This window comes from Hemicordylus capensis, chromosome 3 (genome assembly GCF_027244095.1).
Source record: "Hemicordylus capensis ecotype Gifberg chromosome 3, rHemCap1.1.pri, whole genome shotgun sequence".
Lineage (NCBI taxonomy): Eukaryota > Metazoa > Chordata > Lepidosauria > Squamata > Cordylidae > Hemicordylus > Hemicordylus capensis.
The window spans coordinates 202,368,854-202,438,869 of record NC_069659.1 but is presented as its reverse complement, the minus strand read 5'-3'; the positions used below and the strand labels follow the sequence as shown (position 1 = coordinate 202,438,869).

The 70,016-nt window shown below is 50.8% G+C and overlaps 2 protein-coding genes and 2 long non-coding RNA genes across 4 annotated transcripts; all 4 read left to right on the top strand.

Moving 5' to 3' along the window:
- The first annotated feature begins 15,902 nt into the window (after positions 1–15,902).
- LOC128352335 (uncharacterized) lies at positions 15,903–16,904 on the top strand. Its single transcript, XR_008320332.1, has 3 exons — positions 15,903–15,971; positions 16,298–16,370; positions 16,734–16,904. It is a non-coding gene; the product is annotated as an uncharacterized LOC128352335 (long non-coding RNA).
- Positions 16,905–19,291: 2,387 nt separating this feature from the next.
- On the top strand, positions 19,292–20,190 carry LOC128352334 (uncharacterized). The gene is made up of 3 exons (XR_008320331.1): positions 19,292–19,457; positions 19,831–19,953; positions 20,073–20,190. It is a non-coding gene; the product is annotated as an uncharacterized LOC128352334 (long non-coding RNA).
- Positions 20,191–20,801: 611 nt separating this feature from the next.
- Positions 20,802–24,763, top strand: LOC128352333 (uncharacterized). Its single transcript, XM_053312836.1, has 7 exons — positions 20,802–21,004; positions 21,197–21,346; positions 21,739–21,858; positions 21,960–22,068; positions 22,390–22,452; positions 22,700–22,891; positions 23,186–24,763. Exons 1-6 carry the CDS (start codon positions 20,918–20,920, stop codon positions 22,882–22,884), a joined length of 714 nt encoding a protein of 237 aa, XP_053168811.1. The 5' UTR covers positions 20,802–20,917; the 3' UTR covers positions 22,885–22,891; positions 23,186–24,763.
- Positions 24,764–48,972: 24,209 nt separating this feature from the next.
- Positions 48,973–58,814, top strand: LOC128348692 (uncharacterized). The gene is made up of 2 exons (XM_053304222.1): positions 48,973–49,404; positions 58,125–58,814. Exons 1-2 carry the CDS (start codon positions 49,264–49,266, stop codon positions 58,623–58,625), a joined length of 642 nt encoding a protein of 213 aa, XP_053160197.1. The 5' UTR covers positions 48,973–49,263; the 3' UTR covers positions 58,626–58,814.
- Positions 58,815–70,016: the final 11,202 nt, after the last annotated feature.

Below are 70,016 nucleotides of genomic sequence, written 5' to 3'. Positions count from 1 at the left end.
CATCCAAAGGCTTTATTTATTTGACAGAGCTGTGCTCTTTAGTGGACGCATTAAACGTCATTACTCAGATTTCCCTTCCTTCCTTGCCGTTCCTGTTAAGGCAAACCTATGCAAATAACTCTCTTTGTAACGGGTATGTTCATATAACCAAGATGTCCCTTACCTTCATCAGGGGCAAATATTTGGCACTTTATTCTGTTCATTTCATAATCTGCGTTTCAATGAACTCTAATTTAAGAGAGAGTGCTTTATAGGATATTAATTAATATTTAATACTGTGGTTAATAGTAATCACAGTAGCAGATGACGCTGTCCTTCAATCTCTTTGCAGGATGATCAGGCAAATACGTGGCAATACCATCTCTCTTTTACTTTAACAGTTGAAAACACTTTATAAACCCGCAAAATAGGTACTGGTCAATGTCATGAACAGGCCTGGAAGGCTTTTGACAAGTGTGAAGATACTGTCCTTGTTCTCTACGCTTCACAACCTGGCTATATGACTTTTATGCATTTCACTGGGAAGCAGGAAAAATGTTTCTTAATGCTGTAGGGCCTTGTGCCTTACACCTATGAAAACATGTCTTGATGTTTAACTTATACATAATAAACCAAAAGATTTTGTTTGTCCTTCTCAGTTCTTCATTCTGAAACACTTTGCTATTTTTTTTTCTCCACTGCAAACCTGTATTAATGGTCTGCAACATGCAGACTGGATCAGCCAGACACATCTTCAGACGGTAGAGCTCCATCATCTATACCTTAGATTTTATGTGACATTGGGTAGATGCCCAGAGAGCAGGGAAGAAATTGTGTAAATATGTTTATAGTTTATTTTTTTACAATTGTCATGAGGAAGAGCGGGATATAAAAGGTAATAAATAAATACATACATACATACATAAAGTGGTGTTTTGGGGTCCCCAACCCCATCCAAAAGAATTGTCCCTTTTCTAAGCAGGAGTCACCTTGGTTTGCATTTGGATGGGCAATTGCAAGTGAATGCTGGAAGATATTCTTCTTAAGGGATGGCCCCATAGCTCCGTGGAAGAGCATCTGCATGCTTGCGTGAAGAAGGTTCCAGGTTCAAGCCCTGGTGGCATCTCCAGAAAAAGACTGCTGCCTGAAATTCTTGGAGAGTTGCGGCCAGTCAGTGTAGAATGTAGACAAATCTTAGCTAGATGGACCAATGGCCTGACTCGGTGAATGGCAGTTTCCAAGAAGGTTTGCCCCAGTCAATCATCTTCTGAATTCTGGAAAATAAAAGGTGAAGGAAATGATGATGAAGGGAAGGATCCTGGCTGATATTCAGAGCAAGGAAGTATTGGTGCAGTGAAAGAGCAGTCCAGTGCAACTTGCCTAAAAAATGCCCACTGCAGTGGGGAAGCAGTACTTTTTGACACTCCCTTTCCCCAGGATGCCCTCAGTTAAGGTTACCAACAGGGTGACGTAACCTCAGGGCAACTTTAATTGTAAACCGCCCGGAGACTCAAGTTTTGGGCAGTATAAAAAATGTTAAACAAACAAACAAACAAACATAAACCTTGTACACTGATCTGGGCTTCTCAGAGGAAGGGCAGAATATACATGTAAAAATAAATAAAATAAACCGCCCCTTATTAGCAGGGACTGCATTTATTTTAGCCCCAAATAGTCTGTCCCTCATGGGATGCCATTTGTCCCTTATTTTTCAGCTTACAGCCATCAATGACAGACTCACTTCGCATTCTCCAGGTATCAGGATCATGGAAACCATGCAAGTGATGGCTGCTCGATTGTGCTCATGGCTGAAGCTCTTTTCACTGGCTAACAATGCTTCTCTTTCTAGAAAGCAAAATGACATCACACCCAATTTGGCTGATCATGGTTATATCCATAAGTGGAGGAGAAGCAATCCAAGTTGGAACTCAAACCATGGTTTAAATTGAAAGCGGTTTTTTAAAAACCCAGCCACAGGCAACTGCACAGTGCCACCTGAGCATATGTCCCCGAGGGCTGTGCAGCCCTCTGCTTCCCCACTGCACCGGTGCAGGTAGTTTGGAAATCCTATTAGGCTGTTCTCTTGCCCCGCTGGGACATCCTTGCGCTACATCAGCCAGTGTGCTTAAGATGCAACAGAAATGCTTTTCCACAGCTGAAGGTGCAGAGTGGCCTTCCTGGATGAAAAACGCACAAGCAGCCCTGAGGGTTATTTGAGTTGTGCCTGTGCACCCTTCCTATTTGGGGCTGTGTTTTCCAACAGAAATGAGCAGAGGCTCACATGAGAGCATGCAGTCAACAACACTGTCTCTGTCGGCGCTTCGCTGGCCCCCATGCCTAACTTATCCCAGCTGGTTGGTTGTTTCAGTGTACAGTGTGTATGCAGGTACAAATCTGTACACAGGTACAGTCATTCACAAGCTATGCTGAACACAGGTACAGAAGTGCATTTCCTATCTGTAACCTGCATTTGAAGGGCCCGTATCCAGGTTCACTTTTAACATGAACACAGGTACAGTCATTCACACAAACACCAGTATGCGTGTACAGACATCCGCACATTTGCACAGCATAAATTTCTGAATCGGGCTCTAGGCTTCTTCCCAGGATGTCCCTTAGCAGAGTCAATCATCAATCCAGGTTCTTCCTTAGCAGCTAACTGTATCCCCTGAGCAGACACATGCAAGCTAGCTTTGCCCATTGATAAATCTGAAAACTTCCTTGGAGAGAGGCAGTGATTGCTGGAGGGTATTGTCGTGCCCCTGATCACCTTTTCCCATCCATTCTTTACTGCTGCTTATCTGATCTCTCCTTTGCTAGCCAATGGCTCCTCCCCTTCCAATCCCCTGATAGAAAAAGCAATTGAAAGAGAACTAGGACAAGCAGCAACAAAGAAAGGCCTGATTCACACCGGCATCCAAAGCTAGGTTTAATGTGGGTTACCAACATTAGGTTGATTGCGGGAACCCATGCCAAGATGAATTATGGCCCGAGCTGAAGCTGAGATGCTTGCCTTGGAGTGGAGTCACACAATCACACTCATGACAATAACCCGAATTAAACCTAGATTCAGACAACTGTGTGGACTCGACCAAAGCATGGAGAAAGGCGACCATGGACTCTCTAATCTTCCACCAGCTTGCTCTGGCCACCTCGAAGAGAGCTCCAAAATCCCCAGAAGGCAGAGCCCTGACTTATGTGTGGCTAGATTCCCCAGAGGTTGAGTACAACATCTGGATCCTGAACAGGATCCTGTTCACAGTTCTTCACCCATCTTGGCCGAGCACCCAGACAGGCCAGAGGGGGAGGTCCCGTGGGGTGCCAGGAGGCAAAGAGCAGAGGATCAGCCAAGGGTGGGTATCAGATGCGGACAATGAGGCCAGAGGCATGGCTGAGGAACAGCAAGCTGATGAAGGGCCAGAGGCAGAAGATGCAGCGAGAGAGCTGGGCTGGTGGCTGGATACCAAAGGCGAATACTCAATCATACTACCTAGGAAGCTGCCTTACATGGACTCAGACCATTGGTCCTTCCCTCTCAGCACCGACTACCTGACAGAAGCTCCCCAGGGTCCCACAATGGCTCCTCCCTCCCTCCCTCCCTCCCTCCCTCCCTGGGGATTCCAGGGGCTGAAGCTCAGTCCTGCCTCATGCTAAGCAGAAGCTCTACCGTTGAACTACAGCCCTCTCCCCGCAACTCGGCCTGCTAAAAACCTTTTGTATTTTTAGTAGCACCAACACCCTAAACAACTGAGCTAACCAGCCAGCTTCTGCTCAGAGGTTTTAAACAGGATGGGTGTGTGTTCTTCTCCCTGGGTGGTGGTGGGGTCACCCTGAATGAGCCGACATTTGCTGATGATGGTGCTCAGCCCAGCACTGCAGCCGAGAGAATGCCCGGGACCCCCGCCCACCCACCCCTCCCTGGCCGGAGACCAATCTGCCAGCTGGCGGAAGGATTAAGAGGTGGGTAGCACCTAGGACTGGCTGCTAGAAGTCCCAGCAGGAGACCCCCTTCCTTCCACACCCTACTACTGCCATGCAGATGAATACTCACTTCGGCCAACTTTCATATTCTGAGCACACGTGATCCGTTTGCATGCCTGGCCCTTCAGTTCCAGTCTCCTGCAGAGGGCTGGAGACCTCCCAGCCCCCTTCCTTCCCACGCCAACATCCCATGTGCCAGTGGCTTTTCTTTCACGCAAAGCTGTACATTAGGGATCTGCTAAACCTCCACACCTCCTTGAGGAATTTCAGCTCGACTTTCCAAACCTCTGCTAGCTTCCCACAGTGGGCTGGCAAGCTGGATGCAGTTTCGGTAGAGCCCATGTCAGTTGCTAGATCTGCTGGGAAACGGCTTTCAGTGTGGACTGGGGGAGTGATTCAGCACCTGGTTTATGCAGAGCCCTCCATGTATAACTATTATGTGGCTTTGCCTTTTGGGACAGACTCCCAGGGGTGCTCAGCCTTGGGTCCCCAGGTGTTGTTGGACTACAGTGCCCATCATCCCCAGCCATGTTAGCCTTTGGCCATCATAGGAACATAGGCAGCTGCCTTCTACTGAGTCAAACCATTGGTCCATCTAGTGCAGTATTGTCTACACAGACTGGCAGCGGCTTCTTCAAGGTTGCAGGCAGGAGTCTCCCTCACTCCTGCCTGGAGATGCCAAGGAGGGAACTTGGAACCTTCTGCATGCAAGGACGCAGATGCTCTTCTCAGAGCGGCCCCATCCCCTAAGGGGAATATCTTACAGTATTCACATGTAGTCTCCCACTCAAATGCAAACCAGGGTGGGCACTGCTTGGCAAAGGGAACAATGCATGCTTTCTGCCACAAAACCAGCTCTCCTCCCATAAACTCCCATCGTGGCTGGGGATGATGGGAATTGTAGTCCAACAACATCTGGGGACTCAAGGCTGAGAATCCCTGCAACAGCTTATTCTGCAGAATTATTTGCAATTAAAATAAAAAATAAAAATAAAAAGAAACAATAATAAAAATAAACAATAATAAAAATAAAGAATCAAGTGACTCTCTCATCATCTTGTCTTCACTTTCTCTGAGTGGAACCCTGTTTTTACAACTTCAGTCTCAGGAATGAGGGGACATCTGCAAGTTCCATTCCAGTGTGGGGATCCCTTTGCTCCAGCCAGAAACCGCAGGCGCCACCCCCTTCCCTCTCCCCCCACTACCCCACCCCACATTCTGCGACCACCTAGAACTCTGAGGAAATTTCACACATCACCATGACTCTGATTTTTACTATTGTTTTGCATGGCTCAGCTGTTCCAAGGAGACTTTTGGCCCCAGTCTCCAACAAACACAATGACGGAAAATGTGAGGTTTAAGGCATTCTCTTTGCAAAAACAGAAGGCTGCTGTTCAGTGCTGGAAGCTTTCTCTCTCTCTCTTTTTGCCAACTCAAGGGAGCTTACTAGTTTGCCCTCTCCCCACCTTGATGAAGACATCAAGATAAACTATATTTATGGGTAAAAATATATCAAAAATGCACAAATTATGGGCTTGATCCAGCCAAAGTTAAACATAAACAACGACAAATATTTATATCCTACTTATCAACAAAAGCTTCCAAAGCGATTTACTTAGAGAAATAATAAATCAATCAAAGGGCTCCCACTCCCCAAAGGGCTCACAATCTAAAAAAACAACATGAGATAGACACCAGCAACAGTCACTGGAGGTCCTGTGCTGGGGGTGGATAGGGCCAGTTACTCTCCCCCTGCTCAATCAAAGAGAATCGCCATGTTTAAAAGGTGCCTCTTTGCCAAGTTAGCAGGGACAAACGTTAAACTCTTGTAAGCTCCAATATTTCAATGCACAGACTCAGCTCTCCCATTGAAAGCAACGGGCTTTCATTGTGCTTAACTCTAGCTGGATCCTTCCCCATGTATATCATCCAAAATGCATATAATCCAGAATGGATACTAGCATAAAGTATTTTTCGTGCCTCCATTGCGTCCCCTCTCCAAATCTACATATGCTGCAGCAACTGGTGGTCTTGAGGTAGCAAAATGGGTAGTAACAAAATTGATAATACTGTGACCCGCTCAAGAACCACCAGGCTCGCAGCCCGATTTTCTGCAATCGTGGGAATAGCCTCCGTTTCTATTGCTGTTGCTTTGCATCTTTGATGGTTATATTATACTTGTTTTAAAATCTTTTAATCAGATCTGTATTTTTATCTTTTTGCTGATATTCTTGCCTCCCCATCTCTGGCAACTTTTAAAAAGGCACTGAAGACATATTTGTTCACCCAGGCTTTTAATTAGCTGTATAGTTTTAATACTTTTAATGCTGGGTTTTAAATTATTTGAATGTTAATGATTTTAATGTTTATATTATTTTAATTGTAAACCACCCAGAGATGCAAGTTTTGGGTGGTATAGGGATATGTTAAATAATTAAAATAATAAACAAACAAATGATATTTTAATTGTGTGATTTTTGTAGTCTTGTGTTAACTTTTGTGTGACCCACCTTCCGATGGTTTTAATGAAAAGAGGTATAGAAATGTAACAATAAAGAAAGAAACAGAACGGATTGCTCTGCGAGGTACCATTGCTATGGGGACGGATGGGTCTATTGTGTGCTGTATCGGTGAGTTCCAGAGGCTCCTTGTTGTGTGACAAGCCATAGAAGAATGGGTTGGCAGAATGACAACAGAGTAGCACCATCCGTGTGTGTGCCCGTGTCTGAGTGTGATTGCCCTGAAATGTGCCTGACACAATTGTTGCTTCTTTCCTCCCAGGGGCCTGAAGGCGTCATGGCGCCAAGCCAGTAGACCTGTGAAACATCTAGCAGGACGTGAGACTTGACTGGCCATCTGCTGCGCCTGGCTTACTGGCCACAATGGCCTTCGGAGGGCAGCCCTGCTATGATCCAGAAAGGAGGAGATTCCTGGCCCGGACCCCCTTTTACAAACACCCCCCCCCCCGCTCTGCCAGGGTTTCTGCTCCTCAGAAACTCTATGATCCAAATGTATTAGCAGCCTCTCCTTCAGGCACCGTAACACCTGTGTGGTGGAGACGTCTCCCTTTGCTTCTCTGGAGATCTGGGGGTCCAAATGTTGGGAAGATTCCTCCTGCCCCTTGGAGGAAAGGCACGGCCCTGTTGTCACCCAGCCATGTGTGCTCAGGAACAGACTTCAGTCTGGATCCCAATCTGAAGGGTTGCCAACCTTTTTTACTGGCCTGGCTCCTTTAAAAATGCCTTGACATTCAAGAATTAAGCAACTGAAGCTTTTGCTGTCATGGAAATGCAGACATGGGAAAAGCTTTGGCAATTTAATTTCTGTAACCAGGTATCTTCTAAAGGAACAGGAGCAGGATTGGTTAGAGAGTTGGCAACCCTGGGTGCTTGTGCCCCATGCCCACCACTAGGCCCTGAGAATTCTGCACTGGGGGTGGGGTGGGAGATGGAGGGAGGATAGGAAGGGCCAGTGCTGCCAAGTGGCACTTATGTGGAGGATGGGAATTGCCCCCTCTTGATGTAGCCTGGCTCCTCTGCTCGGAGCAAAAGCTTGACCAGTTTGAGCAGGTGAAGCCATTCCTAGCCAAAAGAGATGGGAAACTGCTTCACTAGCTTAAGCTCTGCATGTCAGGCGTCTGCTGAAGTCACAGGAGCAGGACCAGGTAGAGAGTTGGCAACCCTGCCTGTGGGTGCCTCATGCCCACCACTGGGCCTGGGAGTTCCGCCATCCTTGTTTAGATCCAAATATGGCAGTTGCTGGGGGGGGGGGGCGTCCCCGGCCAGGAGTGTTTACCGGTCGCCATGGGGCTGGAGGTTCCGCTGCTGCCTTCAAACTGTCTGGACTCGACCGTTGGCAGGAGGACTTTCTGGCCTCTCCTGCTGCTCACGGCAAATTTCCATCCCATTTTGACCGCAAGGGAGCGCAGAAGATGGCCTCGGGCAAGGAGTCCAGAGTGAGTGTCCACCGCCCGGCCCCAAATAGGTTCATGTGGTGGCAGGTGACCCCCAGGTGTCGGATTTGGGTCAAGGTGGAGACATTTAGGAAGCGACACTGTCCTGGCCCCTTTGGGCTGACCATGGTGGGCAGGAAGGGATTGGCCCAGCCCATCTTCACAGGGTCTTCATGGAGCACCGGCCCCTCATCGATGGGTCAGCCCCCCCTCCTCCTCCAGGACCTCTTCCAGCAAGGAAGCACAGAGTGGAGCCACCTGCAGAGAGCTGGAGAAGGAGCTCCTGACCTCTCTGAGCTGCTGCCCAATATAGGGGTTTCTCATTGTCTGGAAACACACCAGCAGGGATTCAAACCAACAGCCTCCTGCTCTCTAGGCAGGTTGCTTCCTTGCTGGGCCATTAGGTGGCTTTAAAAAAACATTGGTCATTCTTGGGAGCTGCCGGGTATGCCTGCATTGGATGCTCCAAAGGGGTCAGGCTCGGGAACACTTTAAGTCTCCAGCAACACCCCTGCAGAGAGGCCTTCTCCCTCCCTCCCTCTTTGGATCGATGGTGATGATGACCTCCTTGTTTTGGAAGGCCTCTTCCTCGGTAGCTTAGAATGAGAAAATACGAGTTTCATTGTTTGTAAGCCTCTTTGATATTGTTAAACTAAAACTAGGATATAAAAGAAATGAAACGTTGTGGAGGGGGATGGAGGGGAGGTAGAAACGGCAAGATGTGCCAAGTGGCACTTATGTGGAGGATGGGAATTGCCCCCTCTTGATGTAGCCTGGCTCCTCTGCTCGGAGCAAAAGCTTGACCAGTTTGAGCAGGTGAAGCCATTCCTAGCCGAAAGGGATGGGAAACGGATTCACTAGCTTAAGCACTGAATGTCAGGCGTCTGCTGATGTCACAGGAGCAGGACCAGGTAGAGAGTTGGCAACCCTGCAGATGTTGGTGCCTCGTGCCCACCACTGGGCCTGGGAGTTCCGCCATCCTTGTTTAGATCCAAATATGGCAGTTGCTGGGGGGGGGGTCCTCGGCCTGGAGTGTTTACCGGTCGCCATGGGGCTGGAGGTTCCGCTGCTGCCTTCAAACTGTCTGGACTCGACCGTTGGCAGGAGGACTTTCTGGCCTCTCCTGCTGCTCACGGCAAATTTCCGTCCCATTTTGACCGCAAGGGAGCGCAGAAGATGGCCTCGGGCAAGGAGTCCAGAGTTAGTGTCCACCGCCCGGCCCCAAATAGGTTCATGTGGTGGCAGGTGACCCCCAGGGGTCAGATCTGGGTCAAGGTGGAGACATTTAGGAAGTCCCTCTTGGCCCCTTTGGGCTGACCCATGTGGGCATGAATGAACTGGCCCAGGGCACCTTCACTGGGTCTTCATGGAGCACAAGCCCCCCATGGATGGCTCAGAGCTCCCTCAGCCCCCTCCCTCCTCCAGGACCTCTATCTTCCCGCGAGGAAGCACAGAATGGAGCCACCTGTACAGAGCAGGGGAAGGACTCCTGGCCTCTCCGAGCTCCCGACAGGCAGCTTCCCCCTTCAGAAGTCACAGGAGCAGGATGAGTTAGAGAGGGGGCACCTTCCCAAGTGGTGAGACTCTCCTATTGAGCAGGGGGGGAGCAACTGGCCCTCTCCAGCCCCAGCACAGCATCCCTCCCGTGGTGTTGCTGCCATCGGCTTGAGGTTTCTTTTTGGACTGAGAGCCCTTTGGGGACAGGACATCATCTCATTCAGGTGTTCTCGGTTCCTTTCTCTGTGCCTGTCATCCGCTTGGAGTCTTTTGGTTGGAGAGTGGTCTGGAAATATGCGTAGCCGCAGAAGTCCTTGCTTAGATTCAAAAAGTGGCCGTTGCTGAGCTGTATCCCAGGGCTGGGTATCTTGACCTGGTTGCCATGGCGCTGGGGTTCCGACGATCCTGATGGGGATGGAGGTTCCGCTGCTGCCCTGGGAGCCTCTGGACCGGACTGGTGACAGGAGGGCGTTGCGGTCTCTCCTGCTGCTCACGCCAAAGGTTGTCCATTTGGGGCCACCAGGGAGTGCTGAACGTGGCCTCCTCTGGCAAGGGGATCAGCGGGAGGGCTCACCACCCTGCCTCAAACAGGGTCAATGGGTGGGGGGGGGGCGACCACCAAAGTTCTCAAAGCGGTTTGGGTCATGGTGAGAAATCTCGGAAGTGAGTCCCTCCTGGTCCCTTTGGGCTGACCCCGGTGTGTCTGAACAGACTGGCCCAGCCCATCCTCACTCCTGCTCTCCTCTCTCCTGGACAGGACAAGGGAGAAGGAGGCCCCTTACTCTGCGGCGTGGGCAGCCTTGATGGGGCTACTCCTGTGGCTCCACTCAGGTACGTTCTCCTGCTCCTCCTGGGTTATCCGGGCCCAGTCTCGATGGATGGCACCATGGATTTGAAGACCACTTGGGACCCTTTCAAGAAACATGGCCCCGGCCAGGGTTTCATAAGCTGCCCCCCCCCAAAGAGGTCCCTGTTCACAAGAAGCACCAGACAGAAAGGAATGACAGCAAGGGCAGGCCAAGGGGTCTCCAAAGCCCATCAGTCTGAACTACCTGGGCTTTGGGGGAGGCTCCAGGGGTTCAGGCACAGGAGGCGAGGCAGGGCTCTCATGCACATGGAGCTCTCTAGGGTTTCCAATGGGGAAGGGTCCCCTAGCCTGCTCTGCCAGGACTGGGGGGCTGAGAGGCCCCATGGGCTGGTGTGCCTGGCCCACCATTTCTCAGTGCCTGGATTCCAGGTGAGCCCTGCAGCCACCCAGAGCGGGAGACTGGAGCCAGGGTGTGGCTGGCTGCTTCTTCAGGGCTGGATCCCCTGGTGCCTTCTTGAGTGGCAGCAGGGGAAAGGGAGCAGTTGGGGTGGGGAGCAGTGGAAGCCCCTCTGGGGGGCAGAGGAGGAGGTCGTGGCAGCCCCTCGGAACAGGTGGTGCTGAGTCAGACCATTGCTCTACTCGCTTCATGGTGGTCTACTCTGACCAGCAGCCACTCTCCAAGCCCCAACCAGGGGAGCTGAGACGTTTTAGAGGTTTTCACACTAGGCGACATACAGGAGCGCAGCAAGGTTGGAGAGGCCCAGAGACCAGATTTTAAAATGGGGCCCCCCTCAAAGTCCAGGGCCTCCGCACACCCCAGGCCCCCAAGGATTTAAGTCTGATATTTCAAAATAAGTATGCTGCCTGGAAATACATTTCACTGAATACACACACACAAACACTTCACAATATATAGTGATATACATTGAGAACTATATATTTGTGCTACATTTAATGCCCAGAACACACTAGAAACACTAATTATTAAAATGGGCCCCTCGCTGCAGATTAGCAAAGGAGACTTTCAACCATGCAGGGTGAGCCTATGTCTGTTTTCTCAGAATTTTGAACAAATTCGGTAATGTTTGATTGCAGGAGGTTTTTCACAGGAGGCTTTTAAAGCCCTTTAACACACATCTCCTCTGGAATGGAGGTGCTGCATTCCCAGGTTGGCCAGATTGACCCAGAAGTCCCTGCGAGTTCTTGGGGAGCAGTTCACACACAAGAAAAATAAAATAAAATAAAATAAAATAAAATAAAATAAAATAAAATAAAAGCACCACACATGCTTCACAGTTCTCACTCAGACTTTCTGGGTTGTAAAACAACTTGAGCATCAGTGCATTTATGAATGAACTAGTATTTTTTAGCCCGTTAAAATAATGGGCACTAGAACCTTTTTTCTTATTTTTGGTTTCCTTTTTTCCTTCTCCCTCTCTCTCGCCCTCCTTTCCTTCCTTCCTCTCTCTCTCTCTCTCTCTCTCATTCCTTCCTTTTCTCTCCCTCTTTCTCTCTTTCTTTTCCTTCCTTTCTTCTATCTCCCTCTCCCTCCTTGCTGTTTTCTTTCTCTTTTCGAGAGTGCCGCCGGGGCCGCAGGCGGCTGGGTGGCCGGGCCTACAGTGCCGCCGTCGCTGTGGGCGGCTAGGTGGAGAGTTCCGCCGCCGCAAAGAGTTCTCCCCGGTTCCCACTTGTTCTCTGTTATCCCGGTTCCCGCTTGCTCTCCCTCGCCACTGCCGCCTCTGCCCTCCCCGGTTCCCGCTTGTTCTCTGTCATCCCGGTTCCCACTTGCTCTCCCTCGCCGCTGCCGCCTCTGCCCTCCCCGGTTCCCGCTTGTTCTCTGTTATCCCGGTTCCCGCTTGCTCTCCCTCGCCGCTGCCGCCTCTGCCCACCCCGGCTCCCACTTGTTCTCCTTCCCCGCTTCTTCTTCTTTTGACCTGGGAGACAACATGGCCACCCGTGTCCCTGCGGCCGTATCTTTCTCGGGCGCTCTGAGCATGCACTCTGCGCATGCCCAGAATGCCCAAGAAAGACATGGGCGCAGAGACATGGGCGCACACTTTAGCTCTTTGAATGAATGAATGAATAAATAAATATAATATTGTTTGTTCCAGAAGTTTTTAAAATTTTCTGCCATGAAACAAGCCACTTATAGGGCTTTTTTTTAAAGCCAGCAAAATTTCCAAGCTGTTTTAAATTAAATATTCAGAGACTTCTCAGTCTCTCCCCCCCCCCCATATCAAAGCCCTATGGCAAGCAGATCCCTATATATGGGCGGGGGGGGGGGCGGTGACCACAAAAAGGAGTTCAGGTTCTACCTGGCAAATGCTGGGCTGGGCGGAGGGTCTGCTGCAGAGAGCTCTGGGGGCCACCCTGCCTGCCTGCCTGCCTGCCTCCTTGCTTGCTTGGGGCCTCCCTCCATGTCTACTCCAGTTCAGGCTTCACTGGGGCCTACACGGAGGCCTCCCTGCAAGCCCCGCCCACCCGCCGGTCAGCTGAGAGGCGCCCGGGAGAAAAGCAGCTCTTGGCAGGCAGCTGGTCTGGTGCCTCGATTGCCGGCCAGGAGGACAAGCAGGAGAGAGGCGGGCAAGCAGGGCAAGTGGCCGAGGGGACCTGGGGCTGGGCAGGGGGCAATGGGGAGTCATGCGAGGAGTCTCTGGGGCCCCCAGGCAACCGCCTCCCCTTGCCTAATAGTAGTTACGCCCCTGGCGATATATCAATTAGATTAAACTAAACAAAGTCCATGAATGTTGCAGGGAGGGGGAGGGTTCTTGCCTCCACGCCCTGCCACGAGGCATCCGGCTGTCCATTGTTGGAAACTGGGTACTCGGGGTTCCTTCGACACACTCACTCCCTTGTGTCTTTTGTCTTTTTTCTCCTCTCAGTGACTTCCAGCCACAGGAGATTAACGAAAAGCGCTCCGTGACCGAAACCAGCAAATGGTCACTGGTAAGGGATGGAAATCCAGTCCGTACATGGCAGGGCTGGGAGGGGGTGGGAGAGACCCCATTTGAAGCGAGTCTAGAGGGAGTGCGGGAGACCCAGTCTGAGCAGGTGGGAGGAACGTTTTGAGAACTTGTCTTGCAAAGCCATAGGCTTCGAAATTTGCAGTGGTAGTAGCCGTGAATTGGGTGGGTGGGATGAGTGACCATCGGGGCTCAACTACAAGTCACTCGTGCCAAGGTGGAAGCCCCTCCCTATGGAGGAAGTAGCATGGGAAATTGGGGGATGGGAAGTGCTGAGAGGGAAGAGGGGTGTCTCTACCTGCCTTCCACCCCTCGCTTCTTCATTCCGCTCTCCTGCCCCAAATCACTCCCTCCCCGCAGGGTTCCAGACTTTGATTTTCTTCTGGACTACCAAGCACAAAACATGTCCAGAAAGGGAGCAGTCTGGAGGGGAACTAGAGTGGGGAAGTCTTCCTTGGGGCAGATTGGGCACTCCTTCCCCTCTGCCCCTGCTCGGCTCCACATCACCCCCTTTCCGGCTTGGCTTAGCATGTAGTTGAGCATCAGAAGGGCCCTCAAAAGACGAGGCTGCATCAGACGGCCAGTAGCTCTTCCCAGCAAAGAGACAAACCTAGCTAGGCTTCTCTGATCTAAAAGCACCTCCCCTGAATGTGAAACCATAGTGTCCCTTACAGCAAGAGGCCTGACTCTCATCCGGGATCCTGTGACTCCAAATGGTCTAATACCTAGGATCTCACCCAACTCCCCAGGAATGGGGGGTGGGGGGGAGAGGCTGATCTCTGGGCTTCAGTAGCTTTTGGGGTTTGGTTCCTCTCTGAGCATTTATTTTTTGAATGAATGGAAACGGATACCATTCCTATGTGTTTCCATTCGCTCTGACACAATGGCACCCATGAAATAAATGGCCATGAAAGTGTGTCCAGTTTGTAGGTCCCATTCGCTGACATTGGTTTTAGGACTGGCTTCTTGTGGTGTACCTGGGCTCCCACTCAAGGCCGGTCGATCTCTATCGGAGACCGAAGGGGCAGCCATCTCTTCCCCAAAGGCATTGCCCTCCATTCTGCCACCCATGACATTCTGGCAGGGCAGGGCCTTGTTTTTTAAGGAAGGTCCCACGCGCTGGAGCTTCCATTCAGACCCGGTACTTCAGGAAGGATGCACTCTCTTTGTGGTGGGGAAAGAGAAACCAAAACCAATGAGTGTAAAAATAGACTAAAATAAACACACACACACACACACACATATAAATCAGCTGAATGAAAAGAAAATATGAAGACAAAAATTTTAAAAAATCAAGTTTCAATGAGATAGCTATAGATATATATTGCAAGACTCTAAATAGTAGCTTAGATGCATCATCAAGAAAAGCAATATGAGAACAGGAAGTGTCTCTTTTAGTCAGCAACGCAACTGCAGGGGCCCAGTTCTGTGGGGGAGCGTCCCCAGCACCGTTTTGAGGTGCAAAGGAGCCACTTCCTGCTTTAAGCGCATCTGTTAAGGTCCCTTTGAAGGAGGTGTGACGTTTGGCTCCCAGACGCCCTGGAAAGATCAAGTGGGCGTCAGAGCACCCATTCCTCTCTCCTCTCTCCTTCACAGAAGTCATTCTCGGACGGCTCCAGGATCCAGCATGTCAAGAGTGGGAACGGGATCCTGGATGAAGCGGTTGCCAGCAGTTCCCAGAGGAGGTAGAGTTTCTTCTTGAAATGTTGTGTAGGGAAGATTTTCTGTCCCACAGCCGGCCTGGATCTGGGATGGATCCAGTGCAGCTGACTGGCAAGAGGTGCAGGACCTACAGAAATGATGTCTTCATACATTTTGTAGAAGAATTCAGTCCTAGAAGATGTGGTGGTGATGTCCACTAGCTTGAAGGTCACAGGGGACAGCTTCCTGGAGGCATTCGGCTGTCCCCTATTGGAGGCAGAGTGCTGGGCTAGATGCATCTTTGGTCTGACCCAGCAAGGCTTTTCCGAGGTACTCATGCCATTTTATTTCTTCCTGCAGTGTCTTCACGGTTGAGGACGATGGGTGGTTCCTGCAGACCATTGCCACCGCATGGTCTTGTGAGGTAAGGACACCATTCCTGTCACTTTTGTGGATGGGATGGTTGAGGAGTGAGGGGAGATTGCATCTCCCAAACTATAAATACCAGGGGGTCCCATTCGCATTTGTTTCCATTCCCCATGAAAGGAATGCAGAAAAAAATGGCAAGAAATGACAACAAGAAATTAGCATTTAATTCTAGAGCTCCTATGCACTGACCTTTCTGTTAAGGACTGCTTTCTTTGGGTAAAGAAAGAGATCTCAGAGACCTACCTGACATGCTGTCTTCGGACCAGAGCTCCAGAGTGCAGCCAACTGATTCCAATGTCCATTTTGAAGGCTGGCGGCTATTTTGAAGGGTGGTGGCCAATTTGTTGACCACAGCAAAACTCATATCACAGTGGAGGTTCATTGTTGGGCAAACCATGAAAGAAAATGGCCACAAGCATGTGGTGGCTGTGCCCTGGCACTCCCAATAACAGTTAATGTTAGAGCACATTGTTTATTTTTTTTAATAAGACTTTTTAATTTAAAAATCAAAATAATCTAAAGAAATAAACATGAATTCAAAGAAAATGAAGGGAGAAAACCTAAACCCCAAGGCCCTAGGGAGATCAGAGTGAGCACAACTTCACGCATTGCTCTCCTTTTTCTCTCATTTGCAGGGTGCCGACTTCGAAGAGGCCGAGATCCCAGAGGTCAACCCAAGGGATCAGGAGCTGGACGTGGAGAGTTTCATCAGTTCCCAGAGGTACTAGCTGGAGGGGCAGATCCAGAGCTCATGGAAGCAGAAGACTTTCCTTAAGAGCCCATCCTGGGGCTGGGGGAGGTGGTTAGTTTAGCAAGAAGCCGGGGGTGGGCAGAAGCTCTGAGCATCTTGGAGAGTTGTTTGTCTCCTCCTCTTTCCACAAGGGGACAGGGGTCTCCATGCCCAGCCTGTGGGCTTCCTGCAGGCATCTGGCTGTCCACTCCTGGAAACAGGGTGCTGGGCTGCATGTCTCATTCTTCTCATCAAGCAGAGCTCTTTCTAAGCACTGCTCTTCTGATCTCACGTGTCTTCTTTCTTTCTTTTCTTAGCGTCCAGAGGCCAAGCACCGTACAGAGGAGGCTGCACAACGCTGCTGCTGACGAAGAGCCATCCCTTGGAGAGGTCAGAAAGCATCAACATCCAGTCCCTCCCTTGGAAGGACTGAGGGTTGGGCTTGTGGGTCCCCCGTGTTGCCCAGGAGTAGAGAGAATGTGGAATGGCTCCAGTTTGAGAAGCTGCAGGGTGGGTGGCCACCTTCTGACAAGAGTTTGCTTAAACCTCCGAAATGGCCATGCTGTGGTGCAGAATTGGCCTCCCCTGTAGCTCTTCTGGGACATCAAAGGTCCACTTCCGGCCCACTTCCTGTATCCAGCTCACCTGGCGATGACCGCTGGGAGGTGCCCGGCTGGCCTTTTCCCTGCTGAAGCCTGGAAAGCTCAACGCGAGGGCCAGAGCAGCCATTTCTCCCTCCTCTCTCCTTCACAGAGTTCTTCCTTCCCGGGGGCCGAGACTCCGCAAGCCAGCGTGGAGGACGAGGGGTCGGAAGGGGACGGTGACACCAGTTCCCCCAGGTACCTTTCTCAGCTGAAGGGCAGCTCCTGGGATCATAGAGGCAGATCACCTTCCCTGGGAGCCTGGGGTGGGGCGTCGCTATAATTGAGCGAAAGGGTCCAAAGAACACGGGCCCCCAGCTCCCAAGGGCCCTCCAGCTCCATCCCTCCCTATTTCCTTCATTATCTCCCTCACTCCGGGGGGCCGCCAGAGAGAGGGATGAACACGGGCCCCCTCTCCCCCAGCTACGCCCCTGAGCGTCTCAGTTTAGCCAAAAGAAGCCTGCAGGGTGAGATGAGCGTTTCTGAAAGGCCTGAGCACCTTGGAGGGGTATTTCCCTAACCCCCCTCACTGCACGAGGACAGGAGCTCAACACAAGGAGTAGACTGGCATTGGGTGCAGCACAGAGCCCAGAAAATGCATTTTCTCCCTCTCGCCCCACACACCACACATTGAAAGCTATGGAATTCACAACCCCAGGATGGGCTAATGGCCACTAGGTCCAGCAAATGATTAGACACGTTCATGGAGGAGAAGCCAATTGAAGACTATTACCCATGATAGCCAAGGAACTTCAGAATCTGCAGGGGGGGGGGGGGGTGTTTGTGTGTGAATAAACACATTTTGATGCCACATATAACCAGGTCTCAAGTGGTTCACAACCAACTAAATAGGCATCTGGCTGTCCACTGTTGGGCTACACGTGTCTTTCACCTGACCCACAGGGCTCTTGGCATGCATGGATGTTCTTATGCCCCGTCTCTCCTTTCTTCTCTCAGAGTCCCAAAGCCAAAGAAGTGGCTAATCAAGAGGCTGCTGAACACTGAAGTGGTGGAAGACTCGTCCTCGGCAGAGGTCAGGAATGCTCATCCATTTTTTCAGGTGGATGGGCTCTGGGTTGTGTGTGTGTGTGTGTGTCCCCTGTTCCCCGATAGGAGACAGAACCTGGAACAGTTCCAGTTCTAGATGCCGCAGGGTGGGAGGGATTTGGATGAGTGGGGTGGGAAGAAAATGCAGGGCTCCCGTTGAGGCACTGGGAAGGGGTTGGAAATGCGGTGGAAGGCTCTTCTGGGTGGAGATGCCAAATGCCTTTGTTCTAAGAGGCACATCTGGTTTTAGAGCATGGCTGCACAACCTTGGGCCTCCTGCAGATGTTGGCCTACAACTCCCATAATCCCCGACTATGGGCCACTGTGGCTGGGGATGATGGGAGTTGTAGTCCAACCATGTCTGGAGGGCCGAAGTTGTGCAGCCCTGTTTTAGAGGGTCATCCATTCATTGGAACCCTCAGTGCCCCTTACAGCACGATGGATGACCCCAAACTACCTGTTCCTCTGGAAAGTGTGGTCAAGCCCTACTAAGCAAGAACAGGGTGCTGCCTGGACTCAACGCTAAGTCCCTTGGGCTTAGTTCCTCCTCTCAGAAGCCTCACAAGGTCAATGCAAGCCCTGGAACAATCCCATTTCTCTTCTCTCTCCTCCCCAGTGCTCCTCTACGGACGAGGACGACACCATGTATGAGGTGAGCAGCATCGAGGACGAGGTGTGGGACTCTCCACCGGCCCCCGGTTCGGCCAGGTAGGTACCCTCCTCTCAGCTGAAGGGCCTTAGGAGCCAGTAGGGAGCGGGGGGGGGGGGGCTTTTAGCGTAGCCAGCAGAAGGCTGCAGGGGAGAGGGGCAACTCCCCCATGTCTGAGCCCCACAGAGGGATGTTTCCTCCTCCTTGCCCTCTGAGGACTCTGGAGGGGGAGTTCAACCAAGGAAGCCGATTGGCAGCAGGTGCGAGACAGACACCAGCAAGTCTATTGCTGGCTGTTAGCAGAGGGAGCTCCGAGACCCCCATGCTGTTGGCATGACCGGGTGTTGGGGAGAAGGAGCAGGGGAGGGCTCCTGTCTCGATGCCCTCTCTGAACACTTCCCAGGGCTTCTCAGTGGGGCACGAAAGGCTGGACTTGGGAGATCTCTGGCCTGGTGAAGTTCCCCTGCCAGCCACCTCCCAAGGGAGGCGAGATCCTTGCTCAGCATCTCTTTGGGTGCTCGTGTTCTTCTCCAGCTGGCTGCCATCTCCAACAGGACAGACCTTTGAGCAGCTTTTCTCTCTCCTCTCCTCTCTCAGGAACATCGGCGGTGGCGAAGAAGGAAGAGGACAGCTGGCCCCAGACTGGTTCTCCTCGGTCCATCTGGGAGAGGTAAGGGGCGGAAACCAAGGGTGACTTCCCTCCACCCCTCCGCCCTTCCTTTCCTGCACTACGCAGCATGGCGGCTTGGATGGCAGCCACTGTTTACACGGGAGGCGGGGACTTGCCCTTCCCCCTTGGGGATGTCTTTCCCTTGCAGTGGACCTCATGCTCCCTGAGCCAGAGGCAGCACCCTCCAGGCCCAGATGTGCGTGCAGACACCCATGGCACTGGCCTGGCCCCGGGGATTCTCCTGACCCATAACTGTCCCTCGGACTGTGTGCTGAGGCCCGGCCCTCCCCTTCTCCTCAGGGGAGAGCAACAAAGAAGATCGGGGACGTCATCCGGTGCGTGGAGTATGCCAGTGAGGTGGAGGAGAGGTTCCCTGAACTCCTGGTGGGCCTGGTGAACAAGATCCTCACCGGCCTGCAGAACACCACCGAGGGAGTGGGGAACCGGGAGAGCCAAGACCTGCCTCCTGAGTAAGTCATGGCGCTGGGGAAAGCGAGGCCAGCAAGTCCTCCTTCCAGCACTCTGGGAGGACAGGCTAGGGCCATTTGTCCCATGTCCCACTCTGATGGGTGAGGAGCATTTCTGGCCTGTTGGGGTGACTCTGGCACGGTGGTCCCCTCCCTCAGCTACACAGAGGAGACCCCAGAATTTGCAGCCCTCTTGGATCTGCAGAGAGCCTTAAAATGTGTCTGCAGTGTTAAAAAACCAGCTGTGGGGAAAGTCACTTCACCCCTGTGGTCTCCCTCCCATGGTCCAAGACAGTCCCTCCACCCCTGACACTACGCCACCCCGCAAGGAGACACACACTTTGGGGACAGCCACCTCCTCTTCTCTTCTCTGCAGGGAGACCTCGCAGATTGTCCGGACCCTGCTGGAGAGGGTGGCACAGGTGACCCCAGAGAAGACCTGCTGGGAATCCCTGTGCTCTCCGCAGAGCTGCCTCCAGGGTGTGGCCCTCTTGGTGAGGTAAGTAGGAGTGAAGAGGAGATTTCTCAGGAGGCCTGGGGGCTGGGGTGGTTTGGGTCAGGTCTGCTCTTTCCGGGCCTTCCGCCCAGGACTCAGCAGGGTCCTTTGGTGTGTTGCAGGGCTCTCCTACAGACACCATCCTCCACAGTGGCCAGGCTGAAGGCATACCTGGCTTCCCTCTTCAGCCTGGACAAAGATCCAGAACAGCATTCCCTCGCAGAGGTGGCCTTCTTTGTGGAGGTGAGCAGCGAGTTCCTCGGCGTGGGCTTCCCTGAGAGGAGGGTCTGGCCCCAGGGGCTGATGGATGTTTTCCTCCTTTCCCTCTTTTAGCTGCTCCTGAAAGACAAAGACTTCGCCGCCTTGGAGAAGACTTGGACGCTCCTGGTAGCGTGGCTAGTCCACCCCAGCCAGAACATCCGCTACCTGAGCGAAAGGGGACTTCTCCAAATCTATGGAAAGCTGAAGGCGGTGAGTGACCCAGACCCACGACCCCGGGAGCATCTCTGGGCATGGAAACTCCTCTCTTTGGGGAGCCCTGCCTGAGGCTGGTGCTCCTAGGCATCCCCAGGTGTGATGGGGAGATTTCTCCAGTTGGGTGGATTGAGCCTGTGGAACCCTTGCCACAGGACGAAGGAGAAATCCTGAAGGGAAGGCACAGAAATGCATCTCTCCGTGGGAGCCCTGATTCCCCACGTGCTCCAATGCCGCCTTCTCCCCCCTCTTTGTGCCTCCGGCATGGCTTGAGTGATCTCCTCCCCAAGGCAGTGGATGGAGGCCAAGCGGCATCAGCCCCCCGAGAGGCCTGTGGTCTGTTTAGCAGGGGGTGGACTAGCATGGGTTTGAAAGAACTCCAAGGATCCACCTTTTTTCACCCTAGGCAAAGAAACCCCAGGATTTTAGTGCCGGGATCCTGGGAGGGCTCAGGACCTCCAGTCTGGAAGCCACTTTGGGGGTCCTGGCCTTCATGGAGCGGCTGAGGCACTGCCCATCGGAACATCAGGCCACCGTGAATGCTGCCCTGGCTGCCCTGTGCCGCCCTCTCTTCCACCACGTGAGTACTTGCACGCCAGCCCTCCGCCCCGGCTCTATGAGGGCCGGCCAACCTGTAGATTCCGACCGGCTTGGAGAAGGGAAACCGGACACCCCCTTGAGACCTCTTGCAAGAGACCCATGCAAGCTCTTCTTCATGGTGATGGAGGTGAGGAATTCCTCCCTGCCAACGACAACCCCTGTTTTTTTGTAGGAGGAGGCTAAGATCCGAAGGGCAGCCATGAAGACCCATCTGGATCTCCTGCAGCACCGCCACCACCATCATGAGGGTACAGAAGAGAACATCACGACCCTCATCGCGGTGCTGATGCATGTGGAGGATGAGGACCTGGAGGTAGCACAGGTGAGAGCCCACTTTTTCCTGCCTCCTCTACAAAGGTGTTTAGGCTTCCCCAAGTCCAGCCACCCAGTGGCAGACCTCAGAGCTAGCCTCACGGGGTGGTGAATCATCCAGCTGTCCCGCTGTGGCTTGGCCCATCCAGGCCTCTCTGAAACCTTTCAGGGAATGGACCTCTCCACCCCCTTCTACTTTCTCTTCCCAGAGTTCATCCAGGGCCCTTCTTTCCTGGGATGGGGAAAAGCTTCCCCTCTTGAATCTGGCTGTCCTCGGCTGTGCTTCAGCCAACGAGAGGCCACCAAAGTCCAAAATCTCCCCTACTCCTTGAAGCCCCCTAAGAGGTTTCTTGGAATGCCTTGGGAGGCTTTCCCACTCCCATTCCGGTCTTTCATTGGCAGGCTGCAAAGGACAATCTGAGCCTCCTGGCGGAAGCCCTCCTCTGGCACCTGGAGGGCAGGCTGCTGGCGCGGGACTCTTACAGCCTGCAGGAGCTGCTGCACAAGATCGCCAAGCGTCTGGTAAGGGCAGCCCCTCCCTGTCCGTCCCTCGGCTCAAATGGCTCAAGGACCTTTGGGCGATGCTTTGCTCACTTGGGATTTGTCTTTGCTCTTGATCCCAGATTCGGCAGCTCGGCACAGAGGACGCCGTGGAGATGGAGGCCACCAAGATCCTGGGCTTCTTCCGCAGCGAGCAGCCTTCAGTGAGGAGAACAGCTGCCCTGCTGATCGGTAAGGGAAACAAGACCTTTGGGTCTCCCTTCGTGGGTCGTCTTGGTGGGCAAAGGTTCACTCTCCTTGAGTGCACTTCCAGAAGGGTGGGGGGGCAGGAGCTGTTCCCTCCCCAGGAGGACTGGCCCAGTGAGCGTTAGCTAGGAGTCTTGACTTCATTTCCTCCCAAGGTGACATAAGAGTCCCTGGAGGAATGGCTCAATCTGTCAGTCCCAGAGGGAGCAGAGAGGGGAGGACTTCCTCTCCTGAATGATGGGAAGTGAGCTGTCCATGCGCAGGGTCCTGAACTGTGGTCCCATTTCCTTCCACCCTTGTTTTTAGGTCACCTGGTCCACAAAAAGGGCAGCATCCTCACTGAAGGGAACATAGAGACCTTCCATGCTGGTAAGTGCAGGTTTCTGGGTGGGAAGGGGCAGTTTCTGTGAGGGGAGAGGCCTAGGTTTAGGGACCACAGACCCTCAAATGGAAGGTCCCGGTTGCATCCTCAGGGATGCCCAGCAGTAGGGTTTCCCAGAGTGAAGGGGAGAAAGAGTCAGGACTTGCTCCCTCTTGGTGTGGAAATGGTGGGGCTTGGCGAAGGGTGGGGTGATCTCTTCATGCCATTGCTGAAGTTTCTCCTTCATCCTTCCAGCGCTGGAGAGCTTGCTTGGCGACCATGACCCCGAGGTCGGGAGAGTTGCCTGCAAGACGGAGAAGATCGTGAAGAAGGCTTTTTCCCTCCACTCCCGGCACGGGTTGCGGGCTGCCGTTCGGCGCTTGTGGGCAGGCTGTAAGAAGAAGAGACACCCGCCAGAGTACGGTGATCTCTCCACCTGACCGACTGGTGAGCAGACCAAGGCAGGGCTTAACTTGAAGGGGCCCCGATGGTTAGGGAGGGGGCTGGGGCTGCAGGCAGGGCGGGCAGGAATCTGGGCAGCCCTCCCTTGTGTTGGAATGCCATCTTCGGCCCTTGTGGCCAGTTGTACAAGTAGCCCAAGGGAAAGAGGAAAGATCTCTCTTCCCTCTGGGAAATGAGGACACGGATATTCTGCCAGGAGTCCCTGGTGCTGGGTGGTGTCATGGGGGAGAGTGTGAGAAGACCCCCAATCTCTGAACCAATGTCCTTCTCTCTTTCCAGGAACAACAGCCCCGTGCTCTCCCCTGGAAGATCAGCAGCTGAAGGGAGACTGAAGAAACACCATGCAGCGCAGTGGATCCGGACCAGCCAGAAGACCTCCTCCAACCCCGTGGATAGAAAGAGCTGTCCACAAGACGGCAGCAGGGAAGTGCAGTTCTGTCTGAGGAGTGAGGGGGAAGCAGGCTCCACTCCCCTGGCCCAAGGAAGCCCCGCCTCCGGGGTGCAGAAGCCCCTCCCCTTGCCTCTGCTGCAGGCGGTGGGAGGAGGCTACAGGACCACCCTGCCCCCAAGTGGCCCTTGGGAACCATTCTTGGGCTCTCCTTGGGTCCGGGGAGGCTGTGTGGCCCCAGCAGGAGGGCAAGGTCACCGCCTCCCTCCATTTCCACCAGCTGGCCGGGGAGCGCCCCCTCCTCCTTCCACCTTTCTCCCCTTCCCCAGCGGCCTGGCTTCCCCTGGCAGGGGAAGCACCATCCAGGCATCCGCCCCCTCCCCTGCCGAGGGTGTGCTCCTCCCCCCCTCCCCTCCCGCAGCCACGCCTCCCTCCCCCCTCCGCTCCCTCCTCCCCCCTCCCAAACCGGGGCAGCAGCAGAGGAGCCCGGGAGACTCGGGGGGGCCCCTGCAGCCCCAGTCGCGCCCCGGTGCTGCCCGGTGGCAGGCCAGAGAACCCTCCTCTCCCTCCCGCTCCCTGCTGTGTAGCACGTGATGAGGCGTCCAGCGGCAGGCCTCTCCTCCCAGGCCTCCCCAAGTCTGGGGCGCATCCCCTCCCCTCCCCTCCCTGTTACACCAAAGGGGCTCCTCCTTCTCCACCCCAGAGGTGAGGGGGCAAGGGAGGCATCAGCCACCAGGTCTGCCGAGGAGGCCGAGGGAGGGTGCTTGGGCCAGGCTGGACAATGGCTCGACCTCCCGCTTCCTCACTCACCCCTGCTCCCTTCCATCTGCTCTGGGCAAGCGAGGAGCCCCTCTTGCTCCAGCGGGCAGGGGGGAGTGAGCAGAAGATCCTCTTCGGAGCGGGGCGGGAGGTGTGGCCATGACACCGTCCCTTGCTGCACAGTGGGGAGCTGAGGTCAAGCAGAATTCTCTGGCTTGCCCCCCCCCCGTCAACCCCCCCCCCCCGCCCGATCCCCGCTTGCTGGGCTGCCGGAGCGGAAAGGGAGGAGGAGCAGGGCAACCCCACTGACGCTGCTCTGTGCTTCTTGCAGGCATGTGCTGCTGCTGGGCGGCTGGAGGAGTCAGTCGATCCGCCCCAGAAGAGGAGACCAAGTGAACGTGCCTGCAAGGAGCGGGGGGGTGGGGTGGGAGGCTGGCTTGGACTCCCCCCAATTTTGTTTGCCCTCCCATTCCCTTTGTGACCCTGGGCTTCCTTCCCTCCCTCCCCCTCCCTCCCAGGGGCAGAATGGGCTTTGCTGGTCGCCCTGTTGGGGGCCGAGTAGGAATTTTTGGCTTTCCAACAGATTGGCCGAGATGGAAAGCTTTTTTGCCTACTCCATTCTGCCCTGTTTTGTTTCCTTTAGTTAGAAAGTTAAGTGACGACTTGTGACCTAATTGAGTATCTTAATAAAGTTGCCGCTTTTGTTAGCATCCCGCCGTTTCTTCCTCTTTCCTTCTCGTCTCCCTTGGAGTCTTTGTGCCAGATCTGGTCAGGGCCCGACGGGGGGCACTGAGAGGGCGCCAAAATGTGTGTGGGGAGGGCGCCAGATCTGGAGAAGAATCGGTGGTGAAGGGTGAGAGTTGGGGCGCACGGGTAGGGCACCCCGGGAATCTGCCCTGTTCGCCTGTGGGCCAGCCCGAGCCTGTGTCTGGTCCGTGATGGTGCTCGGTCGACATCCTTGTTGCTTCTTCTATGATGCTGCTGATCTCAGCCTTTTATTTCACTGGAGAGGGCGCTAGAGAGAGAGATCCTCAGCCCCCCCCCCCAGTGCCCCCCCATCAGAGCTGCCCCGGCCCCATAGGCCAAAGGCCATCAATATCAGAGCTAGCGAGAGTGCCCCAGTCCCCCCCCCAGAAGAATCCCACCCAAATTCGAGCTGCAGCCTCCACCATGAGGTCTAGAAACTTCTTTTTTTGAAGAGGAAAACAGAAAGCTGGAACTCTCACCATTCTGCTCAAGCAGTCAGATGTCATTTCTTGTACTTGCACATAAACCCTCTTCAGACAATACGTTGTATGGGTGTACAGATGGCAGTACGCGTATATGTGTTTGTGTGAATGACTGTACCTGTGTTCATTCTGAAAGTAACGCTGGGTCCAGGCCTCTCAAATGCATGATTCGGATCGGAAGCATACTGCTGAACCTGTGAGCAAGGCTTCCCCTGGGGCGACCCGGGGCTGGGGGCGAATCAGCGTGTGCGAGGCCTCCTTCACACTTCAGTATAATTCACATTACATGTTCACACACACATATAACTTCTTTATTTGACACATTTGCGTCCCTCTCTTACCCTCTTGTCAGCCGTGTCCTAATGGCCGGACAGGGCTATCGTCTCACCCACACGATTCCCAGAATTCTGGGGAACCGTTTTACGATCACGAAAACCTTTCCTCCGAAACAGTCGGATCATTTTTCATGGTTCGTGGCTCCCGACTGGCAGCCCAGTTAATTCCCATTTTCTGAGATTGTGGACCTCTGGCCAGCCACGTTGGCTTGGAAGATGGGGCGCTCCTTCCCGTCTGGGCTCGGCCGTGCGGGAGGGGCAGTGCTTGCTTACCTCCTCTCCGGTGCTCTCGGGGGAGCCTGCAGTGCTGGGCAGGGCCGGAGTTGGCGCTGGAGGCAGGGGCTGCGGTGGTGTTCCTTGCCCGGGTCTGGTGGGCAGCGGCAGACCTGGCCTCGGCTGAGACTCCTGGATGCAAGAAGAGGAAGTGAGGCGTGCGGAGGGTGCCTGCTGCATCCTGGCCCTCCAAAAGGCGAGGTGCGACTTACGAATAAGAATCCAGTGAATATTTATTGACCACTTGTCAACAAGAATTTCTGCAGGCGATTCACATAGATATACACTATATCTATGCCCACTGCCCGTGAGCCTGAATTACTCGCGAGGCAAGGTGACCCCTTTATGGCCGGAAGAGGTGCCTCTGCCTTCATCTTGGGATGGGGAGCTCCCTGCTCCTCTTCTGTCTCCCACCCTGGCCTGCAACTCTGCCTGGCCCTCCAAACAGCACATTCGCCTTCATGGGTCCCTGGGAGAGACTGGACAGGATTCTGCCCTTTGCCAGGGATGGAAGCTGGGAGCTGCTGCAGAGAAGGTACCCAGTCTACCACTGAGCAATGGGCTTTCCTGGCCTGGGGCGGGGGGACCTCTGGCCGGCCACGTTTGCTTGGAAGATGGGGCGCTCCTTCCCGTCTGGGCTTGGCCGTGCGGGAGGGGCAGTGCTTGCTTACCTCCTCTCCGGTGCTCTCGGGGGAGCCTGCAGTGCTGGGCGGGGCCGGAGTTGGCGCTGGAGGCAGGGGCTGCCGTGGTGTTCCTGGCCCGGGTCTGGTGGGCAGATGAGTCTCCAGGATTCCAGGACAGGGAGAAAGGTGTGAGGAGGGTGCCTGCTACATCCTGGCCCTCCAAAAGGCGAGTCACGACTTACGAATAAGAATTCAGTGCATATTTATTGACTGCTTTTCAATAAAAGGTTCCTCAGGCAGTTTACATAGATAGAAATAAAACGGGCCCCTGTCCCCAAAGGGCTCACAGTCTAAAAAAGAAATATAAGATAGACCCCAGCAACTGCCACTAGAGCGATGCTGTGCCGTTGGGGATGGACAGGGCCAGTTGCTCTCCCCCTGCATCTGGCATATGATGTGACCAAGAGAGCGGGCAGGAGAAAACGCTCTGCAGCACCCTCCCGTTTCCGCCTGAAGTCCAGCTGATCCCAGGGGATGGCCACGTTGGCTTGGGCAAGGAGAAGCTGCTTGCAGGCTGCCCAGTCTCGGCTCACCAGTGTTGGAGGGGCAGAGCTTCCCACTGGACTGGGGGGGGGCTCCAATCTCCACCTGCCCCCTCGCAACTGCAGCAGCACTGAGGCCAAGACCCTCCTCCTCTCAGCCCGAGACAACCCACAAAGGGCTGAGCTCAGAGGGAAGCGTGTCCCAGAGAACTGGGTTCTCCGTGTGGGGCCCACATGCTTCTGATTTCCTCACCTCATCCAGCTTCCGGAGGGACCTTAATCTCTGGAAGCGGCCCTCCTTCCTGTATTTGTCCAGGATGCTTTGTTGCTGCAAAGCCTTTCCCTTTGGACCCTGGTGGGGAAAAAGAGCCATTCACCAGCCAAGGCCGAATGAGGTGTCTGCATGAAATTCATCACAAGCTAAGCTAAACAGCACCCTCCGTTTTCAGTGTGATATCCATCTGACCCCTCCACCTGCCAGACGTGTGTTCTCCGGACCCTGGTGGAACAAACTGCAATTCCCCAGCTAAGGCATGAATGATTGGCTACTTGCTGTGAAGGATTCTTCCTGCTGCTAGATATGATGTGATGATTTAGGACAGAAAGAATGACCCACCTTGAATCCACTCTCATTCCGATCCAAGAATCTACTCTGAGAAGAACAGCTCTGATACAACAAACCCCTGTGCCCCGTGGGTTTTGGGTTTAGGGATGGTTGGAACCCTATGTGCACTACACCACCACTCGCTCGAAGCAACCCTGGTGCACCCCAAGTGGAGTTATGGGGCTGCTGAAATTCCCCATTATTCCCGATGGAGAGGAAGCTTAAAGATGAGCAAACTTCAGAAATTCTTTTAAAAATCACCCCTTTCACCAAGTTCTTTGAAATCTGGGTGGTAGGAGGCACCCATTGGGACACTACCACCTGACCCACTCTTCTGCCCCCTCTGACACTGTCAAGAGTCAGCGCCCACCTCCCACGGGTTCCTCCCCATCTCCTCTGATCTAGTTTCTGATTTAGTACTGTCAAAAGGGCCCCCGCTTGGGAAAGTGTCAAGATCACTGCTCTGAGGTCTCGATCCCTTCTCGGACTCTGGAGGCATTTCCTCCGACTTGGTTCATATGCTGTGCTGGGTGGCCGGACCCTGTCAGTGTCTGTCCCCACCTCCCACAGGTTCCTTTCCCTCTTCTCTGATCTAGTTTCTGATCCATACATGATTGGGGCTTGGGAGGGCGCACAGATGCAGAGAGGGACTGGGAGCTTGTCCCACCCAGCTGATGGCCAAGAGAGCAGCTAGCGTGCCCTCGGTTGAAGCTCTGCTGGTCCTTCCTCCTCTTCTGTTAGGAGTAGGACGGGTTTCCCAAACAATACCTGAATGTCTTCTGTGACTGGCAGCGACCCAGGATCACCGTCTCTGTCAGATGTCCCCAGTCCTGGCATGCTCCAAGGCTCTTGGTTTGGCTGCAGAAAGATTCAGCACAGGCTTGGTATCCAGAGGGCTGGAAATGCATTTTCTCTGGTGGTGGCTGACATCCAGAGCAGCAGCAGAGTGCTGCTGGAAGGATGCAGCACACGCGTGAAAATATGGCACTAGCCAGAAACCCTAACTAGCTAGCCAGAGACCTAAGGCTGCAGAGGTCTTGTCAACATTGCTTAAGCAACAACTAACCTGCTCTGGTGTCCCCTCCCAGTTCGACTGTCCCTGTCCGGGGCTATCCAAGGTCCTGATCTTCTTCTCAAAACCTTCTTCCCCCTTAGAGCTGCCTGCGACAGTGTTCATCAGTGCTCCATCAACCCTATGCACCTTTAAAGCCCTAAGCCTGTCAAATTGTGGATTGGGCCTGTGTGCAGCTTCAGCCCAAGCCAAATACCTTGCACAGTGCCCCTTGCACCATGTGGGGATGACCATTCCCAAGGTGCAGTGCTGCCATCTGTGCACCTTGAGGGTGGGGGCTCCCTTCAGGCAGAAGGAGCCCTCCTGAGCCAAAGCACCACCTCGGAAGGCCTGCAGAGAGTGCTGGGAAGTGCAATCCCTCCCAGAGAGCTCTCCAGAGAGGGCTCCAGCCCTCTGAAAGCGCCCTCCCAGCACTGAGAAAAGAGTAAAACTATGCAGAGGTCAGCACAGGTGGAAACGGCTCTCATGCCATTTCAGCCCAATAGACCCCCATTGGAAAAGAATCAAGATTATGGCTCCTCTGAGGTCAGGATTCCTTCTGGAACCCGGAAGACTTTCCCTCCTACTTGGGTAATCTGCTGGGTAGGAGGACATGGTCTGAGTTGGCACCCGCCTCCCATGGGTTCCTCTCCCTCTTCTCTGATCTAGTTTTTGATTTTTTCAGGACTGGGGCTTGGGAGGGCGCACCGCTCTGGAGACTGGCTGGCAGCTTGTCCTACCCAGTCAATGGCCATGAGAACAGCTCTTTAGTGTGCTTTCTGGTGAAGCTCTGCTGGTCCTGCCTATCTTCTGTTCATAATTACTAGCATTTTCCAGACATCACCTGCATGGCTTCCATCACCTTCATGGTTTCCATAATTCTCTTATGGAAGTTTCCTGGCCCATAGAATCTCGCCGTAGGGTTTTTTGCAAGGAATTCCTATGGCAAGAAGGTTAACAACGTGCCCATTAGTGGCCCACTCAAACCTTCATTTCCTACCTTCATGTCCACTTCTAAAAGCAAGCCAGAAAAGAACACAGACCCACTTCTCCTACTTGGGTTATTTGCTCGGTAGACCATATGCTGGGTAGGATGAGCTAAGACTGAGGAGTAGCTCAGCCTGAAATGTCTAATGGTCTCTGTCTGTCAGGGTCTGCACCTGCCTCCCACACAGGGGCATGACTACCATTAGGCAAGGGGAGACAGTCGTCTCGGGGCCCCACTGCTATTGAGGGGACCCTCAGAGGCACGTCACATGACCCCCTGCCCGCCCGTGTTGCACCCCCTATGAATTAGGTTGACTCTCTTGGATATCGGCAGTAGCAGAGAGTAAAAAAACCTAGATTCAAAGTGAACTAGATCTTCACCGTATTCATAATGGGGATGTGAGTGTGAGTGCACTATATCTTGTGAAGTGTGTTTGTGTGTGTATATCAGCAAAGGACCCATTTTGAAATCTTGTCTCTGGGCCCACTCCAACCTTGCTATGCCCCTGCTCCCACGGATTCCTTTCCCTCTGCATTGATGGAGTTTTTGATCCAACATTACCTGTGTGGCTTCCAGCGCTTCCAGGATCCTACAGGCCGAACTGCGGAGCTCCCTTAGTCCCTCCGTGGCCACACTCTGTCTCCACTTCTAAAAGGAATCCAGAAAACAACACAGACCCAACCCTGAAATCTCAGCTACTTCAAGAGTGAGGAGTACCTCAGCCTGAACAGACTTCTGTGGAGGGGGAATAATTGGACCACCTGAAGCTAGAGGGACCCTGCCAGATGCAGCAGTGACTCTCTCTGTAGCATCCTTCTGCTGCTCTTCTTTCCGTGCCCTGGAAGAGTCGTGATGCCCAGCAGTGGGAGGAGGAAGAGGGGCAAGGGGAGCAGAGATCACTACCCAGGAACTGTCGACTCCCAGCTAGGAAGTCCTCTCAGCTCAGACGGCCCCACTTCACCCAAACCCTGTGCACAAGTGGATCCAGCACTCCCTCCATGGACCAAGGACGCAGTACACCCCGTGGACTCCTACCCCCCATTTCTCCTCCATAGGGAGCGTAAGACGTACCTGGACAGATTCTGGCCGACACGTCCATTCTCGGCGAGGTTCTGGGGTGCGCCGAGGCTCTTGAACCTGCAACAGAAAAGTTCAGGTCAGGTTTTGTACCCAGAGGGCTGAAGATGCATTTCCTCAGAGGGCAGCTGACATCCAGAGCAGCAGCAGAACACTGTTGGAAGGATTATGCATCCGCGCAAAACTGTTGCACTAGCCAGCCACTCTAATTGGTCAGCAAATGATCCAAGCCTGCAGTGGGCTTATCAACATTGCTGAGGCAACATCTACCTTGTGCGGGCTCTCCCTCCACTTCAATTGTCTGGGGCTGTCCATGGTCCTGATCTTCCCGCCAGAATCTTGCTCACCCTCCAAGCTGCATGAAGCAATGTCCTCACATCTTAGACCCAGATAGCCCCACTTGACTGAAACCCCGGCACAAGTGGAATGGGTGGCAGATCTCTCACTCCCTCCTTAGCCCGAGGATGCAGGCCCTCCCTGGGGTCCCGACCCCCCCTTCCTCTTACGTAGGGAACGTACGGGAATAACTTGCCTCATACATACGGGTTTTGGTCTCAGCCTGTAATGGGGAGATTTTCGAATAAAACCTCCCATTCCTGGAGGAAGCTGAGGATCTGGGACCTGCAACAGAAAGGTTGAGCAAAGGCTCAGTACCCGGAGGTCCAAAAATGCATTTCTTTAGATGGTGGCTGAAATCCAGAGTGGCAGGAGAGCGCTGCTGGGAGGAGGCTGCCCAAGTGCAAAACCGTTGCACTAGACAGCCACCTCAGACGGAGACGGCTCCACTTCACTGGAACCCTTTACACAAGTGGGATGGGAGAAAATCTAGCACTCCCTCCATGTCCCAAGGATGGAGCCCCCACCTCGGGTTCCTGCCCCCATTCTTAGTCCATAGGGAACATAAGGCTTGCATTAAACTTACGTGGACAGGTCCTGGCTGCTCGCTCTGAATCTCACATTCAATGTGAAACGTCACAGCTGCTCGTATGAAGCACGGTTTTCTGAACTGCAACAAAAAGGATCAGCAGAGGCTCAGTCCCAGGAGGGCCAGAAACACGTTTGCTCAGAGGGTGGTGGCTTCCATCCAGAGCAGCAGCAGAGCGCTGGTGGAAGGAGGTTGCAGAAGTCCAAAAGGGAGGCACTAGCCAGCCACCCTAACTAGCCAGCCAAAGATCCAATCCTGCACTGGGCTTGTCAACATTGCTGAAGCAACGTCTACCCTGCTCTGGTCTCCCCCACCAGCTCAAGGGTCCCTGTCTGGATCTATCCAAGGTCCTGAATTTCCTGCCAAAATCTCTCTCCCCCTCCGAGTAGTGTTCTTCGGCGGCAGGCCCATTTAGCCTAAGTGACTGTCCAGTCCTGACTGTGACAACTTGTTCATTGGGCCTGTGTGCAGCTTCGGACAAAGTGGAATACTCTACACAGTCCTCCTGGCTGCATCTGGGGATGAACTTCCCCACGGTACAGTGCTGGCATCTGGATCGGGCTGGGGGTGGGTGGGGATGCTCCCTGAAGGGAAAAAGGACCCCGTTGTTCCCTGCACCATCTTGTTAGGCCTGCAGAGAGTACTGGGAAGTGCAGCCCTCCACAGAGAGCTCTTCAGAGAGGGCTCCATCTCTCGGAAAGGGCCCTCCCAACACTGAGGAAAGAGTAAAACTGTGCAGAGGTCAGCACCGTGGGAAATGGCGCTCAGGCTGAAGGGAAATGTGTCGAGGTCACTGCTCTGAGGTCTGGGTTCCTCCTTGCACTCTTGCCTGCACCCTCACCCCTGAGACTGCTGCAACTCCACCCTGGCCAACGACCCAGCAGGGAAGAGGATCCTCTTGGAACCTTTCCCCCACCCCCTTGCTTTAACTATGCCAGTGGCCTCCCCATTGGCCACAACTGCCTTTTCCAAAATTGCACCAGCAATACAACTCAACTGCAGTTGCTTTCTGCTCATGCATGGATGAGACCAAGCCAACGAGTATTCCGTGTTGTGTCTTGACCAAACCCCACGGAAAAGGGTGCTCAAAGAAGGGCAACCTTGTTTTCCAAACCCCTTGCTTAAGGGGTTGGGTGGTCTTCCACTCTAGGCTGGACGATGCCATACAAGATGCTCCTCACCTCCTTCCGAGCAAGCTCCCCCAGATGCTCCAGCTGCCACAGGGGGTCTGGCTTCATACGCTCCTATGGACCAAGGAAAGAAAGACAGCTCTTATTTCCTGGCACCTCAGCCTCGACCATCCCAGTTCCCCTTGGGCCCCTACTCCGTGGGAGAAGCGCTGCTGAGCGTGCAGAAGGCCCCAGGTTCCTAGGAGCTCTCTTGCACCAATCCCCACCAGTAGCACCCCCACAGGCTTGACTGACAGCAGCACTTCTCTCCGGTCGAGAGCTGTAGACCTGCTGCCAGCCCACCACTCCGCTCAAGCCTCACTTCCAGCCCTTGGAATCAGATGGAAAGGAGAGCGAGAGCTGGGGACACTGCGACATACCGAGTCTGACCAGTGGTCCATCTAGCTGCCTTCTACCGAGTCTGACCAGTGGTCCATCTAGCTCCGTATTGCCGACACAGTCTGGCAGTGGCCGCTCTCCAAGCTTCTTTCCCAGCCATAGCCGGAGATGACAGGGATGGAACCTGGGAGCTTCTGCATGCAAAGTAGATGCTCCAGCACTGAACTACGGCCCCATCCCCTTGGGGCCCTCGGCACGGTGATGGCATCACACCCAGCTCCCTGGATGGCAGCCAGAGGCCACACCTCAGCATCCTGTGCACAGCTTGAACACCCTGGGAAATATCCTATGGATGCCACCTGCTGAGTGGTCAGAGAGAAATCTCTCTCCCTCTCTCCCAGGACTAGAACCAGAGGTTCTCCCATGAAACGGACTGCCAGGAAATCTAGGACCGACCCAAGGAAGGACCTTTTCACACAGTGCCTCTCAACACCAGTTGCAGGGGAGCAACAGCAGGAGGGGGGCAGCTTCCCAAGACATCTGGTGGGCCTCTGTGGGAAACAGGGTGCTGAACCGGATGGGCCTTGGGCCTGATCCAGCAAGGTTCTTGGATCCCCTAAGCCCATCTCAGATTCCCTCTCACACTGTCTCTTGCAGCAAAGCCAGTAGACTGGCTTCTTTTCCCTTGGACCTGGCCCATTTAGCATTAGCCCCTTCCACTCCTTGCCCATACTCCTTTTCCAAGACCCTGAGGACTTCTCTTCGAGATCAATCCACTTGGCATCCAAAGGAGGAAATGCTGTCCTCATGGCTGACTCTCTTTCCCCTCACTAGGTAGATGCATGTCTGGGTCAGGACAACCATCCCTATGAAACCCCCCATTCTTAAAGCTCTGTCACTGTTTGGGAAACAGGATGCTGGGCTTGCTAGACCTTGCTAGAAAGAGAGGCAGAAGTCACACAGCTCCTCCCTGGGGGCAGCCAGAAAGATGAGGAGAGAGCCTGCAAACAAGATGGAGAGGAGGGGTGAGGCTGCTAAAGCACACCTTTGCTCGGTGGCCACTCCCTGACTGTCCTTTAGCTCCCGCCCTCCCTTCATCCGCAGGGCCCACTTGGCACCAGGTGACCCTTCCTACCTTCCTCAGCAGGCAACCCCAAATAGGTTTGCAGACATAGGCCACAACCAAGAAGATGGGCCTTTGAATGGCCACAGCCAGTGCCTTGAGGCAGAAGGCCATCTCAGCGTCTGGTCAGTAAGGCTGAAGTTGGCCAACTGTCCTCTGGAGCATCTTTTGCCATGGACGCCGGAACTCCCAGCTCTGTTCTAGGGGGGGATGGGCACCGGCCAGGCAGAGACAGCTGGGAGGGGGGAGACGCTGACTGGGGGAGCAGAGACTGTGGACTGGGGTGCTGGAACTGGGGTAGGAAAGCTACTCTGGGAGCCTTGGGGTGCCTGAAGAAGAGGCAACGTGAGGAAGAAAGAGAGACCACTCCATCTCTCATGGGTGTGTGTATGTGTGTGTGTTTGCATTTGAAACAGTTGTGGAGCCTGAGGGCTGAGCCCCATCCTTTTTCACCTTTCGGCAACATGTCACAGTTTTCAGGCACTTCATATGCTTTCACTGAAATCAGACTAATTAAATACATGGCATGGACTGGCTTTGTGTGTTCGATATGGGTGCCGAATCCAGCTTGTCTTGGCACAGAGTTGGGTGAAATTAACAAAGAGTGTCCCACCTTTGGGGAAGCCCAGAGGACCCACAGGCCTACCAGTTGCCCTCCGGGCAAACCACTGCCAGTCAGGGTGGCCAACTGCTTTTCTCAGCCACGCTCCTGTGTCTTTAAGAGCAGCCCTGACACACCATAAATTCAGAATGGTGATGCTTTCCCAGGTTAGGGGACAGGCCGCCACCAAGGAGGTTTCTACTAAAACGTCTTGAGAGCTAATGATGACCACACACCCTAACCCAGTTGGTGCAATTTAATGAGGAGCTGGAAATGGAAAACTGACCCACTCTGATAAGAAGAGAGATCCGCACACTGAGCAACCGCTGCAGCTATGCAGAAGCCACAGATTGCTTCGGTCTGATTCCATTCCTCTCCTTGGCCTGCTTTTCCCAAAAGAGAAGCTGGCTCATTCCCTTTGTCCTGCATTCTCTGGCCATCAGAGCACATGCAAGTCAGACCGGCGAGAATCTACCTCTGCACCTGGGAAGAAGCTGCAAGGTGGCGTTGGTGAGCAGGGCACCTTCTGGCTGTGTTCATTTCCGCCTCACCACTGAGGCCACTTGGCAGAACTGCCCATGCCAGGAAAGCACGGAGGACGTTTCCCTTCGACTCTGAATTAATAGGGAGGGGAAGCAAAGGCGAAGGCAGTCCTGGGCAGGCTTCCTCGGAAGCAAGCCCCCCCACCCCCACTGCTCCCCCTCCCACTTGGCTCATACCCCCCACCTGGTGGTCCCCACCTCTCCTGCCCAGGTCTCCCCCTCCTCCCTCAGGCTTCACCTTCCATGACTCCCAGCGCAGGATTTGGGCTGACATGAGATTCCGGGAGGCCAAGGTTTTGCAGCCTGCAGAACTCCCAAAGTTGCCAAACTGCTGCATTAGGCACCTGGTGGGTCAGCCTTGGAGTTCCATTGCAGGACGATGGAGAGCTGGTCTTGTGGTAGCAAGCATGACTTGTCCCCATAGCTAAGAAGGGTCTGCCCTGGTTGCATATGAATGGGAGACTTGATGGGTGAGCAGTGCAAGATATTCCCCTCAGGGGATGAAGCCGCTCTGGGAAGAGCAGAAGGTTCCAAGTTCCCTCCCTGGCTTCTCCAAAATAGGGCTTCCTGCCTGCCTGTAACCTTGGAGAAGCCGCTGCCAGTCTGTGAAGACAATACTAAGCTAGATAGACCAATGGTCTGACTCAGCATATGGCAGTTTTCTATGTTCCTATGTCCCCACCTCTCTCTTTCTCAACGGACTTGATAAACTGGGAGAGAAAGATCCCCACCATCAGTCAGGCCAACGCTCAGCATTCCAGATCCCCATCGCAAGGGGGGCCATGTCAAGCAAGGGCTCCGTCAGGCTTGCTGGGCCGTGGAGACCCGGACCACAAGCACCTCTCTGCCTCTTCTGCCCTGACATTGTGCCGGGGAGGGGAAATCTGGCCCTCCAGCTCTTGCTGAGCGACCATACTGATGTGGATGGGGCTCATTCCTGGGTCAACGTAACCAGTCAGTCAGACACAAGGATTGGGAATGATTCATTGAGGCTTTATTGCTTCTGCAGATGGCATTAGGTAAACAGTAGGCTCATGCTCTCAAACCGATTACAGTTTGGTTACAGGTGCACCTACATTTATACAGACAATCTAAATGGTGCTGATGCCCTAGACACACACAGTATGGTGGTCCAAGTATCTAGTACGCATGCGGATGATGCCTGATTCATTGTTCATCGGGTGATTACTCCTTAGTTGGCTAGATCCTGTTTTCTAGCCTGGGAACCTTAGCTGTGTTAACAAGTTTCCTCGATACAATTTAGCTGGAGAGAGATAATGATGTTAATCATGAGAGGCAGTGATGTCCCTGAGCTGGGCTAGGATACTTGAAGTTAGAATGAGGTCTTCTAGGCAAAAATGGAGTTTCGTTGGTTTTCTAAACACATCCAAAGCTTGTGGCTGGGCCGGATGGGAGTTGTAGCTCAACAAGAGCCGGAGGGCCGGACAATTTGCTCCCCCCTGCACTGTGCACTCTCTGCCTGGGGCTGCAAAGGCCCCTCCCCTTCTGCTGTACTGCACCACCTTGGGAGGCTGGCTGAGCACTCCGGGAGGAAACAAGAGGGTGCTTCCCACTTTTCCATCCTCCAAGGGCAAAGCCCCAGGGTTGGCAACGCCTTCCTGTCTACCAAGATGTGTGTTCAGCCCTGTTCCTTGGGAGGGGCCCCGCCCTGCCCCTTCGGGATGTCCTTCAAGCTGTCTTTCTAAAAGTGGCAATTCTAAGTCATGTAATGCGTCTGTCTCATATATCAGTTTCACCTTTTAATTTGCATTACTGAAATTAATGGACTTTTGCACGATATTCTAATTTTCCGAGTTTCACCTGTATATACCTTTTTTCAACAAAAGGTGTCTAAGTGGATTGCACAGAGAATTATAAAAAATAAAGAAGGATCCCAGTCCCCAAAGGGCTCACAATCCAAAAAGAAACAGGAGGTAAACACCAGCAGCCGCCACTGGAGGGATGCTGTGCGGGGGATGGATAGGGCCAGTTGCTCTCCGTTGCGATATGCAACAGCTGCGGCCCAACTCACTGTGCATCGCTTGCATTATGCAATTGCTCTGCAGCCAGAGGGGGCACTGTAGTTTCCTCTGGGCTGGTGGGGCTAGCTAGGAGTTTCTCTTCTCCTTCCTGTTCCTGGGCTCTGTTTCCTGTGTGTGAGTCGGTCGGTTCTATTCTGATCTCCCCAAGTGCCTCTTTGGTTGGTCTCCCAAGGAAAGTGAGCTTAAGCCTTTCTCTGGGGCTTGTTCTGGAAACCAGGCAGACAGCTCACTTTCTTGCTGCTGCAACACTCTCCCCCAGCTCAGGAAGGAGAACCACCCATTGGGAAAGGCCCCTCCCTCTTTCCCATCCTGGTAAAAAGCCGAGGGGGGTGGGGGGAGATGGCCCGTCTCCTGCAGTCAGGTTTCCCCCACTCGCCTTCCTGCGGTCTCCCTGGGGATGACCGTGGCACTGATCCTGCATGCCATTCAGCAGCCTGCTCTTCTGCAGCATGTGGGTGGCACTCCCAGGCCTGGAGTGGCATCCTACATTTCGTGGCTGTCAGTTTCAGGGGAGGCCCCCGGGTTCGAGTATGGTGAGAGAGGGAGGGAAATGTCTCTCCGTCCGCTCCTTCCACACCATGCATGGAGGATTGAAATGAATGGGCTGAAGAGAGGGATGAGTAACTTGTCTCTCTGCTTCCAGTGATGCTCAGTGGTGAACCTCATGATGTCATAATGTAGCCTGTAGCCTGTCTGGTGTCACAGTGGAGGGTGGGATTTGTAGGCAAAGCTCATCCCTGGCAACTCCCTTGTGGCGGTAGCTGGAATTCCACCATGATGATAGAAAACCTAGCAATCTGGAGATTAGGTTTCCCCATTTCTCACCTTCCCTGAAAGACTGATGTGTTATTGGTCAATGCAGTTTTGATCCTCCAGTTACAGATCAGACGTTGAACCTTTCAGGCGCAGAAATGAGAGAAGTGGCCAAGCCTGGACCCAAGGGCTCATCGGCCTCAACGTAGGAAAGAGGGCCCATTCAAAATCTTGGCCAGTTTCAGGAAGCTGGTGAGTAAATCAGAAGCAAAGCCCACTGAGAACTAAGCGCGCTGGGGCAACCTTTCCCTGCACTCATCCTCTTTGCTGAAGCCTGTGGGCTGTCTCATGCATGCCCAGGGGGTCTTGGCTTGCGTGCTGTTGGAATTGGGGGTGGGCAGGTGGACATTGGACCCTCCCCTTTACTGCTAAGTGGCCGCCCCCATCTCCCACCCTCCACCCTTTGAGCAGCCCCTGCCTGCCTCCACTGTCTCTGCCCCTCGCCATCACTGCAGCCTCCCCTCGCGCTCCCCGGGATCATGCAGGAAGCTCTGCCCCTCCAGCACTGGTCTGCCCATACTGGTAGCAGCAGCTTCTCCTTTTCCAGGGCAAGGTAGCCACCCCCATCTCCCACCGGGGCCAGGAAAACCCATGGCTCCGTCACGGATGGCGTGTCTTCTCTGCAGAAGGGGCCAGGGTCCATCCCGGGCATCTTCCATGAAAGGGTTTCAGGAAGCAGGCCCCAGAAGGACTTGGCTTGGCCTGAGAGCCGCTGCCAGACAGAGCAGTCAGTGCTGTGCTTGCGGGACCAATGGCCAGCAGAAAGATCACCCATGCCTTGGGAGAGGCACTTCTGGGAGTGAACTCAGACAGGTGTTCATATCCCAGAGGAGGAAGTTGTCTTCTTATGGGGCTTGTCCAAGCAGGGGTCAACTTCAGGATCTAGAGAGGAACCTAGGAAGCTGCCTCATCCCGATTCATCCGTCAAGCTGCTCAGACGGGCAGTGGCTCTCCAAGGTTGCAGGCAGGAGTCTCTCCGAGCCCTGGGTGGAGGAGATGCTGCCGCCATTTATTTTCTATAGATATTATTTTGTTTTTACAAATTTGCTTTAAACCACCATGAATACCTCCCCACCTTTTTCCAGACTGTTCTAGTATTATAAATCAAAAGGAGTCATTCTGGTGCTATTTATTTATGTATGTATTTATCTATCATATTTCTATACTGCCTGATATGTACATCTCTAGGTGGTGTACAAAATTCAACACAATATTTAAAAATCAGCGCAGGTGAAAATACACAAAACAATCAAAGCAGTAGCATAAAACAGAAATAAAAGCAGTAGCATAAAACAATTATGAAAACAAATTATTAAAAGAATTGTATGTACATTTCATGTACTTCTCTCCAAATGTGCATGGTGACCCTGAAATCCTTAATCCCTACTACCAGTTCCCAGTACCTATTCTGGGAAGCAGAGTTTCAGGGAGGTCCCAGGTTCGATCCCTGGAAATGGGCAGAATCCTGTCCAGTCTTGCACAGGGATCCAAGAGGGCGTATGTGCCATTTGGAAGGCAGGACAGAGTTGCATAAGGGGGCATCAGAAGAGGAGGGGGCAGCTTCCAATCCGAAGATGAGGGCAGAGGCGTCTCTTCAGGCAGTTAAGGGGGATCTTGACCCACCCCCACATTTTCCCTTCAAACAGCCCTGGACTCAATGGGACACAGCAGGAGCCAGCAATAAGGAAAGAAAGAAGTGTGTGTGTGGGGGGGGGGGGTTGTCTAAAGCAGAGCCCAGGGGGCCTTGGCCTGGGGGTTGTTGGAATTGGGGGTGGGCAGGCACAGATTGGTGTCCCCCGTCTGTCCTCTCCCAGTCCCAGCTGCAAAGCACCATGTCTACCTCGTGAGCAGCCCCTGCCCCCACTGTCTCTGCCCCTCGCCATCACTGCAGCCTCCCCCTGCACTACCAATGATGTGGCAAGCACTTCCGCTCCAGTAATGGTGAGCCTCGACTAGCAGCAGCGACTCCTTTCCCCATGGGGCCATCCCCAAGCATCCGATGGACACCAGGCTGGAAACTGAGCCTGCTGCTTAGCGTCATCTCCCATCCACTCTCTTCATCAACCCATGTGGGCCCTCAAAGGTAGACCTCAGAAGGGCCTTGGCGCTCGTGAAAGTGGGGAGGGGTTGGCGCCCCACCCCGGTTGTTCTGGAGTCCAGAGCACAGAAGGAGCCCTTGGCATGCCTGTCTTCTTCTTCTTTAATCCAGGGGACTCTGCAGAGGCCAGTTCTGCCGCCGCCACCCAGACTGGGACCAGCAGCACCACCCCACTACAGCTTCTGCCTCCAGTGACAGCTCCAGCCCCGCCCGGCACAGTGGCCGCACCCATTAGCACCTACGATGTGGTAAGCACCCAACCTCCAGCGCTGTTTCACCTAGACTGGAAGTAGAGCCTCATCTCCTCCCCACCCCCAGTCCCGCAAAGGACCCTTGCAGGCTTTGAATGTGGCCTATGGGGCGGGGAAAGAGAATGCTCCGCCCCTTGTGCTACTTGCAGGCTTCACAAGGAGGGTGGGCAGAGAAACCCTTCTGCAGAAGCAGTTGCGGAGGCTCAAAGATATTGAAATCCAGCCTAGAAAAGCCCATTGCTAGAGGCAGCAACGCAGGCAAGATACTGAAGTGTTTTAGAAAACCAAAGTAACTCCATTTTACTTAGAATACCTCACTCTAACTTCAAGTAACCCCAGCCCAGCTCAGGCCAGCTCAAGGACACGGCCTCACATGATTATCTCTCTCCACTAAATTGTATCTAAAGAAACTTGGTTCTCACCGTTCTTTGCTGACAGTTAAAGAAAACAGGATGTAACCACATAAGGGGTGATCACCAGATGAACAATGAATCTTTCGCATGCGTACTAGATACTTAGTCCACCATTTTGTTGCCAAGTATACTATGTCTAGGGTGTCAACATCATTCAGATTGTCTGCATAAATTTAAGATGCACCTATAACCAATTTGTATTTCAATGCAGAGCAATAGCCATTGATTTACCTTGCTGGCTGCAGCAGCAAATAAAATTGCCTCTAATTGATCCCCACTGAGTCTGTTTGATTGGCTAAAAGGCGGACCCAGGGACGAATCGGTATTCACATCAATTTGGTGCCGTGACAGTCGGATGTGACTCTGGGAGGACAGTCTGACCCGTCATGGGACAGTGAGATCCAGCGCGCCCCACAGCTTTTGTCTGTGGAGGATTCTCATGGGCCCGGGATGCACCAGTCGTCACAACGCGCCACATCTGGGAATCGAGGCAAGAGTGAATGAAAGTGTGAACAGAGAGAGTGAGTGAGTAAGAGAGTGAAATCCAAAGACGTCTTTTGGTTCTCCTCAGCCCAAGAGGGGCAAAGGGGGGGGGAAGCCCAGGGAGGGGCAATTTTTAGCCCGAGAAAAGGGGGGAAATCCTACAGCCGAAGAAGGGCTGCCCACGCAGGGGCAAATTAAGCCAAAATTCCGAGGGGGGGGGAATTTAAGCCAAAAAGTCCAAGCAGGGGCGGTTTAATCTTTCAGCTCGAGAAGGGGGAAAGAGAGAGAGAGAGAAGAAAAACAAACAAACAAAAAACAACAACCCCACAGCCGAAGTAGGGCTGCCTGGGAAGGAAATAAACAGCCTAAGCCCGAGCAATTCAAAGAGGGGGCTATGGGTAGCAGAAATAGCAAGTACACAAAATCTGAACGGATTTCATGTACACCTTTGGAGTGTGTGTTGAAAAATTGGGTGATTATCATGGGAGCAAAGAGTGCTCTTAGAAAACATGATTTGAAATGCCTTTGTATGAAAGTTTGGCCACTATGAACTCGAGTCAGAGGCCTCCTGACTCCAAAAATAACATCCTTTTGCACTTGCCTCTGTTTTATAAGTGTTAAGGAAGGAAGAATGATTGTCTTTTGCAAAAATCATTTCTCTCTCTGTGTTCTGTTTCCAAGTTGCTTCCAAGCTTTGCCCGTGTGTTGCAAACAGTCTGCAAACAGTCTCTGCCACTGTCCTGTTGTAACCAAGCCAAAAGATAACACTGTTCTAGCTGCAAAAGTTTCTCTGAACAAAAGGCTGCTTTTGTTCTCTTTTTCTTCTTTTCTATCTCTCTTCAACTACTTCAGTTGGAAAAGAGGAAAGAAAATGGAGTTTTGAAGGAATGCATATGGGAATTGCAGACAAAAGAAGAAGAAAAACCTAGAAGGAAATACGTAAAAGGATTTTGGTTGGAGGTTGTTAACAACAACAAAAAGAAAAATGCTTGAAAAGCACCAGTAAGTTATAAGATTGTGATGTGGAAAGGTAATATAGAATTACAGGTTGTTTTTATGGATGGCTGTGATAAGTTTGTTCTATTTAAGCTACTTTCTTAACTGAGTTTATGGCTAACAGATTGAAAATGTTATAAAATTCCTTGTGACTCATATGGAGTTTTCTTTGTTTAGTCCTTTGTTCTGTGAAATACACAAGACAATCCTGTGTGTGTGTGTGTGTGTGTGTGTGTGTGTGTGTGTGTGCATGTTTCTGAGAGGGAGCCCAAAGCTCTGGTTCTGTATAGGAATTCAACCCACATCAATTTTATAGCTCATTTCTGTGAAGATGAGGTTTCTGTTGTATTTATTCTGTTTATTCTGTTGTATTTGTGAATGTATTTATACTAGTGACATGTTTGTGTTTTTTTCCTTTCTGTAAACTGTTCCAGACCAAACTTGCTCTGACATTGAATTCCAAAATTCACAGTTATTATATTAATTGAACATAAAATTGGTCATGGCCTGAGCAACACAGGGAACTTTCAGCGGTCAGCTGGCCAACTGAGGGCTGAATCTTCCCACCTCTGCAAAAGTGCTGCTTATGGCTAAATGCATTAGGCATGAGAGCAAGCTCTATTTCATTCATTCTTATATCAAGTTAATTGTGATATTTCTGCCACTACCGAGTCTCATAAGCCTTTAGATGTTATGTTTACTGATTTCCTTGAGATGGTCTCTTACCATTTTCCGTGAGCTCCAAACTCTAAACCGGAAGTTTCCCTTTCAAATTCTTGCTCACAACTGAGCTGATCCCTGATGAACAAGGATAACTCCGCCCATTTCCAGATGGGAGGGGGAAAGAGGTTCTCTGTAAAGCAGTTTGTGTTCCAGCCAGATTAATTGTGGGTGAGAAGGAAAAATGGATTTTAAGATAAATGAGTCTAATTGTATTACTGTCATGTTTTTGCAAAATCTATGCAATATTTCTGCTAGCTGAATTTGATGTAAACTGAGAACTAATGATCAAATGGTCTAAGGATCAAAATTTTTTTTTTAATTTGTCTCACCACCGGCCCTGCTTTGCCTTCACAGCAGCTGAATCTTAAAATCCCAGACATGAGATTTGATGAAAGGAATTTTGTTTTGCCAATCCTGCAAGTGGCAAGGAGTTCCAAAGCACCGGTTTGCAATTCACCTTGGAAATTTCCCAGCTAAAAGGGATTAGTCTGGGGCAGTAGATGGCTGACTCCCTCACACATGACCGAATATCATGTGACTTTGGTGGGGAATTCTGGGGTTTCCATGGCTATTCTTAATCCAGCTACTTTACTTCCTTTTGAGACTACAGAAGACCAAGAACATGATTGCTTGCAAGCTGTGGACTGCATCTATGCCAAGCCGTCCTGATCTTAAAGATCAACCTCTCCAAAATGCAGACATTGATTTGTACACAGATGGAGGCAGCTTCATGTAAGAAGGACAACGTAAGCTGGCTATGGAGAAGTGACTGACCATGCTCTTTCTCCAGGTATCTCAGTCAGCACAGCTTGCAGAGCTCATCACCTTCAAGGTAATTTTTACACAACTCATGGGGCCACTTGGAAAGAAAGAAGATTTTTAACAGTGGGAAACAAGGAAGTAAAATACGGGACACAGATATCAGAACTCTAGAATGCTGTTACACTACTAGAAGAGGTTGCAGTCATCCATAGCAGAGGTCACCAGAGGGAAATGACCCAGTGACAAAGGGTAATTGGATGGCAGATGCTGCAGTTAAAACCGCTGCTCCTTCCATTCCTGTTTCCAAGCAACTTGATTCCTGTGCTAATTATCTTGGCACAACCCCCCCCCCCCCACATATTCAGAAAAAGGACATTGACTTTGCACCACAGCAGGGGGCGCATTTAGAAGAGGATGGCTGGTAAAGAACAGCAGATGGATGTGGAATTCTTGCAGAACCAATCCTTTGGTTTTTCCTAGTCAATACAAAGACACTTTTGTGCCTCTTGGATGGACCCTTTTGCAGAACATGTGGCAACAGCCTGTGTAATTTGTGTAGTAAACAATCCTACTTTAGCAAGGTATAGTAGTATCTCACTGGACATACCAAGTCAGGTAATGCCCAAGCTGTGGGTAAACAGAGGGCAGGGATTGACTGTGGGCTATCTTTTTCCTTGTCTCGAGAGGTTGTTTTCGCTTTACAGAAATGGCAAACCCAAACTTGAATCCATCAGTGACTGGTTAATTATGAGGCTAAAGATGGAGAACGGGGACACCACAACTATCTACACGTTACTGACGATGAAGTCAGTTATACTGGATGGAGATTGATTGCCCTGACAAAGGACTGTAAGTATGATTGTCAGCCAGCGTGGTGCAGTGGTTAGAGTGCTGGAACAGGACCGGGAAAACCCGAGTCCAAATCCTCATTCAGCCAAGACACTTGCTGGGCGACACAGAGCCTACAACGCAAATGATTTGGCCTGCCTCACAGGGTTGTTGTAAAGAGGAAGAACAGGATGCAGAAGAGAATGTGAGATGCCACATGGAAACTGGACTTTGTTAGCAGTGACTGTGATTGACCTGAAAGGCTTTAATGCCTCCTCTAAACCCCAAACTCACAAGGGAGGTGAAAAATGTGAATGCCTTTTTCTTTTTGACTTTATTGCCTTGCTTTTGCCCAGGATTGCTGTTTTGTTCTCATGATCAGAAACCAGCCTACAACACAAGCCAGCCAGCCTCCAAGAAGCACCGGCTCCCACACACAGCCTCATGCCTGGCCACCAAGCCTCAAATGAAGACATCATCCCCTGTTCTGATCTTCAGGGAAAGGGGGGCCCAAGGCAAACAGGGAAACAAAAATATAAATTGGGGTGGGGGGATTGCCAAAAGACCAAATTGAATTAGCCTCAGGTTTTGTCCATCCTTTGTATTATTTGCCTTGAAAACTTGACTATTCCTTTTGTGCTAATGGTTGGCACCCAGAGACTTAGTCTCAGGATGCTGTCCCTACATGGGGGGGAGGGAATTGGCAACTCACTTGCCTGTCTTTCTCTCAAGTAAACAGGTTTGCAACCAACAGTGCCTTGAATTGTCTTTCCAAGAAGGATTGGTCCTCCCCAGATGGAAGGAATACCTGGATCCATCGCCAGAATGTGATCCCAAGGGAGTCTCCATCAACAGTGACCCAGGAAAACTAACCAGCAGCAGCAGCAGCTACCCGGGGGCAGTCCCTATCTGCATTTCCAATCCAACCCAATGGTGACAGAACGTCCATCTACTACCCTGTCCTGTGTTCGAGGAAGAAGGCCTAATGCACAGTTCATCTTCCTGCTCCTAAGTGCTGTAGGAGAGGAATAGACAACAAACAAGCAAGCCAATTTGTTCACTTTTCTCTGGAGTCATACATGCAACAGCACTTCCCCAAGCTGTAAAGCCCTGGAACCATCCTACCTGGGTAAGATACCTTGCCAAAGACACTATTTCAAATTCTGCCAAAGACACGATTTCAGATTGCCCACAAGGGGAGGGAGTCAAGGCTCCCACACACATGAACATTTGAGCTTGTGTGTGGACACTAGCCAAACAAGCCAAAACAACACGGATCAGGATAGCCAAAAACCTGCAACGTTTTACAAGAGCATTTGGTTCTCAACTGAAGGACTAAAATATATTTTTCCTTACCAAGGACTTTTAGATTTTGAATTCTAAAGCTCTCCATGGCTTCCTTTTTGGCCATGACAGACTTTAGAGGACACTAAGGGGGGTGGGAGTTGATGATTTGCACCACTTTCTTATATTACTTTCTTGTAGTGACTATGTGCTATCATTATGTTGAAAACCTTGCTATCTCCTGTGCTGTAAGATCATGGACCTCAAATGCTTGCTCTCCAGTCATTTCCTTATTTGTTTCACTTATATATTGTGCCAATCATCTCATTGTTTCAACCAGAGCATTTACCTGCAAGTCTGCACCTATCCCCAAGTTACTGATCCCTTTGTGATCTAAGACATTAAGCTGGCCCAAGCTTTACCTGCAATTTTATAGACACTTGTATTAATCAGTGTGATTATACATGACTTGTCATCGCTATCGCTTTCCACAAACTGATAATCCATTAATCACCAGAAGCACCTGGTTCCACAATGCAAGACTGTTATTGATACTTTATTTGGGATAAAGATGGTTTAAAATCATGTTGCTTGCTCTAAGTTGTATAATCTTTATATGTACACTTTGCTGCTATGTGTAAACCTTTTTATCTATATCAAATCATGCCAGATATGGGTCGTTAAGGATGTGTGTGTGATGTATAGGATTATATAATTATGTTTGTAGCTCTAGAATATTGTATGCAATGTGCCTGCCATAGCACATACCATTTCTGTAAAAACTATGCTTAATGCATCACAAATGTTTAAGGCATCCCAAAACCACATGTGTCCCAAACCCTTTAGCCACACGAAACACAGAGTTCCATCTAAGAGTTTGTGTTAAAAAGGAGCTATTATTAATATTTCCAAACAGTTAGAACTTTCATCTAACTAATATGGAGAGCCTATGGATTTATAGGCACAGAAGATAATTCTAGTTATAGCATGTATTTTCTTTGTATTGATAATCAACATGTTGCTGCTTATAATGCATTCCAGTTTTAATCCAAATGTTTATGAGAACCTTTAAGCCTTGCCACAATGTAAGACCCATACATATAGCTGTACCTTTACAAACCTTAATTAAGGCATCCTGAAGATTCAGGATGATGCAGTGTTTAAGGGGGGAATTGATGTGTTTTAGAAAACCAAAGTAACTCCATTTTACTTAGAATACCTCACTCTAACTTCAAGTAACCCCAGCCCAGCTCAGGCCAGCTCAAGGACACGGCCTCACATGATTATCTCTCTCCACTAAATTGTATCTAAAGAAACTTGGTTCTCACCGTTCTTTGCTGACAGTTAAAGAAAACAGGATGTAACCAAATAAGGGGTGATCACCAGATGAACAATGAATCTTTCGCATGCGTACTAGATACTTAGTCCACCATTTTGTTGCCAAGTATACTATGTCTAGGGTGTCAACATCATTCAGATTGTCTGTATAAATGTAAGATGCACCTATAACCAATTTGTATTTCAATGCAGAGCAATAGCCATTGATTTACCTTGCTGGCTGCAGCAGCAAATAAAATGGCCTCTAATTGATCCCCACTGAGTCTGTTTGATTGGCTAAAAGGTGGACCCAGGGACGAATCGGTATTCACATCAATACCATGAGGGCAACCACCGCAGATTCCAGTTCAGGATTCTCCATAACAAGCAAATCGGCAATCAAATCAAGCCCTCTGGACCTACTGCTGCTTTAAATACTGTGAACAGATTGCAGCAGAAGGTATTTTTCACAGCGCTTAGGTCAAACGCATCTCCGTTATAGCAACAGCATATCAACACAAGTAGGAATAGACGTAAACAAACAAACAGTCGGTTTGCACAAGTAAAGACTTGGATATATAAGAAGAAGAACTATATGTAACAATATATCCCAGGCATGCGCATGTCTTGAGAAATGAAGAAGGTTTCACATCAATCCGAGACTTGGGACAAACTCAGTTTCTCACTCTTTTTGCTTCACAGCCACAAAGACCACCTCGGAGGGCATTGATCGACCACCTCCTCAGGCTGATCCTTTTTGTGCAAGTAAAGCAGGTTTCGTTCTGGAAAGACTTGTGTGCTTGCCCAGGCTCAAAGGTATTGAAATCCAGCCCAGAATACCTGTTGCCAGTGGTAGAAACACAGACAAGTTACCATTACGGCAACCACCACCCATTACAGTTCAGGATTCTCCATCATAACCAAACAGACCATCCAATACTGCAACAACTCTGTATCAGCTGAACAAAGTGCATTTCTGCCCTAGTCAACCTTGATTAAGAAGCAGAAGGGAAAACCCTCCTGCAGAAGCAAATCCTCTCTGGACCTTCTGCTGCTTGAGATCTTCGGAGCAGATCACAGCTGGAGGAGTTTCCACAATGCTTAGTCCAAATGCAGTTGCACTGTAGCAACAGAGCAATACAAGTAGGAATAGAAAATAACAAACAAATCAAGCAAATAACTGCGGCCAGCTTCTCCTCAGTCTGACCCTGCAAAGGAGAGAGGAGGAAAGGAATAAGTCCCTGCGGCTGGCCAGGGCTTGTTTTGAAATAATGACATGGGAAGACCAGGCTTCTGATTGGCCACACGATTTAATGCCGGGTGGACCAAGACTGTGTCTGTCGAAATGCGTCTGGCCCAAGACACTGGATTGTCACAGCATCTCCTTCCGCTGCGCCACATCACAGAAGCCCAATCTACATGTGCTACAGAACACTTCATTCCTTTGATATAGACAGTTGTCAACCTCTTTGAAGCGCAGGACTCCCGTGTCGCAGGGGCATCCCCTCTCAGTGGTGGGGGCCTTTCTGTCTCTGCCTTCTGATACAGCTGAGGGGAGGGCATGGCATGCAGCAAGGAACTGAAGAACACGGCCTCAGGCAGGTCAGGACCTTGCAGATCTCCGGGCAGGGACACCAGAGCAGGAGTGGTGTTGCTCCAGCCATGTTGACAAGCCCAATGATCTTTGATCTCCCACCGGCTAGTTAGGGTGGTTGTGCAGCAACCTTCCAGGAAGGCTTTGCTGATGCTCAGCATGTCAGCCACCGTCTGGGGAAATGCATGTTGCGTCCTCTGGGTGCCGAGCCTGTTCTGAATCTTTCTGTCTCAGGTATGAAAGCACTGCATGTCCGGGTGGACTATCACCGTTTACGTAAGCGTCCCTATAAAAAAACTGAACATCGGATGCCAGGACCTGTTTACGTAAGTTTTATGCAAGCGTCACATTCCCTCCAGCAGAAGAATGGGGTTCAGAACCCATGGGGGGTGGGCCGCATCCTTGGGCCATGGAGGGATGGAAGATCTTTCTCCCATTCCACTTGTGCAAGGGGTCCCACTGAAGTGGGGCTGTCAGTTACTGAGGTTTGGGGACTTCCTAACTCTGAGTCAGGGATAGGAGGACAGTGACTTGGAAACTATTCCTCCTCCTCCCCCCCCCCCACTTCTGGGCATCACAGCTGTGCCAGGGCACAGCAAGGAAAGCAACAGAAGGATGCTGTGGAGAGAGCCATTGACACATCTGGCACTGTCCATCTTGCATCAGTTTGTTACCTGGGAGAACCCCAGTTACCACAAACCAGACGAACAAGGATGATTGAAGGAAGCAATAGTCATCATTTATTGAACCAAAACCAGTGCTGGTGGCTTTTCCTGGCGCCTCGCGGCCTACCAGAAAAAAACGCGCCAAATACCCAGTGCCTTGGGATTTTATACCTTGGCATTGTTACACAGCTGGGCATCACCATTCAGCCCGAGGGACCAATTAGTTTATTACATTTACACATGTGTTTGCCTTGAGGCTGGACTTTGCCTTAAGTTTCGGTTCCTCAGCACACAGATAAGCAAATTAAGAGAAGATACATCTACATTCCAAGAAACAGAACAGTTACAGTCTGAAATAAGCCTATCAAGTCAAGTCAAGTTTTATTTACGGTCCTAGACCAAACAATCCATGCATACAAATAGCAGAACAATTTATAAAAACTCTATAGGTTCTCATTATACATCTTAAAAGCAATATAACAAAATTTAGCTACAGAGTTAAAATTAAAAACATTTTCATCAGAGAGTAAAAATTTAACAATTTGTTCAGCAGATCGGTCCGTCTGTTTACAGACCAGAGGTAGAATTAAGTGCTCCCTTGATTGCCTATGTATTTTACAGGATAATAGAATATGCTCAATAGATTCTATTTCCCCACTGCCGCATCTGCAGAAGCGTTCTTCCAGGGGAACACCACTGTATCTCCCGGCTAATAGTGCAGAGGGAAAAGAATTTGTTCTTGCCCTTGTAAATGCCCACCGGAATTTGCTGAGTGTAATATGGGACAAATAATTTGCTGGTGAAAGATCCCATCTAGTTCTTACTCCTTTATAGAATTGTGTCAAAGAGGCCCAGTTATTTTGCAATTCAATATCTGTCAAACGCTGTTTTACTATTCTTTTAGCATTTCCCAAGTCTAACTCCAGCAGTTGTTCAGGGTCTATTCCTAGAGCAGCAAGCTTTTTACTAACTACAGTGCACCACTGCGGTTGTGGGTTTAACGATAGAAACTGAGGAATTAGGCCCACCGGGCGTAGGTGGACTCTCAACCAAAAGTAAATGATTAATAGCCAGGCACGAGATTCGATCTTTATGAGGCCAGCCTCCATACGCAGTATTACGTTTGCGGTGCATCTTGTAGTACCAAAGATAGCTCTCAAGAAACCGGATTGAATTCTTTCAAGCATATCAAAGTTCGCATAAGGTCCCAATTGGATCCCGTACAACAGCTGAGGGATAACCTTTGCTAGATATAGTTTTAAAGCCGCAGGAATAAAACCTGCTCCCTGCGTTCTGAAAAATCTGTTAATTGCCACCACACTGCGTTTTGCTGAGTCAGCTACCATTCTCATATGTGCCGCTTTCCCAGCATTTTGTTGGAAAACCACCCCAAGATATTTTATTTGATTGACCTGTTCTAATTTATGTCCATCCAAGGTCCATGTAAATTTCCTTGGTTTATTTTTAAAGCACATAATTTTAGATTTGTTATAATTGATCTTCAAGTATTCCTCTTGGCAATATGATGTTAGAACGTCTAAAGCTCTTTTGAGCCCGACCCTGGTTTGAGATAAAATAACCGCGTCATCCGCGTACATCAGGATCGGGATCTTTTTGTTGGCTAGTTTAGGTGCGTGGATATCAACATTTTGCAGCCGTTTAATCAGATTGTTAATGTAAAGATTGAATAAATAAGGGGCCAACACACACCCTTGCCGCACACCTTTCTCTGTTGGAATTGAATTGGTGAAATTGCCGGCAGTGTCTAAACGTACTCTTAAAGAGGAGTTCTCATGGAGCTTGATGAGCAATAATAAAAGCCTTTGATCTATAGATGTACTAGCCAATTTAGTCCATAGTAAACTCCTTGAAATTGAGTCAAAGGCCATTTTAAGATCCACGAAAGCGGCGAACAGTGGTCTTTTATGGACCCTAACTTGTTTGTCCACAAGTTGTTGTAAAATTAAGCAATGGTCCATAACCGATCTATTCGGTCTAAAACCTGCTTGCTCATCATGGATTATATGCTCCTGCTCCATCCAAGAGCAAAGTTTTACACACAGATGTTTGGCGTACAATTTACTTATTATATTCAAAAGGCTAATTGGCCTGTAATTAAAGGGATCCTCCCTATTGCCTCTTTTATAGATCGGGACCACCATGGCTGAGCCCCACTGCTGAGGGAATTGTGCAGTTTGATCTATATAGGTGAACAAAAGAGCCAATGCTGGGGCCCACCAGTCTATATGAGCCTTTAATAGTTCTGGAGGGATGTAATCGTTCCCGGGTGCTTTTCCACCCTTCAGCTGCATAATTAGTTGTTCCACCTCATAGGTGGAGACCGTAGGCCAGGAAGGTAAAGTATCTATATGTAGGTCAATCTGGGGTTTAAATGTGTGGTTGCTATAGAGTTCCCGAAAGTGTGATTCCCATAATTCAGGGGCAATTGGACAGGCCTGTTCTGAGTTTACCTTCTTTTGGGATAATGAAATCAGCCTCCAAAAATGTGTTAAATCATTTTTCCTGGCTGCTTCTATCAGAGATAACCATTCCTTTTGAGTTGCAATCATCTTCTTAGTTCTAAGAAGAGCTTTATACTCCTTTTTCTTTTTAGACAGTTCTAAATGTGTATGTGTAGACGGGCAGAGAATAGCATATTTTGAGAGCATGACAAGATGCTTTTTTGTCCTTATGCAATCTTGGTCAAACCACTTTTTGGTATGGCCAGTTTTCTTTTTAGATTTGGCACGATGATCTTTAGTTAGTAGAGATTTAATTGATCTTGTAAGAACCTCATACTTTTCAAGAATATGGGCATTTTGGTCTCTTTTAATCAGTGCATCCAGCAGCCCTTCCTTAAGTGATTCTCTGTTCTTCGAGTTAAACCATTCGGAGAAAACTTGATTAATTTGGGAATTCCATTTGATTCTGGAAGTCCCATCAATGGCCTGTTGTGTAAAGGGCATAACTCTAGAACTCGTATCTTGCTTCATGAAAGTGTATTTTAGTACTAAAGGATAATGGTCACTTTCTGGCCTAGCTATGATGTTAAATCTAGGTATTGCCTCAAATACATCTCTAGAAACTAATACATAGTCAATAGTAGATCGATTAGTGCCCCGTTGGAAGGTAAATTTTCCTGGGCAGTCCCCAGATGCAGTGCCATTCAGAATTAATAAGTCCAGTTTGTTAGCCATTCGGGCTAAACATAACCCCGCGAAATTGCACGTTAGGTCTAGAGAAACGCGATTAGATAAACCAAGTTCTAACTCATCCAATGGGGGCCACAAAGAAAAACTTCCATAAAGTGAGACGTCATTGTGACCTAGTCTCGCGTTGCAATCTCCAGCTATAATCAGAGGCGTATTAGGGTATTCATCTATAAGCTTAAAGATGTATTGTTCAATTTCACCCCAAAGCGCCTCCGTCTGTGAGATGCAACTCTGCGTTGGGACATATAAGTTTACACACAGAAAGCTGGTTTTATGATCAGAGACCAGTATAGCCAAAGCCCACTCCCCAGGACAAGATACCTTCACCACCTGCGCATTAAAGCGTGGGGTGATAAATATACCAAGGCCTCCCAATGGTCTACCAGCCTTCTTACTAGCCAGAGCTGGCCTCGTGTAGGAAATATAGTTTTTGAACTTTATTTCGCCTAACCACCATGTCTCCTGTAAGATTATGATATCAAACTTAGAGAGAAAATTCAGGAGGTCACAATCTAAAAGTTTAGAGCCCCAACCATGGATATTCCAGACAATTATTGTAGCGGATTGACAAGCCAGGTGTGGAATAGGATGTCAGTTTTGCCTGGCAGTGTCCCCGACAGTGTCTCGTTCCACCAAAGTTTCTTCTCCTTCAGCGAGCCAATCCCTCAAACCCAGTTTGGATGGAGATTGAAGTAGAACAGAGTTGAATTGAAATGAATGCTCTATAAGCGGAGATAATAATTCCATAGAAGCATTATCCAAGGAACTATTAGGCTGTCCAGTTAAGTTCCTGTTAGTTGCACTCAACGCTTCTATTTGGGTTGAGTTATTGGTTGAAATCAATGCATAAAACTCATCCAAATGTGGGTCAGATGATAGTGGTATCGCTGGAATAAACTTACCAGGATGCATTGTTTTAATGGGTGCTCGTTTAGTGGCCGAAGGAGTTATGTTCAGTTTATCCTCCGCCACAAGGGGTTGTATTTTCCTTGGTGTAGTGGTTAAATAATCGCCAGGTTGTGATGGATCGTTCCAAGGGTTGGCGATTTCATAATGAGGATGGTATTGAGTTCCGCTGTATTGTTCTGAATAAGGAGTAAGTTGTGTACTTCCCTCTCTCAAAGGGGAGCTCAGCCCATTCACTGTTTCGTATCTCGTAGAACAGACTGCATCTTTAGATCTAGTAGGTACGTAGGTACGTTTGGGGCAGCGGACAGTAGAGTTATTAAAGTTCCTGCTGTCTCCAGTTGAGCATTCTATTAAGGATAACGTAATCAATTGGGAAACATCCCACGGTCCTGTTAGGTACTCAAGATCTCCTGCTGTCTCCGTTGCTATGGATGTAGAGGATGGAGAAACTTGGGATTGCTTATCTACAGATTTTGAAGTAGATTTCCCCATCCTATGCTGTTTAACCTGAACAAAATATTTATCCAATGGAGTCGCAATTGAGGGTTTAGAAAATACTCTTTTGGGGAAGATTCTCCACTTATGCAGAAATTTCCTCATCCTTGCCAAGGATGCAGGAATTAGATCATTTTCAAAGGATAGTAGTAACTTCAGCACGAGGGGATTCCTTGTATGCTGCCTTTCAAATTTCTTAAGGTCCACAGATTCCTCCTCAAAACCCAGCAGCTGCGCCAAAGATTTTTTGATATTATGCAATTTATCCCAGCGACAAACATTATGTCCATCCAGAATGATAATGAGTTCACTCTGGCAGGGTTGGAAAATATACCCTGCACCAGATTTAGCAGACAAATCATCAGCTATTGGGGAGCAGCAAATGGTATCTGCACCAGTGATTACTGTCTGAGAACATGCTTCAGCAGTAGCAATGGGTTTAATTTGCCTTGTAGTGTTATTCAATTGATTTACTTGTTCATTAATCTTATCCAGTTTTGCATTTACTGTAGAAAATCTCTGAAATAGGCACAACAAGGTTTCAATCATTAAAATAAAGGATTTTAGATTGGGGTCGGAGGCTGAGTCAGCTGCTGCCAGGTTCTTTAGCATTGTATCCACTCCAGTGGTACCATTCCCAGCCAGTGGATTCACCTGTGCATGGGGCGTAAGTGGTGAGGAAATTGAGATCCCAGAGACAGACAAATTCAAGGAATCCTCAGATCTATTAGCATTTCTATTTCCTGGATTGATCTCATTTATCTCATTTAACATACATATTGGTGTCTGTTTCATAAGAAAGGAATCTAGCTTTGTTTGCGTATACGCTGTAGTTAGTTTGACTTCAGCTAGAGAATCGTGCAGCTGTTTCTTGTTAGATATGGAGTGTTTCTTATTACCAGTTATCTTCCTTTTAGTGCACTTCTTTCTCATTGTTTGGGCTCGCTTCATACTTGCTGTTTAATTATCTCCTCTGTTGGTCATATGCTGTCAAAGTCAAACTTTTAAACAGTCCCAAATCTTATTCAACCATCCACCATCCACCTCATCGAACACGAACCCCCCGGTAGCAGGCTGTCTGCCAGCCGGTCAGCTTCAAACTTCGTATCTCAGCCTTGATATTACAGTATTCTTCAAAGTCTAGGCTCCTCAGCAACCCCAATTTGCTAATGTTTACAGCAATACTGTTAAGGAAGATTAAAACCACAAGTAAGTCTTTAAAAGATTAAAATACAGCTCACAAGACGCTGATGAGACTGAGAGGGAGCCAGAAGCCTATCATTCGATGCCTATGCTAATGCAGTTTGCAACATCCGTACCCACTTCCCCCACCCTGTCTGTCCTTGGTAGATAAGAGACTCAACAGTTTCAACAGTAGAGAACAATAAGGAATTTTCCATTCCACAAGTTGGTCCAAATAGACCCCCTCAGTGGAAGACTTTCCAGGGTGAAGTACTCCTCAGTCTTAGGACAGCGATGGGGTCCGTCCGTGCAGAGCATGTCTCTGCTCCTTGGGCTCATCCCATGCCTACTTGCAGACTCTGGTGTAAGGCTTGCGATCAGAGCTTGTTTACCCCACAGACTTCGGTTGGATCAATCTTCACGGCCCTCCTACCCCGCCCTCACTCCCGAGGAAGCTTTTTTGTTTGGTTGTGTAAGCATTGCCACTGCAGGTCATGGAGCAATTCATAGACTCTGAGTAAGACAGGTCTCTCTTTTCAAGACATTACAGAAATAGCTTGGGAAAGAACATGACGGATAGGGTGATCGAATATTCACCCATGCATTTAATAGATGGGATAAGATAATTCTCCAGAATGTTCTCTTCAGCTCTCATCAATGTATTGGTCAGTATTCTTTTCTAAGTCGGCACTTGTGATCCTTTCAGGGCAGCCATTCAAACTCGTGATCAAATGGGTCGGCTAGTGGGGTAGTGTATGCAGGCACCGTGAGTAAAGGGTGCACCTTAAAGTATAGCTCAGCCCCCAGATGCTGCTGCAGGCCTGTGTTAAGGGCCCTATTCAAGAAGCCAACACTTCTGTGCGCCTTGTGAAGTTTCAATGGATAACACACCACAGAGCTGTCTTCATGGCTCTTAGTTGGTGGGACAAGCACCCAGCCTCTTTCAGGAGCTCTGCACCCTCCCAAGCGCCAATCACATACCAGTCAAAAACCTCATCAGAGAAGAGGGAAAGGAATGCATGGGAGGCGTGTGCAGACTCTGACAGTGTCATCCTACTTTCCCGGAGCATAGGAGGAGCAAAGTTGGAGGAAATGCCTTCAGAGTATCAGGAGGAATCCAGACCTCAGAGCAGTGACCTTGACTCTGTTCCAAGCAGGGGCCATTGGAGCAGAAACCCTTCAGCCTGAGAACCATTCCCCACTGTGCTGACCTTGGCATGGCCCTGCTCTTTTCTCAGTGCCGGCAGGGCCCTTTCAGAGAGAAGGAGCCCTCTTAGAAGAGCTCTCTGGAAAGGCTGAAGTTCCAGCATGCCTGCCAACATAGAACAGGGGCTCAAGGGGGTTCCTTTTTCCTTAGGGGAGCACACACATATATAAACACTGCGGCCTGTGCAGATGGCAGCACTGCACATTGGGTATGGTCATCCACACATATGGGTCCAGGGGGACTGTGCAGAGTTTTTGGCTTGGGCTGAAGCTGCGCACAGGCCCAGCAAATAATTTGTCAGGGTTAGGGCTAGACAATCACATAAGGTGAAGGAGGCCTGCTGCTGAAGAACACTGCTTCAGGCAGCTCTGAGGGGAGCAAGATTCGGGCAGGAAGATCAGGACCTTGGATAGCTCCAGACAGGAACAGTCCAACTGGTGGGGGACACCAGAGCAGGGTAGACGTTGCTTCAGCAATGTTGAGAAGCCCACTGCCAGCTTCCATCTCTTGCTGGCTAGTTAGAATGGCCGGCTGGCACAACAGTTGTGCCCTTGTGCCGCATCTTTCCACCAGTGCTCTCCTGCTGCTCGGAATGTCAGCCACCATCTGAGGAAATGCATTTCCAGCCCTCTGGGTACCGAGCCTGTGCCGAAACTTTCTCTTGAAGGTGGAAGAGCCTTGGCTTACTGAGTGTCTGTCACAGGGTGACTATTAATTTAAATGTGCACAATGGCGAAAAGAAAAACCTGCCCATCACATGAGGAGACCTCTCAGCATACGTTCTATGAAATCTTACCTTCCTAACAGAAGAGGAATGGGGGCCGGAACCAGAGGGTGGGGGGCTGCATCTGGCACTGTCCATCTAGCATCAGTTGGTTCGCATGTCCTCCCGCCCTGGAAGCGTTTCCAGTCTTTGGTGATCCTCTGCCTTAGTCCAGATCTAGGGAAGGTCAGTGCAGTAGTCCCATGATCATTCCTGTGATGTAGCTGAGATTTCAGAAGTGGGTCTGTGTCCTTTTCTTGATTTCTTTTAGAAGTTGAGAAAAAGTCAAGATGGCACAGGGGCTCAGGGGGATTCCTTATCCCTTAAAAGAGCACACACACACCCCGGTCCTGCACAGAGAGCAGCACTGTGAGACCAGACCAGACGGAGAGACCAGAGCAGGGTAGAGGTTGCCTCAGCAATGTGGACAAGCCCACTGCAGGCTTAGATGTCTTGCTGGCTAGTTAGGGTGGCTGTCTAGCACAACAGTTTTGCGTTTGTGCAGCATCATTCCAGCAGTGCTCTGCTGCTGCTCCGGATGGCAGCCACAGTCTGAGATCATGCTTCTTCATCCCTCCGGGTACTGAGCCTGTGCTGAACCTTTCTGTTGCAGGTCCAAGATCCATGGCTCGCTCCAGGACTGGGTGGATTTCTCCCGGAGCATGAGCGCTGGCTGCAAGAATTTCTCTGTGGCACGATGAGACCTTTGCTGGTACGTATTATGCATTCCCTACGGAAGAGGAATGGGGGTAACAACCCAAGGGATGGTCCGCATCCTCAGGATAGGGTGGGAGTGCTAAATCTGCCACCCATTCCACTGGTGCCAGGGGGACCGGTAAAGTGGGGCTATCGGGGTCTAAACTATGGGGACTTCTTATGGGACAGGGCAGTTAATCAGAAAAGAATCCCACCTCTCCTTTTCACCCTGGGGGGCTTCACACTGCTGTGCACCACAGCCAAAGCTGCACACAGGCGCAAGAAACAATTTGCTAGGGTTTACCGAGCCTGTGCTGAACCTTTCTGTTGCAGGTCCAAGAGCCTTGGCTCGCTCCAGGACTGTGTGGAATTCTCCCTGAGCGTGAGCGCTGGCTACAAGAATTTCCCTGTGGCATGATGAGACCTATGCTCGTACGTACACAACAGTTTTGCCATATACTGAGTGGCAGTATACCATTCGTCCACCTAGCTCAGTATGGTCTACACAGAGTGGCAGCGGCTTCTCCAAAGTTGATTGTTCAGCATCATTCTAATAGCACTCTGTGGTTCTGGATGTCAGCCACCATCTGCGGAAATGCATTTTTGGTCCTCGGGGTACTGAGCCTGTGCTGAACCTTTCTGCCTCAGATCCAAGAGCCTCAGCTCACCCCAAGACTGCATAGATCTTGCCATGGGAGTGAGCATCACCTAAGGAATCTGAACATCTCATGCCAACACCTATCCATATGCATTTTATGCAAGGCTTAAGTCTTCTATAGAAGAGGAATGGGGGTTGGAACCGAGGGGTGGACTGCATTCTTGGGCCATGTAGGGAGTGCTAGATCTTTCCCCATTGCACTTGTGCAAGGGGGTTGTGGTAGAGTTTCTGTGAAGGTTCAATAGACAACACACTACGGAGCTGTACTCATCATGGCCATTAGCTTGCTAGGACAAGCTCCCAGCCAGTCTCAGGAGCTGTGCGCCCTCCCACTATGGAGTCACGTATGCATCAAAAACTAGATCTGAGAAGAGGGAAATGAACCCAGGGGAGGTGGGCACAGACTCTGGCAGGGCCATGCTACCCAGCACACTCAGCCAGCAAATAACCCAGATCGGAGGAAATGCCTTTAAAGCCTGTGTCCGCCTCCCACGGGACCCTCCCCTCCGACGACCCAGCCCTCAACTCATACACTAGTTGGGGAACACCAAAAACATGCACAACCCCCCCAAGGAGAACAGGATTCCTGTACCATTCAGTCTCTGATTTGGACTGTGAAAACAGCAGTCCTGAGAGAACGTTGAGTATTCCCATGATGGAGCTGAGATTTCAGAAGTGGGTCTGTGTCCTTTTCTTGATGTCTTTGACCCAAAGTGCGGAAAGGCAGGATTGCATAGGCCACTACTTGACCTGTTGTCATTAACCTTCTCACCATGGGTATTTGCAAAAAACTCCACCGAAGAATGGGGCAGACAAAGCATCTCATCCCACAGAATACTGCAAGCCATAGAGGTAGTGTTTGGGAAATGATGCCGTTGTTAACATCGCGGAGCTGGGGAGGACCAGCAGAGCTTCAAGAGAGCTGTTCTCATGGCCATCAACTGGGTCGGACAAGCTCTCAGCCAGTCCCAAGACCCAGTCACGTAGGAATCATCAGAGAAGAGGGGGAGACACCCGTGGGAGGCAGGCACAGACTCCGCAAGTTTCACCCTACTCAGCCAAACTTCACTAACAGCTTGCATATAAGATCCAAGAAGTGCTCGGCATTTGAGTTATTAATCTCTCAAATTCTGCCAAATCTCTGAGAATACCACCTTGCTTTTGTATTTCCTTCTGTGCTATGCTCTTGATTGGTGAATCTTGAAACCAGCCTCCACTGCAAACTCCAGCCCTTTCCACAACCAAGGCCGAACGGACCCGACCCTACTTTGTGGTAAGCACCCTCCCTTTCCAGGGAATCCTGGGCTCTCTACTCCTGTGGGATGGCGCTTGGAATTCCCCCCCCTCATATCCCCCTATTTCTCCAGCAGAAAGCCTGTTTCTGGGTTTCAAGGGTTGTTGCAGTGGTGGTGGTGGTGGTGGTGGTGGTGGTGGTGGTGAGAACAACAACAATGAATTAGATGTGTAAACCTGACTCTGACTTGGCTGGCAAATGGCTCTTTTGTTCCACCAGGAGACAGACCCTAACCACCCCAATCTGTCCTCTGGGCCAAACCAGAGAGCAGTGCTCTTGCAGCAGGTGGGCCGAGAAAAAGTCCTGAGGCGCTTCCGCAAGCTGGCACAAACACACCACCTCCACCCTGTGGGAAGAACTGCCCCTCCAGTACGGGTGAGCCTAGACTGGTTAGAGTACTAGCAACTTCTCTTTTACAAGCCAACGTGTCCATCCTCATGTTCCACCATGGCCTGGGAAGCTCACGGCTGCCTGGTAGATCCCAGTAGACCCTCTTCACACCTTTCTTCCTGCCCTTGTATCCATCCAGTTTGTATATAAGACCCAAGAAGTGCTCGGCACTTGAGTTATGAATCTTTCAAATTCTGCCAAATCTCTGAGAATATCACCTTGCTTTTGTTTTTCCTTCTGTACTATGCTCTTGATTGGTGAATCTTGAAACCAGCCTCCACTGCAAAGTGTCACTTTCGTGTGTTCCACCAGGGTCCCAAAACCCAACATGTCTGCCTTACCTGTGGCCTCGACCCCACAACTGCATTCCCTAAAAAGAAAGGAAGGTTTGAGACATTGGAACGCTTTCGGAAGCGGAATGAGGTGAGGAAATCAGAATCACGCGGGCCCCAAACGAGTACTAAGTTCTCTGGGAGAAGCTTTTCCCTGCGCTCTGCCTCTTTGCTGAAGCGTGTGGGTATCTAAGGCAGGCCCCAGTAGGGCCTTGGCACTCTGGAAAGTGGGGAGGAGGTGAGACCTGGTCTGGTGGGCGCCTTGGGGACACCTTGCCCCCTTGGAAGAGGACAGCAGTTCCTTCCAAGCAGAAGTGCAGATTGCTGCATTTTCAAAGTCTGCATGCCTTGGTGAAGACCAGGGAGTAAGTGTGGAGGAAGCGCCTCTTGAGAAGTGTCGCCTCGGTGTGTAGCAGCTGTGAAAAAGACAATTTCCATGCAAAGAATCACCAGGAAGGGGACTGAGAACAGAGCTGCTAATATCATCACCCCTTGAGACATCCACATTTGGAGTCATACTCTGTACAGTTCTGGTCACCATATCTCTCAGAGGACATTCCGGAGGTATGAAAGGTACAGAAGAGGAAACCGAGAGGATCAGGGGGCTGGAGCACCTCCCTTATGAGGCTCAGTTTCCACATCTGGGGCTTTTTAGTTGAGGGGAGAAGGCAACGAAGGGGAGCCACGATCGAGGTTTATCAAATGATGCCTGGTGTCTAGAATGTGGAGAGTGAGAAGAATTTCTTCCCCTCCCATAAGACTGGAACCAGTGGCCATCTCATGAAAATGATTGCCAAGTCATTCAGGAACAGCAGAAGGGAGTCCTTTTGGACACAGTGTATCATGAATCTAGGGAATTCTCTGCCACGGGATGCGGTGCTGGCCACCAGCTTGGAGGGCTTTAAAGGGGACTCTGGCCATTTCACAGAGGACAGGCCTATCCATGGCCACAAGTCTGGATGGCTGTAGGTCACCTCCAGGCTCAGAGGCAGGATGCCCCTGAGTAGCAGTTGCAGGGAGCCATGGCAGGGGAGGGGGCAGGCCTTCACCTCTGGCCTGGGGGCTTCCCAGAGGCAGCAGATGGCCAGTGTGGGAAACAAGAGGCAAGACAGGATAGCATGTCTTTCCTGAAGGATCTCCTCTGAAAAAGGGCAGGGTCAGGGAAGACCCCCTCCTTGTGCAGCCATTAAAACTCATCTTCACTCATCAATCCTTTGTCTGGGATGACATCCTCATGTCTCTCTCTTTTCTACCTTTAGAAGAAGAGCAGGAAGAGGAAAAGGCCATATGATCCAGGAGAAGGCCCAAGGTAACTTTGTTTGAAGCTTTCCTGATGTGTAAATCTCCACCTCGAAAGGAAGGCTGGGGTGGGGTGGGGGATTTGAAGCACAGCCAGAGCTTTGGTCCTCCCAGACCAGGAGTGGCATCAACGACTAGCAGCAGCTCTGCAGGGTCACAGGCAGCAAAAATAACTTGGCCCCGGGCAGAAATCTCTTGTGGCGTCTTCCGCGATGCATCAAGGTGGTTCCTGCCCTCCGGCATCCGGACGAGTCTCCCTTTCTGGCCTGGGGTTCTGGCGTGGCTTCTCCCTGATCCACCTTTTGTCCACAAGGGGGAAACGTTCTTGGATGGGGGAGCATTTGTTCACCTGAGCAGTGCCCACCCTGCGCCATGGGAAGGGGTACAGGTTGGTCAGCTCCATGGAGATGTGGGAACTAGGCCTGAGGCCGGGCCTGAAAGCCATGGGGCTGGGATCGGTGCTTTTCTGGATCTGAATGGGCGGAAGCCTGCAGAGCAAACCCTGGCCAGCCGCAGGGACTGACTCCTTTCCTCCTCTCTATTTTGCAGGATCAAACGGAGGAGAATCTGACCCTAGTGACATTTGTACTTCACTTAACTATTTTCATTATATTATTTAGTATTATTTGCTTAATTTATGATTTCGTAGGAATGAGATATATATAAACTTGTGCGAACCTACTCTTTGTGTATGTATTTGTGTTCTTACTTGTATTGATTTGCTGCTGCTAAAATGCAAATGCATTTGACTACCTCAGCCCTGTGGAAACACCTCCTGCTGGGGTCTCTTCCCCATATTTAAGGCACCTGTAGGTCCAGAGCAATTGCTCCTGTGGAAGGGTTTTTCCTTGTATTTCTTCATCCTAGTTGGCCATCAGTCTCTTTTAGAATCTCTTTAGCGTTTCCCTCAGAGGTTGACAAGCTGCCTTGATGACGATCTTCTTTGATGCCCCTAATCATGGGCTTGTCTGTTGGAAAACTGAAGAGCAGATCTGAGTCGTGCAGAAATGCACTTGGCCTGCTGATACAGAACTGTTGCCTGGGATATGTTATTACATCTATTTCTTCTTCGTATATATCCAAGTCTTAACTGGTACAAACCTACTGTTTGTTCCTTTGTTTACATCTACTCCTACTTGTATCGATATGCTGTTGCTATAATGGAACTGCATCTGACCTGACCACTATTCATTATTGTTGTTGTTGATGTTCTTGAATACAATCCATGACTAAAAAAACATTTCCTTCCAGTATCTGTCTCATAGGAACATAGGAAGCTGCCATATACTGAGTCAGACCATTGGTCCATCTAGCTCAGGATTGTCTACACAGACTGGCAGCGGCTTCTCCAAGGTTGCAGGCAGAAATCTCTCTCAGCCCTATCTTGGAGAAGCCAGGGAGGGAACTTGATACCTTCTGCTCTTCCCAGAGCGGCTCCATCCCCTGAGGGGAATCTCTTGCAGTGCTCACACTTCTAGTCTCCCTTTCATATGCATTCAGGGTGGACCCTGCTTAGCTTAGGGGACAAGTCATGCTTGCTACCACAAGACCAGCTTTCCTCTCCTCTCTCCTTTGAGGCTTATTGTACAATACGTCACCAAGGCCATAAAAAACATTCTTCCAGGGGACTGACACCATGCAGCCCTTCTGGTTTGGAGTTGGGGGGAGCTTTCTTCCACCCTGGCTACTGTTTGAAAATGCCAAACAGCTTTTTAGCACTTCGCCCCTTGCACGCCCACACTGGAGCACTTTGGCATCAGATGCTTTTCTTCCCCTCTTCTCTTTTCAGGACCAAAACAAAGACCCCGAAATCTCAGCACCCAGTCTTTGGCAGAGTCAGGCTCAAGTGCATTATCTCCTTCAGAAAAGGTCCCAACTGTCACATTGAGAAGCCCTGAAAAGCAGTGCAGAGGAGGCAGGCAGGGCTGTCCCTGGCTGGGCTGTGGGGCTGTAGGGCTGTGGGGCTGTAGGAGCGAGTGGGACCTGGCTGGGCTGTGGGGCTGTAGGCTGTGGGGCTGTAGGAGCGATTGGGACCTCCTTCTCTAGCTTTGCTAGGCCCCAGAGAAAGGCAGTTTTCAGAAGCCCCTATGAGGAAGCAAGATTCGATGCTTTAAAAATTCATGCCAGCCAATCTTAACAATGCATAGCCAACCCACTACTCTGTTGCCCTGCTAAAAAGCAGGATTTCCACCTCCTTGTTCTCCTGCAGCCAATATTGAGAGCCCAAGCGATGGCATAGTGAAGAGTTCTGGGAGAGACCAGGGGAGACCTGGGTTCAAATCCTCCTCTACTCAGCCCTAATGCTCACCGGGTGATCTTTGGCCTGATACTCAGTCTCTCCCATCCTAACCTACCTCACAGGATTGTTGCCAGAATAGAAGTGGGGAGGCAGAACCGTGCACACCATCCTGACGGAAGAGCAGGATATCAGTGGCATGACAAAATACATGCCTGTGGACATCCCAGATACCTATTTATGTTCAGTATTAGCCACATAGCGACCTCCAATGGAAGTATCGCTTGGGTGTTCAGTGCCAAAACAGAAGGAAAAGTCACCTACTTGCAATCAATTTAGGCGAAATACAGTATATGTCCCCCAATTGGGATTTCAAACTAGACAGCAGATTGGCAGACACACCAACATTCCGTCTCGCCCAGCACCGCCCAGCTCTGACTGGCAGCAGTTTCTCTTTCCGAAAGCACTGACTCTTGGTTCTTTTCCCTAGTTCCCTTTTCTTGATCTAAAATTGCTTCTCAAGCTTCGATGAGCCCTGTGGGGCATAGAAATATCGTTTCAGCAGTAGCAGTATTACATATCTGTTTCGGAAAGAGAGGCAAAGCTCCTCATGGAGGCACAACTGGGACACCTGTGGGCAAGGTGGATTCAAGATAACCAGCAGATACGTCTCACCAAACTCTGAAGGAAAAGAAGCCAGATGGGGGCTACTCCTCCAAACTGCCCCAATGTAACTCCCTGGAGCGGAATGTGCATGGACTCTAGGCAATTGACAGGCAACTAGCTGGGCAGAGCTCATGGGGCTCAGTGGCAAAGAGGGGAAAAGTAGGGTGTAACTGAAAGAGCAGGCAATGTCTCCGCTTGCAGAATACTCCCTCACAGCAGTCACAAGCCCTTCTGCTTCTGAGGGGAAAGGGGGTCTCAAACTTCCTCCTTGCACAGCCTCAAGGCATACCAGGGATATGCTGCAACCTTTTCTTGCGGACCTATACTTGCAAGAATCGATTCGGCAGAACAAGTCCTTCCAGAAACTGGGGCCCATCCATGCTTGCTGTGTGAGATGGGTGTGGCACAATATTGACCCGGAAGGAGGAGGGGGCGGAGCTCAGGGGAAGATTACCGCTTGGGTCGGCTGGAAAAGACTCCTGCCTGAAATCTTGGAGAGCTGCTGCCAGTCAGGATGGAAAAGACTGAGCTGGAAGGACCACTGGTCTGATAGGGCCACTTCCTAGGGATGAGTAGACAGGTCCAAGCCTGGAGAAACCTTGTTTGCGGAGAAGGGTGAAGGAGCTGTTGTCTATACTGAGGGAGATAAACACAATGCCTCCTCTACACCCATCTGCCCAGTGTCATCACTCCTACCCAACCTGCATTTCAAGTTGAAGAGAGTTCCAGGAATCACCACCACCAGGTGGCTATTTCACCACCTGCTGGAATAGCCAGACAGATGTTCCCAATGGCATCCCATTGAAAGGTGGTAGATAAGTGTTTGTAGTCATAGCACAGTCGAATTAAGGCTTTGGTGCGTCCAGAGGAGGGCCACGTAGAGGCTTTGAATCCCTGCAGTCACGGCTGGGTCTATTCCACGTCTCTCACGTGCTCACTGCATACAGCCTGGGAATCTAGCATGCATTGGGCTTTCTGCATCTCAGCAGAAGGAATGAAACATGAAGGTCCAAAGCTACCTTTGTCGCTTGAGACCCTTAAGCAGTTCAAGCTGATTTTCCAATTCCTGTCCCAAAAATGCACCCAGATGGTTATTAAGAGCCACTTACAGTTCCTTTCCCAGAGGCGGTTCCTGGACCATCCAAATCTGCGTATCCTGCCACCTGAAGAAAAGTATAATTACTACATTATATTTATTGTAAATCAATAAAATTTATTTTTAGTGAGTTAATGAACTTAATTTATACCTATGTCAACCGCTTTGGGAACTTGAGAGGCGGTATATAAAGATTCATCAGCTTTGTAGAATTACTACACGCAAAAGAGAAGCCAATATTAAAAACTATAGGGGAGGGGGAGAGAGAAATGAGAAGAACGCTGGAAAATGGCCCATTATGGCTAGGAAGAGACCGTTTTCTCTACCTGTGGAGTCTGGCAAGATCTTACAGTCAGAACCAATATCACCCCAAAGAATCACTGTAGTTTTGGAAACTCTCTACATGACTTGCTTTCTTTCTCAAAGGTTCTCCAACTGGGTCCCCATATGCTCTTGGACTACAACTCCCATCATCACCCCTGAAGGCCACTGTGGCAGGGGATGGTGGAAGTTGAATTCAAATGACCTCTGGCAACCCAGGCTGGAGAACTCTTGCTCTAAGACAAGCAAAGCCAACTGGATTCCCACGCTGAAGCTCCCTAGGCTGATAGGTTCTGCAGGAGACCAGCATGGACAGAGCTGGATGTGCTAAGCCCTGTTTTAATGGGCTCCATGTTTTGAGACTTCCAATGCTTTTTAGTCTAAATAGAAGGTTTGAAGTAACGGCCAAAGAAGAGTTCCCTTAGAACCTTCAGACTTGCAGGAGGGAGCAACCAGGATTTCCAGACAGCATAGAAGGTCACGGCATTGCTGACCGACAACACGACGGGAGAGATCAACTCTTTGGTACCCAAGCTGTCACTCTTCTAGAGAGGCAACCCATCATTTTCCAGGCAAGGACACACACAGTTCTAGACTGGATGGCACAGCAGCAGATAGGCCACATCATGCCACAACAATCAGGTCTGCAGCGAGGTTGCAAAGCTGGCAACCAGAAAAGACTAAAAAGACTAAACAGACATGCGTCTCGATGGGATGGGTGGGAAAGCGATGTCTTTTCCCTGCAGCGCCCCATGCCCTGGGATCCTGGAATAGACACGTGGCCAATCTGCCCAAGTCAGTCCATGAACCCCACCCCTAGAGATTACCGGGCAGGGAGGGAGAGGAATGTCACCCCCCATTTACGCTCGTGGGTTTCAGACGCTCCGGACTCATTCCAATTACTGAATGCCATGACCAGGGGCAAGATGTACTCTGAGTCTGCCGAGGATCTTGCCTCACATACTCAGCAGTTTCTCTTTTCAAGGGATTGCAGCCGCAAGGGGTGTGTAGTGGGCTGTCCTTAGGTTCAGCTTGTCAAATCCCTGCAAAACCCAATTAAACCAAAATCAACACCAATCTTGCAACCACCATGAAACAGATTCTCTTCAACAATGACACCGACCCATTAGACAAGGACTCCAAAAACCAAGCAGGCAATAATCAAATCCAAAAGTGCTCCTGCGCTTGGTTGCAGGACTGGGCCAATTGCTTGGGGCCAGAACTACCACAGACCTCTCATCCCAGATCTCCCTCTCTCTCGGCAAGATTTGGTTTCATGAAAGCTTGCCAGATCAAGCTTTTGAAAACGATGCACGAGTTACAAGTTGCTCGGTCCCTTCTGAGAGCTCAGTGGGGCTGGCAGTTTCTGCTCTCAGCTAACGGCAGCAACATCTCCCCGAGAGAAGAGAAGAGCAGCCTTGCTAGATCAGACCCAAGAACTCTCGAGACCAGCCTCCCGTTCCCCACAGTAGCGCACCAGTGGAGCCCTCCGGGAAGCTCACCACCAGTCGATGACGGCATGCCTCCTCTCCTGCTGTTGCTCCCCTGGAGCTGGTATTCACAGGGGCCCTGCCTCTGAGCCTGGAGGTAGCCTCCAGCCATCAGGACTAGCTGCCACCGAGAGCCCCGCATGGATTGATGTCACTCTCTTTATATCCAAGGAGCCCAGTGTAGTGAACAGGGTTCTGCTTCCCCCCACAACCACCCTGTGAGGCAGGTTAGGCTGAGAGAGAAGTGACTGGCCCAGAGACACCCAGTGAGGCTCAGGGCTGAACGGAGATCAAATCTCCCTGCTCCTCGCCCAGCACTCTAACCACTACACCACGCTGGCTATCAAAAGAACCCTTTTCACCCCAGAGGGAACGAGTTTCAAAGTTGTTTATCGCCAGCACAATTAAATACATACATCAAAGATCGTTTCAATGGAACTTTGAAAAATAGTTCTAATTGGATGATTTGGGTTTCTTTTTGTAAAATGGTGCGCAGCTAGAATGCATTACATTTCATCGTGACCATTCCTAGGAAGAGATGAGTTGCACTTCTCTTCCCCTTGAGAAGCAGAGGCCACTGCCATGTGTCCAGCTGAGCCCCTCTGGATTCGGGCTTGAGAAGGAATTCTTTCGAGTCCTACAATGTCCTGGGGGAAATGGAAAAGATGGAGGATTCACGAGGATTGGCTGGAGAAAGGACGCCAGCAGCTGCTCTTGCAGGAATCCACTTGGCTCAGAACAAGCTGCCTCTCCCAAGCAAAACTGCAAAGATGCTGCCTGACCAATTCTTCACGGATGCTTTCCAGGGCCATTCTGGGGACCATCGTTCGGAGCCAATTCAGGGGTTCTGCAGCAGCCCACCAAGTGAAACAGCACACAATGCTCCTTTCCCTTCACTGGAGGCTTCCCTAACTTGGGTCTCCCAAGTTGTCATGGACTCCCATCATACAAATCCTGGGCTGCCCCGGCTGGGAATCCCCACTCAGCTCATCAGGAAAACGGGCAGTCACAGCATGTTGTCCTGTAGGGGTCCGAGGACTGGGAGGGCTTCCAGGGGGTCCTCTTGCCCCGAGGTTGCCCCTCCCCAGGCTGCAGCCAGCTGGGTGCTGAAGCTCTGCATCCCCTTCTTCTCATTCTCCACAGCCTCGCACGGACCACTCCCCTTGACATGGACCGGACAAGACTTCCATGAGACGGCTTCTTGGCAACTTGGGAGGGGACAGAAATAGCCACGAGCCACTGACTGGAGTCGCCCCCACTGCACCCCCTGTTGTGTTTTTTGGAGAGCACGCACACACTCTTAGAAGGTGACAGTTGTGAGATGGGCTCCTCCAATCCCTGACTTGCATCCAGATTCAGTTCCTCATCATCTGTCTCATTGAAATGGGACATGTAAACCTGGCCCATTAATTTCAATGAGAGTACTCATGAGTAAAGTCTGCATATCAGTCAGTGACTGGCGTCTCCTGTCTCATAATGGCCACATTTACAATCCACACACACACACTCAGTTGCTGCTCTGGGGTACCTGAGCTGAAGGTTTGCCATGGGACGGGTACATTTCTTTTAGAGGGTTGGGACCTCTGCTCTCTATAACTGTACAGAACATGATTCGGCTGCATGTCACTGAATGCTCACTCTTCAGGTTGTTTGGGCAGGAGGAAGGGAAGTGGGGTCTGTCTATCGCAATTAGAATTGCCTTGAGATCATTCACCTTACCGAGGATAATTTGTTCAGTGCTGTGTTGTGCCCCCAATGCCTCCTCCTTATGGTTAGGATCTGGTTTCACCTCAATTGCCGCTCCTGCTTGGCTGCATCTCTTGAGTTTTGGCTTCAATTGATCTTTCCCCCAATTGGTTTGGCAGCAGAAACACTGTCTGGGAGACTCATTTCCAACCTGCTGGAAAAATGATCCATCTCTGGGTGTCCCTCTCAATACTCGTTATCTCTGGGATACCAGAAAGCCAAGATGAATATATGGGACAGTGACCTGCAAAGAGACCTGAGTTTGGCCCCAATGCTTTGGA

What these genes read in the sequence shown, in the direction of transcription:
- LOC128352333 (XM_053312836.1), top strand. Translation starts at nt 20,918, where the DNA reads ATGGAGCGGCTGAGGCACTGCCCATCGGAACATCAGGCCACCGTGAAT. An exon ending in GCCGCCCTCTCTTCCACCAC is followed by an intron (nt 21,005 to 21,196) that starts GTGAGTACTTGC and finishes GTTTTTTTGTAG; the next exon opens with GAGGAGGCTAAGATCCGAAG. An exon ending in AGGACCTGGAGGTAGCACAG is followed by an intron (nt 21,347 to 21,738) that starts GTGAGAGCCCAC and finishes TTTCATTGGCAG; the next exon opens with GCTGCAAAGGACAATCTGAG.
- LOC128348692 (XM_053304222.1), top strand. Translation starts at nt 49,264, where the DNA reads ATGTTGCGTCCTCTGGGTGCCGAGCCTGTTCTGAATCTTTCTGTCTCA. An exon ending in GGATGCCAGGACCTGTTTAC is followed by an intron (nt 49,405 to 58,124) that starts GTAAGTTTTATG and finishes TTTCTGTTGCAG; the next exon opens with GTCCAAGATCCATGGCTCGC.